The following is a 67,327-nucleotide window of genomic DNA, read 5'->3' on the forward strand; positions in this document are numbered from 1 at the left end:
GGCCCCTCCAGTCCCAGCTTCTCCAGAGTGCCTGTCGCACCCAGCAGCAGCCAAGGCGGCACCGAGCCAAGGTCAGTCAAGGGTGTCAGGTGCAAGTTCGTCCTTCGCCCCTCCCCCTCCAGTCCGACCCAGATGGCTCCACTTCCTCCGCTTGGGCCCGCCCTCTCCCAGGCCGCTTCGCCACCCGGCTCAGACCCTTCCCCTACCCTTGCTCCTCCCGCCAGGCCGGTGCCGCTTTCCTACAGACTTCTGGACGGGGAGGCAACCCGCCCGCCCCTCGTCTTTCTGCATGGGCTCTTCGGCTGCAAAACCAACTTCAACTCCATCGCCAAGGCCCTGGCCCAGCAGACAGGCCGGAGGGTGAGCTTCCGGGGGAGGCGGGGACCCGAGGGAGGCGGGGCCTGGGTGGGCGGGGCCCTAGAGGAGGCCGAGGTGTGGCCAGCTTCTCTGTCCTCAACGCTGGGAGTGGCAGGTCCTTCTAGGCAGAAATGAAAGAAGGGATTGACCTTCTAAGGTTGGAGGCCCCAGGGCAGACCCAGGCCCTAGATGAACCCCATTCATTCCCTCGTGCTTTCAGCGATCCAGTCCTTCATTCGTGTTACAGGTCTGCGTGCTGCACCCTAACCTAGGCTCTGCTGTCAGATGCCTAAGCACCAATACCCTACCCTCTAAGGGGGCCAGACCCTGCTTGTTCACCAGGGATGACACGGGGCTTTCCACCTCATACAGCAGCCCGTCCTGCTGTGCTCCAGCTGTTGCCAATTCTTGGTGTCTGCTTTCTCTGGAGTTGCCACCCAGCTAGGCCAAACCTACAGAGACATGATCACATTCCTTGGGCCTTCTGGCACAGTGGCTCCAGGTTCGTCATCTGGGCCTCCAAGGTCTGAGAACTGGGCCTTCTCACCTTTCGGGCCTTTCTTCCCCTTCTGGATCTCCCCCCAACCCCAGGCTCTCCACCTCCCTCAGCCTGCAGATCTGCCAGGCTTTTGGCTATGCCCTGAATGTGGATGCCAGAGCTGCCCGCCTCACCCACTCCCCAGGTGCTGACAGTGGATGCTCGGAACCATGGTGACAGCCCTCACAGCCCAGACATGAGCTACGAGGCCATGAGCCAGGATCTGCAGGACCTCCTGCCCCAGCTGGGCCTAGTGCCCTGCGTCCTCATTGGCCACAGCATGGGAGGCAGGACAGCCATGCTGCTGGCACTTCAGAGGGTGAGCCGTCTCTATCCAGGGCTTCTTCACATCCACTGTAGACCCTGAGTGCCCAGCAGGCAACCTGGAAATCCAGTGAGCCTTGGATGGCCAAGTTCAGGATCCGGGAACTAGGCCTGAGACCTGCTATGCCTGCCCTAAGGTCCCCAGTCTGATTCTCTCCCACAGCCAGAGCTGGTGGAGCGCTTGATTGCCGTGGACATCAGCCCAGTGGAGAGCCCGTCCAGCTTGAACTTTCCAAACTACATAGCAGCCATAAGGGCCATAGACATCCCGGATGAGGCATCCCTCTCTAGTGCCCGAAAACTGGTGGATGAGAAGCTCAGCTGTGTTATCCAGGTAATGCACCCAAGCCCCTGTATGGTGTTGTGGGCAAAGGAAGAGTGGCGGCCCTGGGCCTCACAGGGAGTCCCTCCCACCTGCAACTGCTGGACCCCCACAGAGCATAAGCATGCGGCAGTTCCTGCTCACCAACCTGGTGGAGGTGGACGGGCGCTTCACGTGGAGGGTGAACTTGGATGCCTTGGCCCAGCACTTGGACAAGATCTTGAACTTCCCACCACGACCAGAAACCTACTCTGGGCCAGCCCTCTTCCTCCTGGGTGGAAACTCTCAATTCGTGCTGTAAGCCAGGCTGGGTGGTGGGAGGCGCATACCTGACTTACCCAGCCCCCAGCCTGGGGAGGGCTGGGGTGTGGGCAGGGGGCGCCTGAAAACCCAGAAACACCACTGGGCAGGTGGACTCACATGGCTCTCCATCCCTCCCCACTTGGCCTCCACTTCTCTCCTTCTCTCTCCATCTTCCTACTTTCACCCCCTCTCGGTGGCCTTCTCTCCGGCGGACAGTCCCAGCCACCACCCTGAGATTAGGCGGCTCTTCCCTCGGGCCCAGATGCAGACCGTGCCTAACGCTAGCCACTGGGTCCACAGCGACTGCCCGCAGGACTTCATGGCTGCCGTCCGAGACTTCCTGGCCTAAGGGTTGCTGGCCAGAGGGGACACGAAACCCCAGGCTTCAAGGCCCTGCGGGCTGCTCCTTGTTTCTGCACAGAAGGACTCAGGTGGGCACTGAGAGGGCACGAGGATGCGTGGGGGGTGCGTCAGACCTTAAACTTTAATGAATAAAGTTACTCCTCCCAAGGTCTTGGGCTGAGCTGTCTCACCGCCAGCGTCCCCACCGACTCAGGGTGAATCGGACCCAGGAGGTCCTGGCAGTTCCAGGGTCCATGGGGGCTCCCAGAGCGCCCCTGGACTCTCTCTGCAGCTGACTCTCGACCTGCTGCCTCACCAGCCGCTGCATGTCGTCCTGGGGGCGGGAGAGCAGGTTCAGGGGCCAGGCTTGTGCCCGGGGTCCTGCCCCCTGAGCCCAGCCGGCAGGTCCACCCTACCTCCCAGGCCTCCACCTCCTGCCTCAGTCTCAGCTTCTCCTCCAGAACTTCCAGCAGCTGGGCCTCCACAGCTCGCAACTTGGCTTTGAATATGTCCAGCTCAGCCTCCACTGCCCGCTTCCTGAGGGGGCAGAGAGAGCAGCCTGGGCGTCAGGCCCTGCAGAGCTGGTTCTGGGCCCTGGGGGTGGACAAGTATGGCCACAGCCCCCGCCTTGTGACAGAGTGGGTATTTGTGTGGCTTTTCTTCCAGGAATGCCTGACGTCCCCCCTTCCCCTCCTGGCAGGACAGAGCCTGAGGGTGAGCCAGCCACCACCCTCCCGTCCCCCACAAGCAGCTTCCTCTCACTTGGCAATGGCTTCATCCCGCTCCCGGAGGACCTGGTCCAGCGAGGGCTCTGTCTGGGTATCCCCCAGTGCTCCAGCCACTTGGGATTCTGGGCTCTGTGGTAGGGTGACAGAGGAGGGAGTAGTGGTTTGGGGCTTGCCTGGATGAGGTGTCCCACTTGGCCCTTCCGCCCTGGCCTTGGCCCTGATGCTGATGCCAGGAGGGGAAGGGTCTGAGACGTTCCGTACCTGCCCCCCAGTCTCGTGGGCAGGGGACTGCATCATGCTGAGGGGATAGTAGGTGTGGCCCCTTCCCACCCAAAGGAAAGCAGAGGGGGCAGGGTGTTTGGACCCCCCCGCCCCCAAGGAGGAAAGGAATTCTCACCTGATCCCCAGGAAAGAGACAAGGTGGGTTCAGAAGGACACTTACCCCTCGAGGGCCCCAGACTGAGAGGGTGGCCTGGTGACTGGGGACTCTTGTCGGCGGGGTGGGGCAGGCGGAGGACGTGGCCCTTTGCCCTCCCTTCCTGCCAAGGCACTCCCTGTCAGGCCCCGCCCCGGGTAGGCTGACCACGCCCCTGCCTCCACTCCTGGATCCTGGAACCCTCCAGCCAGGCCCAGAGTTTCCTCACCCGTTCCTTGCCCAGTCATGCGTGCCCCTCACCTCAAGGGGGCGCTCTACTCACATCAGGAGATAAGAAAGGAGTGACAGCCGGATGACGCCAACGCTACGAGACAGGTGCCCCAGTCCCCCATGGTGAAGAGTTGGCATCTTGGAAGCTTGAGTGGCATCACCACACATAACAACCATAACCTTAGCTCAGCAGAAAACAGAAGGGCAAAAGCTTAACCGTTCCTGGCAAACGCCTCCTAACATCTTGAACGGTCCGTCCTCCCTAGCAATATCCTCCAGTATTCCCACAATAGTGCTCATTATTCCTCCAGTATTCCCAACATTCTGATCCTGGAGTGTGGGTGGAGGTGTTGTGCTCTGAGGGGGGGGCAGGGGTAGTCTCAGAATCTCAGTATCCCACACCCCCCTCGATGTGACCGTTGAGAGCACAAGTGACCTCAAACGTGTAAAAGGGCCTCCCCATTGAGAGGCCTTTGCAGCAAGGTTCCATCTTGGGGATTAGACCCTCAACCCCACTCTAAATAGGACATACTTCCTCCAAGACCCCCCAGGAAGCTCCCTGCAGACATGACTCCTGATTATCCGGGTCCCACTCAGCCAGGTGCACCTCTAACAGCCAGACTCCAGTTTCTTTGGTTGAACCCAGGTGAAGAGGTAGAACTGAGCTGAACCCCCAAAAACCCCTTTTGTGGAGGAGATTCATTCAGTGTGTTTCTGGAGGCTGCTCTGTGTCATGATCCAGACAGGACCTCTGCTCTCGGATCTCTGGGGCTAGCAGGCATGAAGCACAGATAGAATCAGAAAAGGGTGTCAGGGAGTCCAGGGACAGTGGGAGCACAAAGGCCCCTCACATCCAGTTACGGGGGTTCCACAGGAGCTTGTCCAGTAATGAATCCCGCAGACCAGCAGGAGTCAGCCAGAAAGGTCTAACACTCATGCCAGGCATTTCTTTTATTTAACTTTTTACTTTGAAACAATTTCAAACTGCTCTTCAATGTCAAAAAAAAAAATATATATATATATATATATCCTTTTAGGGTTAAAAAAACTAATATGGTATCAAACATTGCACCCAGTTGTCACATCTCTCTGGTCTCCCTCAATCTAGAACAATTTGCAGCCTTTCTTTGAATTTTGACCTTGACATGTTTGAAGATTACAGGGAACTTATTTTGTAGACTGTCCTTCAATTTGGGTTTGTCCATTTCTTTCTCACAATTAGACCATTGTTATACATTTTGGGCAGAAATATCACAAAAACGATGCTGTGCTTTTTTTTTGGCCACGCCGCACAGCTTGCGGGATCTTAGTTCCCCGACCAGGGATTGAACCCAGGCCACGGCAGTGAAAGCGCTGAGTCCTAATCACTGGACCACCAGGGAACTCCTGATGCTGTGTTCTTGTATTCAGTATCATTTGGAACCATGACTGGTGCTGGTAATGTTGATCGCTTGATCATAATTAGTAGGTATTGGGGAAGGGAGGTACTTTAAGACTATGAAACATCCTTTTCTTCATCCCACTTTCACCCATAGGTTTCAGCATCCATTGATGTTTCTTGCCTGAATTAATTATTAATACAATGGTTTGCAAATGGTGATTTTCCAATTTTATCATTTCTTCTACATTTATTAGTTGGCCTTCTATTATAAAAAACTTTTTCTTCACCCCCATTTATTTATTCATTTACTTATTTATCAGATGAACTTGTGATTTCCTATTTTATTCAGTAGGTTATAATCCATTCCTATCATTTATTTTGATGCTTAAATTGTCCCAGGATTGGTCAACGGGTGCCCCTTGCTGACCTCTTGTCATTTTGATGTGTCGCATCATTCTTTGGACACGTCCATTCTTTCTGGCTCAATAAGATATTCCAGGTTCATCTTGTTTTTCCCTGCCCCAGCCCTGGAATTAGCCATTTCAGCAAGAATACCTGTTTCTTTTTGGTGGAGAATAATATTTAGAAACCAAGATCTGGGTGTTAGTTGTGCTCAATGCAATTAGGGTAACCTCTACTGCCAGGCCCACTCAGTAGACACATGTTTATATACACACATAAACATACACATTTATACCTATGTTTATTCCTTTATCTGTGTGATGGTTAATTTTATATGTCAACATTACTGAGCCACTGAATGCCCAGATACCTCGTTAAACATTACCTCTGGGCGTGTCTGTGAGGGTGTTTCCAAAAGAGGTTAGCATTTGACTTGGTGGCCTGAGTAAAGCAGGTGGCCCTCCCCGATGTGGGCGGGCATCATCCAATTCATTGAGGGCCTGAATAAAACAAAAAGGCAGAGCAAGGTTGAATTCTGTCTTCCAGACTGTTGAGCTGGAATTGGTCTTCTCCTGCCCTTGGACTGGTATGTGCACCATTAGATCTCCCTGGTTCTCAGGCCTTCTGTCTGAGTCTGGAACTCCACCACCCTGCTTTCCAAGTCTCCAGCTTGCAGACAGCAGATTGTGAGACTTCCCAGCCTCCATAATTGCATGAGTCAATCCCTCATAATAAGTCTCTTTGTCTATATTTATCCTATTGGTTCTGGTTCTCCGAAAACCCGAACTAATACAATTTCCATATATTGAAAAATAGTTTCCATTCAGACCTTAAATTCCAATGGCACAGGGTTCATCCTAGCTTTCCCCCTTTCCAGATTTTTACTTCCTTTTCCCCAATTGTCTTCAATATATTTTATAATTTGTTCAATCTCCCTGTAGGTAGCTAATCCTCTGAGACAACAGGCTGCCCCTGACTTAGATGCCCTCCTTACATGGGGTTGGGTCCGGCAGGGCTACCTTCCCATCCCACTCCAGTGCCATCTGCATGCATGGTCCTGGCTGCCACTGGGCTATCAAACATTTCTAAGACTTTTGTATTCATTCATTCTACAGATATTTATTGAGCACCTACTATGCTTCAGGCATGCTTCCAAGTGACGGACATAAAACAGGAAGATAGACAAAGTTCCCTGACCACCGGAGCTCACGTTCTAGGGAAGGGAGATAGACAATAAACAATAAACAAATAAATGAGTATACCAGGTGGTAAGAAGTGCTGTGAAGAAAAAGAAAGGGCAAGAGAATGATAAAAGACTAGGAGATTGCTATTTTATATAATTCTGTACTACCCTAGGGAGATCACAAATATTAACCTACCACTGAGATGAAAAATAACCATTCTCATGACTTGGAATAATTTTTCCAGCAACAGCATCATTCATGGATTCAAAAAGCTCTGGGTTCCCCTGATGGTTCAGTGGTTAAGATTCCGCGCTGCCACTGCAGGGGGCACGGGTTCATTCCCTGGTCGGGGAAGTTCCGCAAGCCATGCAGTGCAGCCACAAAAAAAAAAAAAAGTTCTGTATTTCCAAGCACAAGTGCAGATGACACATTCGAGAAAACTGTATTAGGGAACTCAAAGGAGATGCTAGGGATGACACGTGACATGACAATGAGAAGCAGAAATGCAAGTGAAGGGTTTGAATAAACCTTCACAAACCGTGAGCGTGGAAAAGAATTGTTTTGAAATAAAGTTATTTGTAAAAATATGTGATTTAAAGTATTTCCATTTTAAATGTTTTCACTAAATATCATTACTAGGGAGCCACTTATTTCATTTGCATCCCTAAATGTTTTAATTAGACTATGGGCCAAATTTCTTTTTTAAAAACCTCATTGGGAAAAGGAGGGCAATGTGTTCAGGCATATAGTCAATTCCATCACAAATACCTTAAATATCACACACTGAGCAGTGAGACTCATTCCCCAGCTGCCTACTGCCCGTATCTCCCTCCTCTGCTGCGCCCCCAGGATGGCTGAGCCCAGGCCTCAAGAGTGAGCTAGAAGATGGCGGGCTGGGGTTGGGGAGTCTGGAAGGGGGAAGGAGAGCTGCCTGCCGGGCAGGGCTGGACTTTGTGGTCAAAACAGCTTGGATTTGCAGGGCTAGGTGGCTTACAAACCATGTCACCCAACCCTCAGTACCTGGTTTGTGTTTACCTCTCTGAGCCTCATCGTCCTCATCTGTGAAATGGAACTAAAGGAGGGCCTTCCTGATAGGGTCACAGTAAGAGTGACCCTTACACAATGGCCAGCACTTTGTACAATAATGGGCCAGGGCCAGACTTCCCAGGGGAGGAGAAAGAGGGAGTAAATCTTTCTGCTGCCAGAAAGCAGCAGAAAAGCCACAACAGGAGAACATCAACAACACACACACACGCACACGCACACACACTCTCCCCAGCCTCAGAGCCTGGGTTGGCTGGCCCTTCCTTCTCTGCACCCCTCACAACTCTGCCCCAGGGACAGAATTCCTGAATTCTACACAAGCTGCCTCCCCTTCCTCCTCCAGACCCCGAAAGCCCATATAATTCCACATCATTGCCTTGTCACTGTCAGGGTGTCTCTCCCACCAGCCCGAGAGCTTCTGGAGGACAAGTAGTGACTGTCATCATCCCAACCTGGGCACACAGGTGCTCAGCGGTGAGGGCGTGGGCAAGGCAACACCGGCCTTGCCCAGCAGGTGGCAGCAGTTCCCAATATTAGGGATCCCCACTCCCACCCTCCCAGCTGTTGGGATGGAAACCCCAAACCGTGCTGGGGCGAGGGAGCTCCCAGACGCCCAGCCTTTCCTTCACTGCTCCTTTATAGGAACACGCCTCATTCAAGCATGCAAGTGTTTACAGCTCAGTCTGCAAACACTTTCTGTGCCAGCCCTGGGGAATCAACAAGAACAAGACCCCATTCCTTCCCTTTATGTGTCCCGATCTAATGAGGGGACAGACACTTAACACACTATATGCACACAGGACAATAGTGCTATAGTCGGGATAAATACAGGCCTTTGTGGGACCACGCAGAAGGAGTCCAAAGCTCATTCTTGGGTGGTCAGGGACAAACTCTTGGAGGAGGTGATGTCTAGGAGGGAAGGACTAGAAGTCATTGGCCAGCTGCATGGAGAGGAGGAGAAAAGAGGGAGGAGAGGGCCCCAGGCATGTGCAAAGGCCTGAGAGGAGGGTGCAGGTCAGGCATTACGGCTGCTCACAGGGTGGGATGGAAGGCGGCCTCCAAGAAGCGAGGCAGGGCCAGACCACAAAGGACCTGGAAAGCTATATTGTGGTACCAGCATTTCCCCCACTCCTCAAGGAAAAAAGGAAACCTGAACAAGTAGAGGGGTGCAGAATGCCAATGTTGGGGCACAGTGATGCCCCTTTAATGAGAGTGGGGACAGGGCTCTACAGAACATTGGTCTGGACTGAATCTCAATCAATTAACCACATTAAAGAATGGAAGTGACGTGTGTTGTGGGGACTGTCTGGTTCCCACAGGGACTGAGCCCTGCTCTCTCACTGTCCATGTCCTTGTTCACAGCTTTGCCCCATTCTCCCTTCCCCCATTCTCCACCTGGCCACCTCCTACTCATCCTTTAAACCCCAAGTCAAATGCCCCACCTCTGCGAAGTGGTCCCTGATCCCAGGGAGGTGGCTGCTCGGGTACTCATGGCATCTTGTGCAGCAGCTTCTACTTTAGCTCCTGCCGTGGTTCTGGCTCCTCCGTCTCTGGCCATCCCTCACCTGTCAGTTTCATCTTCAGCCCTTCACCTTCTTCCATAGACACAGACACACACACACATATGCACACACTTCCCTGGACTGTGGCCCACAACTTCCATTTCCACCCCAAGCCGGACTCCTCCTGCCTTCCAAGTCTCCAGCCTGTGTGCCACACTAACTCCTCATTGACTGTCTGCCTGTCTCCTCTGGATGTCAGGGCAGACACCTTAAATGCTACACATCCTGGTCGGACCCCTCCCCCAGGTGCCAGTTCTGTGCTTATCTGCACATGGTCAGTCACAGGGCCTGTGGCTTCTAGTTCATAATATCTGTCACTGTTTTGTTTTGTTTTAAATAAATTTATTTATTTATTTGTTTGGTTTTTTTTGGCTGCGTTGGATCTTCGTTGCTGCGTGTGGGCTTTCTTTTTAGTTGCAACGAGCGGGGGCTACTCTTCGTTGCGGCGCGCAGGCCTCTCATTGCGGTGGTTTCTTTTGTTGCGGAGCATGGGCTCTAGGCGCACGGGCTTCAGTAGTTGTGGCACATGGGCTCAGTAGTTGTGGCTTGCGGGCTCTAGAGCGCAGGCTCAGTAGCTGTGGCACACGGGCTTAGTTGCTCCGCGGGATGTGGGATCTTCCCAGACCAGGGCTCGAACCCGCGTCCCCTGCATTGGCAGGCAGATTCTTAACCACTGCCACCAGGGAAGCCTCTGTCACTGTTTTAATGTTTTACAACAAACATATTCTTTTCATAATTGAAATAAAGTGCAGTCATATTAAATAAATCTCTCTCTCTTTTTTTTTTTTTTTTTCTTGGCCACATGGCTTGTGGGATCTGAGTTCCCTGACCAGGGATCGAACCCGTGTCCCCTGCAGTGGAAGCACGGAGTCCTAACTATAGCTACTGGACTGCCAGGGAATTCCCTTAAATAAATCTCCTGAATGCCTTTGACCCTTCTCTCCAGCCGATGGGTCCTGCTCTTGTTCACACAGTCCCCGTCTCTCTCCTGGACAACACAGCAGCCTTCCAGCTGGCCTCCACGCTGCTACAGATGAGCCTCTTCCTTTGCTTTAAGACCATCTATGCTGGCCCCCTCCAGCCTGGACCTCTCCCGCGAATTCCAGATTCCTATGGGCAGTGGCCTACTTGCCCTTCCTGGTGGGATGTCTAATGGGCCACTCAAACTTAAGGGTCCAAACCCCGAATCCTATCACCACCTGCCACCCACCTGCTACCTGCTCCTTCTCTAGTTTTTCCTCCATCTTTGCAAATGGCAACACCATCTTTCCAGGTGTTCAGGGCAAAAAACTTGACTCCAGGCATCCTTGATGCCTCTCTTTCTCTCAGTTGGCTCTACCTTTAAAATGTGTCCAGGGGAGTTCCCTGGTGGTCCAGTGGTTAGGACTCGGTGCTTTCACTGCTGTGGCCCAGGTTCAATCCCTGGTTGGGGAACTAAGATCCCGCAAGCCACACGGCGCAGCCAAGAAATAAAATAAAATAAAATAAATAAAAATAAAATGTATCCAGGATGTGACCACTTCTCATCACCACCATTGCCATCACCTTTGGCCCAGCTGCCTGCATGATCACAACAACTTCCTAAATACGTCCCTGCTTCCTCCCGTGTCCCCTTCCGTCTGTTCTCCACCCAGCAATCAGAGTAATCCTGCTGAAGCCCAAGATGAATCAGGTCCCTTCTCTGTTCAAAACCCTCTGGGGGCTCCCATCACCCTCAGAATCAAAGCCAAGGGACACACAGTCAATTCCAACGCTCCTCCCTCGACTCCTCTGACTTCACCTCCTTGGAGCTCTTCCTCACCCACCGCACTCCAGGCATCCTCACGTCCTTGCTGTCTCTCCAATATGCTAGGCACACTCCCTGCTCCTGGTCATTGCACTTGATGTTTCCTCTGCCCAGAATGCTCCTCCCCCAGAGACCTACATGCCTCACTCCCTCACCTCCTTTATTTATTTATTTATTTAGAAAATCTTTTTTTTAAATTTATTTTATTTTTGGCTGCATTGGGTCTTCATTGCTGTGCGCGGGCTTTCTCTAGTTGCAGCGAGTGGGGGTTACTCTTCGTTGCCACGCGCGGGCTTCTCATTGCGGTGGCTTCTCTTGTTGCGGAGCATGGGCTCTACGCGCACGGGCTTCAGTAGTTGTGGCATGCAGGCTCTAGAGCGCAGGCTCAGTAGTTGTGGTGCACGGGCTTAGTTGCTCTGTGGCATGTGGGATCTTCCCGGACCAGGGCTCGAACCCATGTCCCCTGCATTGGCAGGTGGATTCTTAACCACTGCGCCACCAGGGAAGCCCCCCTCACCTCCTTTAGATATTTACTCAAGTGACACCTTCTCAGCAAGGCCCTCCTTGACCACCTGATTTAAAACTGGAATCCTGCCTCAAACCCGGCACCCTACTCCTTCTGTCCTGCTTTAACTTCTTCATAATATATTATCACCGTTATGTATGTTATTTGCTTGTTTATCATCTCTCTCCTCTATTAGAACCCCATGAGGGCAAGGACTTTGTCTGGTTTTCTGCCATGTCCCCAACATCTAGAATAGTCAGCACATAGTAGATGCTTTTTGATTAAGGGAATGGAAGTCGGACCCTTGATTGCCTCCCCCCTTGTCTGCACAATGAAGTTTAACGTTCAAGGCCTCCCTCACTGGACTCATCTCCCACCCACGTTCATCCCCACACCTGAGCACCGCAGCAGGCTCCTGAGGTTCTCCAGTTGCTCTCCACCCTCACCCCAGCATCTGGGCACACTCCTTCTGTCTAGAATGCCTGCACCACTGCCTGCTGCAATGCCACTCCTTCAATATCCAGCTTGAACGTCACCGGCTCTGGGAAGCCACCCTGAATCCTTCACATATTGAAACCATGTCTGTCTCTCCCACCACTCTAGGAGCACCTTAAGTGCAGAACAGTGTCCCCAGAACATGCATTCCCAGGTAATGTTTGATGAATGAATGAATGAATGAGAGTAAGACCTGTATCAGAAAGGCAGTTTACGTTGAAGGGCACACATTCATTCTCTATTCATTTTTCATGCTACCATTTAATATTCATCTCCATAAGTGATGCTTGGCATGACACCAGGATTCTCTGAGGGCAGCAACTGTGTCTCCCCTTCCTGCCCTCTCCCTACAGGGCCAGACACTGGGCTCTGGGGCTGCACCCATGACTCACCCCACTGAGTCACCCTGCACAGAGGAAAGTACTCTGAACCAGGAATCAGCAGCTTCCCTGCCACCTGTTCCCTGTAACCCTGGGCAAGTCCCTCTAGCAGGTGAGTCCTGGTCTCGCATCTGTCAAATGGGGCACCACCAACACTTGCTCTGTGGGACACTCAAGGTTGAGGTCTGGACAAGTGAAAGGGGTGTGGCTGCCTCTCATGCCAGGCCACATCTGAGCTAGGCTTGGACCAGACTTTCCAGGGAAGGAGGGATGGCTGGAACAGTGTCTCCAGCCTGTCTGGCAGCCAGCTAACCTGTGCCCACAGTCTGGGAGAAGTGCCGGGCCTGGACACACTGGTCAGCAGGGGGCTGGCCCAGCTCCAGAGCAACACCTTGGCAGCCCTGGGGAAGGGAAGGGGGAGTGCTTGGCTTGAGGTCAGAGCATCTGGGCCAGGGCACAGAGGGGGCAGCTGGGGGTGTGTGTGTGGCTGCCGCTCAACAAGATGCTGGCAGGAACCAGAAAAGAAGCATCTGCTACTGACTAGCCCCCACCCACCACCCCTCCACAGTACTGAGAAGACCTTCCCATTAGTCCAGAGGAGCTTGGCCCCTGCTTAGCTACTCCCAGCTTCTAGCTAGGAAGTAGGATCTCAGGCCCGAGGCTGGGATGCAGGGCTGGGAATACAGGGAAAGGGGAAGGAGATGGGGCTATAACTTAGATCACCTTCCCCCAAAACAGAGGGGTGCCTGCATCTTGTTGGGAGTGGAAACTAAAGGAAAAGTGGTGGTCACTCAGCACCAGACTGTGAACTGAGGAATCCTGGGGAAAGAAGGGGCCAGAGCCTGAGTCTGGATGAGACGCTGGGAGAAGGCAGGAGGGGTAGGGGCTCAAAGGCTGGAACTCTAGAGGGTTTTGGCTGGAGGAGGCTTTTGGAGGGGGATGCTGGAGGTCCCAAGGCAATAAAACTAAGGAGTGAGGTGGGGTCTAACCTCTAGCAAATCCCCGGGGATATGAGGGGCTCTGGGGGTGAAGAGCCAGGGTCCAGAAGGAGGGATGCTGAGCGGCTGAGTCGAGGGATGGGACGGAGGGAGGACGGAGTTGGGACGGGAGGGAGCAGAGACTCTGGGAACCGACCCCAGGCAGGGATCAGGCGGGCGTTGAGAACGCAGGGGGATGAGGTCCCAGGGCTGTGACCCTTCGGAGGACCTGATTGGGTGGGGGGGAGGGTGGGCAGTGGGAGCGGGGAGCCAGCGTCCCAGAACTGGGTTCTAGGCTGGGACCCGCCAGGGCGGGGCGGGCGCGGGGCGGGGCCGGGCTGGGGGCTGGGCCGGGGTCCCGGGGGCCGGGGCGGGGCCGGGGTGGCGCTGCGCAGCCGCGGGGCGGCCGCCGCGCATGCGGGGCTCACAGGGCTGCAGCCGGTGCCGCTGCCACTCCCGGGAGCATGAAGGACCGAACACAGGAGCTCCGCACGGTGAGTCCGGCCCCTGCGCGGCGCCCCTCGCCGCCCGCGCCCAGCGCCCGGGCTGCTCCCCGACCAGCTCTGGCGACCGCTGGGGCGGTAGTCCCTGCGTCCCTGGCCAGGGTGGGAGGGAGCAGTGCCGAGCCGGGGACCCCCATCCGGGTCCCGCCCCTTGGACCCACTGGGGTCACGGGCTCGCGTGAGCTCGGCTCCGATGGTTCGCGGACTGGCGGCTGGAGCCCGGGGTCCTGGATAAACTTTTCGGCGCCCCCTTCTTTTCGGGGATCGGAGGGGTATTCTGGAATATCGGTGGCGGGACCGAAGCCTGGCCTCTCCCTCGCCCCGCGGAGCAGGTCCCGACTCTCTCTCCCCACGGTGCCTCATCTCTGACCCTCCTGCCCTCCCTCTGGTTTAGACAGACGGCGGGACCGGTGGGAAGGGGCCGCGGGCGGTCCCCTGTCCAGAGCCCCGCTGCAGGGCGCGCTGCGGAAACGGGGCGGTCGGGTGGGGCCGGGCTCCTCCGTTGGGCGCGGTCTCGCGGGGCGACTGCCGCCCCCATCACCTTCCATCACCTGTAGCTCCCATCACCTGTGGCTCCCCACCCGGTGGCGATCGGCATCTGCTGCCCGCCCTGGTCCGGGAGGGGTCAGACCCGCTCCCGGTCCACATTCCTGGCTTCCGGGCAGCCCGGGCCGGCGTTTCCAGACCCTTCCGGGGTTCCCTGGTCTGATTCCGACCTGAACCTATTTTTCCACCTGTGTTTCGGAGGCCCCTGGGGTGTGGCTTCTGGGGCGGGGCTCCGGTGGGGGAAGTAGAAGGATGCGCAAAGGTTCTGAGTCAGAGCCCGCCCTCTCCCAGCCCTGACAGAGACCCCTGCCGCCTGCTCCTCATCATCAAGGCCCCCCTCCCCTGGCCTCTGCTATTAACCAGGGTGTTCGCACCTCTCCCTTTAAAGATGGCAATCCTGGGGTGGGGGGGCGGGGGGGGACAGAGAAGGAAGGGAAGCCTGCCTGTGGGGAGAGGGGCATCAGGGCTCTAGACCCAGTTGAGGCTCCTCTGATGCCCTGGCTGACCCCCCTGCTGGAAGGCCCCCACCTGCTGATCTCTGTGGCGGGGGCGGGGCTAGCTCAGTGTCTCCCCAGAACACTTCCCCTGCTACCCACCTTAGAGCCAGAGACCTGGGTCCCCTTCTATGGAAAGTTCCAAGGGTCCTTTGGACTTTTGATCCCATCACTTGTCCTCTCTGTCCATAGGTTCCCTGCATTTGTGCCTGGGTCTCCCGCCCGTTGTACCAGTCTTGTCTCCTGGGCAGCGTGGGGCTGGGACCTGTGCTCTCCTGCCTCCGTGTCCCCCTTGCTCTATCTGCCAGCCCCCACTCTCCCGTCAGACCTGTGTTATTCCTGGCTGAGTGCCCAGCCCCCGGAGTAAACCCCACGAGGTTTCAGAGGAAGAAGATGGTCCCTCATGTCGTGTATGGTGTCTAAACACTTCCCCCGCCAGCCCTTGTGGTTGCCCTCAAGTTTCCTGTGCTTGGTTGAGTCAGAAGGAGTGTGGTTATCTTGGTGATGAATGGCCGTGTGGTGCATTTGCTGGTGTTTGGGTGCCTGGTGGGTCAGGCGAGGGTGTATGTGGGAACCAGGTGATCAGGGAGAACACAGTCCTTTACATCTGACATCCTCTGACTCATCAGCTTCATCCCCTCTGCTGAAGGGAAAACTGAGGCACAAAAGAGATGTGGCTGGCCTGGAAGATGAAGTGGGATGGTAGAAAGGGGCTTCACCTAGTCCTAAAAATAGTCACACTCAGACCTGGCTGAGACCTAAGGCCTAAGAGATCTTGGGCTGTAGGAAGCTTGAAGCCAGCTCTTTGCTCTGGTGTGTCTGTGATTCCCCCCTTCCCCCCAGGCAGCACACATACACGCACACACGCTAGCCAGAGTGGCCTTTAGGTGTTGAGGCCTGGCTTGTCTGAAAATAAACTGAGTCTTCCTCTCCAGACAGTCCCCCAGTCCAGGCATTCAGCGCCCATGCAGGCTGCTGTACTCATGGCCGGGTGGCTCTGCCCCTTGGGGGTTTCTAGCAGCCTTGAGGGTCTGCTGGCAGGAGCCCACACTGGGTGGGGTGGAACCATTAGTCTAGGGGGGCTGCCATTCCCACAGGTCTCCCTCTGGGCTGCATAGATTCCTATCTATGAAGTGGAGGCAGGAAAACCTAGAACCCAGTTTCTCAGGGCAAGAGGGGTGGTCACAGCTCTCCTGACTCTGACTCCATATTTGGGGGAGACCTTGAACCCCAGGAGCCAGAATCCCCAGGAACTGAGACTCCAGTGCTAGCTGGGCTGGACAGAGGGTGGTGCTTGGGACAGCCACTTGCACCACACCCAGCCTCCCTCCCTCCTCCTCCCCCCTCCTCCTCCTTCCCCACCACATTTGGAAGGAAGGCGAAGGGAGCTTATTTATAAAAGTCACACTTGGGGAAGGAGCTAGCACGTTTCCTCAGCGCTGCAGGCCAGGCCCAGCCCTCCAGGCTTCTCCAGCCCTCATCTCTCCTGGAGCTGATCCTCTCATGCAGAGGGAGAATGAAGGGGTCCTCGCGGGCCGGTGTGGGGACCTGAATGCTCTCCACAGCCCTCAGAGATCAAAAGGGCAGCCTGGAGGCCAGGACGGGTGAAGACCTGGGTCACCAGAGTATACAACCGGGGAGACTTTGGGGACAAGGTGTCCCCAGGCAGCCCCGCCTGGCCTGCAGCTGCCTCCTTCCCCCAGTTCAGAGGCCTCCCTGGTTTTCTTTCCGAGAACTCCTCGGAGCTGACCCACCCCTCCCTGGGCCCAGAATGGTGTTTATCTACATTCTGGGCCATGTGAGACACAGAGGGGCCTGCGACAGGAAAGAGGAGGGAGAATGGGGTAGCCAGACCCAGGGAGAACCTTCCTGGAAGGAGAGGACTTGGGATGGCCCAGAAGGAGGAGTTGGATTTGAATGGGAGGAGGGAGGGTGGTCCAAAAGAAGGGACCAGTGTGAGTAAAGGCAGAGGGGCTAGGATGCCCAACCGAGAGAGAATGGCGGGTGGGCCTGACATCTGGTCTAGAGCAGGGCCCAGCTCACCGGGGCAGCACTCTGCTGACCGGTTCCCTTTTTCTCTCTTACCGCTGGGAAGAGACTGGGGATCCCGGGGCAACAGCAGGCAGGTTGGTGCCTTAACCTCTCCATGCTCATTTGTCTGTACAGTGGAGCCAGCCGGCTTTGCCCTGCAGAGCAGAAGAAACAGGGGGTGTAAGAATAGACCCAGGCTAGGGGTCCCCTCCTTCCTTCGTTCCTTCTCATCACCTCCTTGGAGTTTCCCCCCCAAAAAAAACCAGTGGATTTGGGCACGTGTTCATCTGAGGTACAGATGGCCTCCAGGAACTATCTAGTCCAACCTGCTATTTTACAGATGGAAAACTGAGGTCAGAAAGGGCCAGGAGTTTATCCAAGGTCACACAGCACCTGGAGGGAGGCAGAGCTCAGCCCCTCCCCACAGCCCGAAGCTGCCTCCCTGAGCTGCTCTGGGGCCCTGCTAAGGGGTAGACCCGGCTGAGGGCAGGGATCTGGGGGAGGGGGAGGTTTGCAGGATGGGGAAAGGAGGAAGGGGTCAGAAAGGAGAGCCCTCTCTTTCTGGAGACCCAGCTCGGCCTCTCGCACACCCCTGACTCAGCTCTGGGCCTCTCTGCTTTAGTAACATCGGCTTTGATTAGTCATTAAAAAGAACAAGGGGAAAAAAAAATAGCCCTCGAGACAGACAACAGCAACTCCTGCTCCAGCAGGAATGAATCAAGCCTGCCTGCCCGCCTGCCGCCATCCCCCCGGACGGGCCTGGAGGCTGCCTGGCCTCCGCACCCCTTGGAGGATTCACACTCTTACTTCCAGGAGGGTATTCTGGAATCCTGGAGCCTCTGCCTGGAGAGACCACCAGGGCTGCACGCGTGGTGGTTCCAGTGGGATATCCTCTCCCCTGTTGCAGCAGGTCCCTGTGGTGGGGCAGTGCTTGCTCACTCCCGCCCCGATTGTCTTTTCTGATTGCTCAGGCCGGAGGTGATGAGGCTGGAGCCGAGATAGCCAGCCGGCCAGAGAGGAGTGAGACCAAACCAGTGATTCTCAATCCTGGGGGTGCTTAAAAAGAACTTAACCTCACCAGCCCCATCCCCATAGATTCTCATTTGGTCTGGAAGCTGTTTTGTTTTGTTTTTTAATCCCCCACCGAGAGACTCAGGTCCTGGGCCAGGGTTGAGAACCCATGAACACTAGAACCAAAAAACAAACACTAAGACAAATTGGATGTTGGTTGGATGTGAGAGGAGGAGGAAGAGTGTGGATGCTCCCCCCAGTTTCTGACTTGGGGGACTCTTGAGAACGGGGGTTCTGAGCAGGGGGGTTCAGAGAAGGGGGCTCAGGAGAAAGAAGTGGAACTTAGTTTTGGCCAGGTGGCAGGCAGGGTGCCCATATGATGTCTGGGTGGGTTTGTCCAGAAGATGTTTGTACCTTTGAGCTTATAACTGCCTCACGACTCCAGCTGCTGCCAACACGCTGCAGCCTCTCAAGTCCCCAACTCTAGTCCAGCCCTCTTTCCGGAGCTGTGACTGCCACTTAGAGAGGGCTGGCGGATTCCCAAGGGAGCTGGTGCCCTGATCATTCAGGGCTGTGGCCTAGATGTGGATGAAGTTGCAGGGGGCAACAAAGGCATAAACCGTCAGATTCTCACAAACTGAAGCAAGGATCAGAACAAATGAAGATCCTTCCGTTGAGCCCAAAATCCAACCAAGTAAACAGGGTGGGGAAGGGCTTGGGGGCTTTCTTTGGCAGGAAGAACTATATGATCACTTCTGTGATCCCTGGCTGCATTAACAGAGGTAGACTATGTAGAAAGAGGGAGGTAATGGGTCAGCTCTTTGGCACTGCTCAGACCACAATCAGCAGCAGATTCAGTTTATATCTTGTACTGCTGGAGAAGACAGAGGCTGAGTGGAACAAGTCTGGGGCACGGGCTGCAACTTAAGGCCCTGGGAAGGATCTGAAGGGGAGGGAATGGTCAACTTGAGAAGAAAAACCCAGGAAGGATGTGGATGCTACCTTCACGTCTCTGGCAGGGCCAGCCCAGGGAGAGGGCACCAACAGGTTCTTTACGACCTGGGGCCACACCGCAGGAAAGGGAAGGACTTTCTAACAACTGGGGCTGCCCCAGATAGGCAGAAGTGCCTGGGAGAGCTGGTGGGCTCTCCATCCGCGGAGGTGTGAAATCTGCGGCTAGATGCTGCGGCCAAGGTGACTTTTCAGGTCGCTTAGGGCTTGAGAGTGTGTGCCTGTGGCTCCAGTAGGGATGCAAATAGGGTGTGGGGAACCAGAGGAGCAAGATACCCACCCCAGGGAGCTGAGGAAGGCTTCCGAAGGAGGTGGCATCTAAGGACGAGGGGAATGTCAGCTTCATGGAATTGGCACTGCCGGCAGAGGGAGCCACATGGGGACAGCAGGGAAGATAGTGGGTAGATTATAGGGGCAGGGAGAGGGTTATAGGTTATAGGTCGAGTGTGGTGGGATCAGATTTCAGGCTGGGGCAGTGAGTTGAAGACTGGGGTGAGAGTGAAAAGGTCCTGAGGAGGAAGAAGTAGTAGCACTTGATAAGGAAGGGTACCCTTGGAGCATCCCCTCCATGTTTTGCTCAGAGCCACAGCTGTTTGACCCAGGCTGTGAGGTCAGGCCCTAAACCCTCCAATTGATAGAGAGCATGGAGGAAGATGTGGCATCTCTCCCGCCACCCTTCTGTTGGAGAAACTACTCAAGTCCAGCTTCTGTGCAGGGAGGCTGTGCAGGTAGCAGGTCACAACTGGCTGGATGCCTGGAGAAGATAAGTCCATTTCACAGATGGGCAAGCTGAGGCCCAAAGGGAGGCATCAGCCCCGGGGTCCCTGGCAGTGACTCTCATCTCCAGTGACTCCGGCGCCCTTGTCTTTGGCTCTAGCTGGTCATCACTCTGGAAGGGAAGGGAGCTGGAAAATTCTCCTTCTGCCTCTTCCCATCCACCCCTATCCTCCTCTGGGCACCAGAAGGACAGAGAAGCCAGGATGCTGAATGGCAGGAACTCCTGGGGCCACTTCCCAGCCTGGCAGGCTGCCGGGGAGGGGGCCCTGGGGTTCTCCAGGCTGCACCCTGCCTCGGTGTCCCTAGGGAGTGCTCCTCTGGCTTGGTTCCCGGGCCTTAAAGTATGGAAATGGCTCCTAGATTCTCTGTGGCTAAGGGTGGGCTTAGTGGGGGATGGGGGCCACCTGGCGGCAGCCACAGGCACTTGTGGGAGCGAGGATTTATTTTAGCTGCTGGGGGAGGAGGTGTGATCTCTTGAGGAGGGGGGCCGCCTCCATAAAGCTCCCAACCAACCCCCTCCCTTGGTTGGTCCCACTTTGGTGGGGTAGTGGGACCCCGAGAGCCCCAGGGTCACAGCCCTTACAGAACATGCTGGGCTTCCCCATCCGTTCTCAGCCCGCCTCCCCCAGCATGGCATCACTGTCCCCATTTCACAGAGGAGCAAACAGACCCAGAGGGGAAGTCCCTCAGCCAGTCAGTGTCTGTGCTGGGCCCAGAACTCGGCCCCTTCCCCAGCCGGCGGGGCCCCAGCCTCCCTGGCCCCTCAGCCTCCCGGTCCCCTCAGCCTCTGCCTGCCTCCATCCTCGCAAGAGAGCACCAAGGTGAGGGCTAGTGCCTCCTCCCTGTGGGACGCTGAGAAAGGAGGAGGCATGACCCAGCCCGAGAACCCAGGTGACCATCCTGCCCTGAGCATCTGGGCCTTGGCTGTGGAGAGGGACCTTGGCCTTGCCAGCAGAGTGGGCCGACCATGGCTGATTCCAGGTGTGGGGCGGACAGTAGTGAGCGTGGCCGGCATGCTGGGAGGTCAGAGGTGTAATCACCCCCACCTCCTGATGGGCTGGCTTTTGTACGGCTGCCCCTGGGGCCGTGGGGTGAGGCTTGCACCTGCAGCTGAGGCAGGCCCTGAGCCAAGTGGCAACGTGACTGGCCTCTTGTGCCTGCCGGACCCAACTCTGGGCCTGGAAGGAAAGAGGATCAAGGTCAATGTCAAGACTAACAAGGGCGGAGAGTTCCCCGAGCCGTGTGAGGGAGCAAGCCTGGCGGATCACAGAGGCCCCTCACAGGCAGTAGCTCTCAAGCCGGCCTGGGTGCTGTGGGGATGGCCCATATCTGAGCCATTCCACCTTTTGGCAGGGAGGTGGTCGTGGTGCCCAGGCCTCCCCCTGCAAGGCCCTCTCCTGAGAGGGAGCTTGGAACTCAGGGCCAGCTTGGGAACTCCAGGCAACCTGTCTCAGACAAGGTGTGAGCTGGGGCCAGTGGCCGGGGGACTAAGCCCTGAGGTTTGCTTGCCTAGCCTGTGGCAGGGCCTCCCCAGCAGCACCCTAGGGTGAGGGGTGTGCTGGGAGGACCCCAGTCCTGTGGGGGAGGGGAGGCGGCTGAGCAGGGGAAGGAGTGCCTGGCACGGAGGGGGATACTTGGCCCTGTCCCCAACTTGACAGGCAAGGCCTCTCTCCATGATCATGCTGGGTCCCCAGGGATCCTCCAGGTCTCACTGTGGCTGGAGCTGAGGGCACAGCCAGGCCTTGTCCCTGCCAAGGGCCCTGGAGCTGCAGCCTGCGGGCCTGCTGTATGTGGATGCTGGGCAGTTTGGGTGTCCCAGGTCCAGCGGGACCCAGTGGTCCTAGCACAGGTCCGCTCATGTGTGCACACCCCTGTGCAGGCCAAGGACAGCGATGATGATGATGATGTCACTGTCACCGTGGACCGAGACCGCTTCATGGATGAGTTCTTCGAGCAGGTGGGAGCAGCACACCTGCCTCTCCCCAAACGCTGGCAGACCCGGGGTGGCCACGTCTCACCTCTGAGGCAGGCCAGGGCTCTTACACACCTGCGCCTGGCTCAGCAGCCCACAGGCGCCAGTTAATGAGCCCATTTTGAGAGTGAATAGACTGAGGCTCAGAGGGGAGCAAAGTTTGGGATGGCCCATTTCTCCCCACTCCTACCCCGGTCTAGAAGGATCCTTGGAGCAGCCCCGCCTCCCCTCACCTACCCCCTGAGGCCTGGCCCAGTCTGGCCCTGAGCCCTGACCTTTAGCCCTACTCTGGGCAAGCCCTGGGCCCAAGAAGCCCCCTCCCTGGAGTTTTGCCTCCAGACCACCTGGCCTTGGTCCACAGGTGGAGGAGATCCGCGGCTTCATTGACAAGATCTCAGAGAACGTGGAGGAGGTGAAGCGGAAGCACAGCGCCATCCTGGCCTCCCCCAACCCTGATGAGAGTGAGTGTGTAGGTGTGAGGGGCCCCACAGGCCTCCAGGAAGGCGCTGCTGCGGAGGGACGCCCTTCATTGCTGGTCGGCTGAGGGCTGCCTGCGCCTGGCCAGGCTGGGGAGGGCTCCATGGGAAGCCTCAGGAAACACAGCTGTCCCAGGCTCGGGGTGCGGGTGGTCAGTGCCCAGTACCACCTGCCGGATGCCTGGTGAGGAGGGCGGGGTCAGGCGCCGGACCCGCCCTCCCCAGGTGAGCTGGCTGTTTTCTAAGGCAGCACGGCTGGCCGGCTGTAGCCCTGGGATTCTGGGAGGGAGCAAGGAGGGAGGCAGCAGCCTCTGATCAATAGCAGGCCTCTCAGCGCAGCCTCTCCCGTTCCCTCGCCCCCCCAGGGGAGCAGATGGCAGCTCTGAGGCATCAGCGCTGTGGGAGGGCAAGCCGGCCAAGCAGGCAGAGTTTCCGGAAAAGGCTGGCAGCCCTGGCACTTGGCCATTGGTACCCCGGAGCCGGGCGTTCTCAGGGCTCCAGGAAGTCACCTCTCTCCCTCTGCATAGGGAGGCGTTTGCGTTTGTGTGGGTCTGCGTTTCACTCTGTCCCCAGACGGGTCCCACTGACCTGGCTGTCACGATTCCCGTGGAGGTGTTGATTACTACTACACTAACACGGGCCAGGCTGACAGCATGCAGGCCCGTGACCCCCTCCCACAGAGGGCGCTCACCCTCAGCCCTGGGGAGGCAGTGACGGGCTGGGGCCCAGGCCAGCCACCTGGACTCATGAGATTGGGTGTGTGCACTGCCTGCCTGTTCTCGCAGCTTGCTCACCTCCTCTCTCCCTTCTCCAGCTCCTTTGGAAGGCGCCAGCCTATGGGGCCCCAGGACAAAGCACGGGGGAGGGTCCAGCTGCTGCCCAGGTGTTCATGGGAAAGGACCTACGGCCCATAGCCCACCACCCAGGCACCCAAAGCTTGATTTTGTTCTCAACCCCAGCAATGCCTCTCTATCCATGACCTCTCAGCCCCAGGCTCACAGGCATCCTCAAGCACCCAGAATAAATCTCCCCACGGCCCCAAAGTGTGCTTGAACCTGAGGCCAGTGCCAGGCCCTCTGAAGGCAGAGTGAGTCAGCTGGGAGCCGGGGAGACTGTCCCAGGAAGAGGTGGAAAGGAAAGAGGGACACCCCAGAGCGGGGCATATATCCAGTGCAGTCGCTGTGTCCTTCTGCTTTGCCCCTCTCCCTAGAGGTTTGTCTGGGACGGCAGTATGTGACGTGGTTTGTCTGTGGGCTCATGTGTATCTGGGTCAGCGCGCGTCCCTGGTGGGTCACTCCTGGTGAGGCGCAGTAGGGGGCTGACTGTGGGGCGAGACTATAAAGAGCTGGGAGTTGGCCCCTCACCTGCTGGAAGGTGGGGCAGGCGGGGGGCGACGGAACTGCCCAACTCCCCCAGCCTTGGCTGCCTTGTGCCAGCTTCATCAGACATCACTAGTGACCAGTTTAGAATCGCCACCCATGAGCTGGGCAGTCAGGACCCGGCTGACGGTCACTGATGTGGGCTAACAGGCGCTCCCCAAGGGGAGGGGCTCCCCATTAAGGGTTCTAGGGCAGAGGCGGAGCAGAGTTGAGGGGGCATCACAAAGAAAGTTGGCGGTGAGTGGGGGCTTTCCTGGGCCAAGGCTTGCTCTGCCTCCTCTGGGGGCTGCCATCCAGGATGGGCTATTCTGGGTCTGAGCAAAAGAGGCTGCGACGTCAGAGCAGCTGGTAACCGAGTTTTCCTTTGTTTCTACAAACAAGGCCTCTTCCCCCGCTCCTGGAAGCCCCCAACTCCACCTCATTCACATTCCCCTTGGGAAGTGGCCCTCCCACTTGATCAGCCACTGTAAATGCCCCTCCCGAGTCCCCTGTGGGAGAAGCCCCAACCCCAGAAGCAAGCACAGAGTGGATGAGAAAGGTTCCAGCCAGGAGCTCAGTCCTGGTTTCTCCAGGGGGTGGAGCCATGGGGGGCTGCCCTGAGGCTGGGCTCCACCCAGCACCCCAGAGGGAAGCAGCCATCTTGCCCCACTTTGCCAGCCAACCCCCCGCAGGGAGCAGGGCTAGCTGGGCACCTCCATGGCCTCTGCCCGCTTTACGGAGATGGTTCCGGTTGGAACAAGGGCCAGAAACTACGCCACAGCCCTCCCCCAGCTTCGCCCCCTCATAGGCCCCGCTGCATGCTACCTCTAGAGCTGACTGTACCCCAGGGGCCCACCTCTTTGAAGCTCTTCTCCCATCTCCCACCCAGCCGGGTGCCTCCAGCCCCCATCCACCTACCGGGCACTCAGCAGTTGGCCTTCACTGAGCTCAGCACCTGGGGAGGGGGGCTTTGTGAAGAGAACAGGGTCTGCCCTGCCCAGGGTGCTTGATGGCGGCTGGCTTCTGCCTCCTTGGCCCCTGGCCCGCATCAGCCCATCAGCTGGATGTTCACCCCCAGAGCCACCAGGTAGTGCTAGGTGAGCCCCTACCTCCACCTTCGACTCAGGCAAGTATCAAGTAAACGTTCCCCAGTGCAACCTCCAGCATCACCAGCTGCTCCACAATTACTTCTGCCTTAAATTTAGCCCCATCTGTTGTCTGCAGGGGGTTGGGGGGAGCCAGCGAAGGCGGAAGGGAGGCTCCTTGGAAGGCACACGAGAAGGGGTGAGGCTGCAGCTGGTGTGGCCCCAGCCCGGGATTGGAGGGGCAGGCAGACTCTTAGCCAGGGGACGAGGGGAGACCCAGGGTCTGCCCAGAGCCCCCCTCGGGCCTGAGCCTGAAGATCAGGCATGGGGGAGCCCAGGGTGTCTACCGGCCACCCCTTCTACCTCCCCAGAAACCAAGGAAGAGCTGGAGGAACTCATGTCTGACATAAAGAAGACAGCAAACAAAGTTCGCTCCAAATTGAAGAGTGAGTCTGGGCTCCAGGCCTTGTCTGGGATATGGGGGGCACTCCAGGCCTGCTTCCCCCACACAGCCCATGGAATTTCACTGACTCTGAGGGGTACATTGGGTCTTGCTTTCCTTTGTGCGCCATTTACTCAGCAGCTACCTGGCAAGGCCTGTTTGTGCCAGGCTCTGGGCTGGGCCTTGGGACACATGCCTGAGGCTCCGTCCAGCGAGTGTTCCACTCTGGGCACTGTCAGCTAAAGAGAGTTAAAGGAGTGGCCAGCAGTGCCTGGTCCCACACAGGAGCCCCCATGCGCTCACGTGAGCACAGGCAGGCATGCCCCGGAACGCACAGGCCTAGGGGTGCCGTGCCCTGTGCTTGTGGCCACCTAGCCCTGCCCACTCCCCGACCCCCTCCACGGCATGCCCCGCTCCTCGCTCCATGCACAGCCTTCCTGAGCAGGAGAGACAGGGTGGGCCTGAGCCACCAGGCCTAGCACATAGTAGGTGCACACACACACACACACACACAGATACACAGCTTGGTGTGTGCCCGAGGCCTCACAGGTGTGTCTGTGTGTGTGTGTATGCACGCAGCCACACACACATCGTGCCTGGAAGAGCCCTTGTCGGTCCCTCCTCCATCAGTGCCTGGAGCTCCCTCTTGCTCTGCTTCCTGTGTGACCCCACTCAACAGACAACACAAGTCCCCCCAGGGGAGGTCCTGAGCCAGATCCTGGGTGTGTGGGTGGCGAGGCAGCGGTGAATGGGGCAGGTTATCAGCAGCCGGCTGTTCCCCAGGCATCGAGCAGAGCATCGAGCAGGAGGAAGGCCTGAGCCGCTCATCCGCTGACCTGAGGATCCGAAAGACACAGGTGTGGGCGGGACCTCTGGGGCGGGCAGCCGGGCACCTGAGGCTCTGGGGCCCGGTGGGGCTGGGCCTAACACCTGCACCCCCATCTCGGGCCCCCAGCACTCCACACTGTCCCGGAAGTTTGTGGAGGTGATGTCCGAGTACAACGCCACGCAGACTGACTACCGCGAGCGCTGCAAGGGCCGCATCCAGAGGCAGCTGGAGATCAGTAAGCTGAGGGGGTGGGGCCGAGGGGCGGGGCCGGGCTGCCGCCGACCACCCTGGGGAAGGCCGGGCTCAGAGTGACCCCTGCTCACAGCCGGCCGGACCACGACCAGCGAGGAGCTGGAGGACATGCTGGAGAGTGGGAACCCCGCCATCTTTGCCTCCGGGGTGAGTGTGGACCCCTCCCCCTGGGGACCCTGGTGTGCGTGCAGAGCGCTGAATCTGGGCAGTCTTTGGACACAGCCACCTGTGAGGCAGGTTTTAGAGAAGAGAAGGCCGAGTCCCAGAGAGGGTTAGGGACCAGACAGAGGTCACACAAATGTTAGGGGCAAAGGTGGAATTAAGATCCCGTCTCCCGGTTCCTCCCAGTCGGGTCCGCTTCCTAGCTACCCCTGCACATTTGCCACTGGCTAGGGGCTCCTTCCACCAGCCTCAGGACCTTTTACCCCTCTTGGAGGACACAGTGCCCTTGGCCTCTCTACATTCAAGTGAAGCTCCATGTTCTACCCGGCAGGGGGGCTTCCTGAAGGAGGTGGCACACAGGTAGGGGAGGCTGCTTGGGCGTGTGGTTCTACGAGGGGGTGTCAGCTACATTCAGTGTGGGAGGAAGAACAGGAGGAGAGGGGATGGGAGAAAGGCCGAAAGGCCGTTCAAGGCCTGGGCCCCTCAGGGCAGTCGTCTCGGGCTCCTACAGCACTGGTGGTTAGAACTACCACTCAGCTGTTAGTATGCACGGGCACAGGTGGGGAGCGTTAGCCCTGTGTTACAGGTAGGAAATCTACAGGTAGGAAATCAGGTCTCAGAGAAAGTAGGTAACAGCTAGTAAGAGCCGAGCAGAAAGTTGGGGGAGAGCTGCGGCTAAAGAAGAAGCCTCAGGCTCTGCTTCCAGAACATTCTGCTCAGGCCACTGCCCATCCCAGTGGCCTGCTTCCACCCTTGGCCTCTTGCTGTCCCGGTCCCCACCCCGGCTCCCTTCAGCCGGTCCCTGGGTCCCAGCCCACTGCTCCCACCCTCTAGATCATCATGGACTCCAGCATCTCAAAGCAGGCCCTGAGCGAGATTGAGACGCGCCACAGTGAGATCATCAAGCTGGAGAACAGCATCAGGGAGCTGCACGACATGTTCATGGACATGGCCATGCTTGTGGAGAGCCAGGTGAGTGCCCGGGGCCCCACTGTCCCTCGCCCAGCCCCCAGCAGCACCCAGGGCTGCACTAACCCTACCCTCTCTGCCTGCCATGCTGCCCTGCCCGGGAGGGAGCGAGTCTTCAGGTAACTAACCACGTGCTGTTGAAAGTGCCCCCAGGGTCCTGCCCACCTGAAGGATCCTCTCTGCATGGCTCTGCTTGGCCCTCCAGGACCCCAGGCCCTGCATGGCCCTACCCACCTTCACCCAGCCTTGTCCTGTCTTGTTCACCAGCTGTGTGTCATGTGGGCACTGTGGATGGGCACTTTTCTAGAAGCCGGAGGTATAGCCGTGACCAGGACAGCTGAGGGCCTGCTCCCTGAGAGCTAATGTATGTTGGGCAAAAGGGCAGCATAAGTAAACGATGAATGGCATATTCTCCAGTTGTGCCAGACGTTAGAAGGAGGCGATGTGACACAGAAGCGGTTCTCTAACTTTAAAGGGCTCAAGAACCACCTGGAGGGCTTGTTATACGTTTCCCTATTCTGGTCCCCGTTCCCAGAGATTGGTAGGCGGGGTGGGGGTTCATGAATTTGCACGTCTCACAAGCTCAAGGGTGATACCGACGCTACTAGTCCAAGGGCCACACTTGGGGTGACACAGTCACTGCAGTGGCCACTTTGGATGGGGTGGTCAGGGAAGGCCTCTCTGAGGAGGTGGCATTTGAGCTCCGAAGACTGCCCAGGGGAAGAGTGAAGAGTTGGCCCAGGCAGAGGGACCAGCAGCACCACAGTCCTGAGACCAGCAAGAGCCTGACTTAATGTGAGGAGCAGAAAGGAGGTCCGGGCGGCTAGAGCACGGGGAGAGCTGGAGATGACAGGGATGGGGTCTCGGCAGGCGGTGCTGGGCTGCTGGAGTCTCTTCTAGATTGGAGGGTCTTAAGTGTGGGAGTGGCACGGCCCGAGTTAGGAAGCAGGGAGGCCTTGAGGAGGCTGCTGCTTCCACTGGGGCGAGAGACCATGGCGCTGTGGACGCCAGGGGGAGCAGTGGGCTTGGAGAGAGTGGCCAGCCATCAACACGCTGCTGCTGAGAGTCCTGGGCATTGTCATAGTCGAGTGGCCTCTGGGGGCTGCCTGGGACCAGACTGCAGGGCCCACAAGGCCTGTGGGACTGGGCAGGGGGGTCTCAAAGGTTGAAGACCAAAGCCTGTCAGGGCTGGACAGAACCATCATGCCTGGGGAGGATGGAGTGGGGGGCTCACCATCGTCACTATGGCCAGACTCCAGCCCACCCACTCCCGCCCCTGCCTTCCTCTGCCCGGTGCTGTCCTCTGTCCAGCCCCGGGGTCAGGGCCCCTTCTGAGCGTCCTCTGCATGGTCCCCGCCCCCTTGGCTGAGGCTGCATGGCCAGTTCCCGCCCCAGGATGGCTGCATTTCAGGGAGCTGCGCGGGGTGCCTGGCAGAGGTGAAGGGCACAGATGAGAAGCTCTACCCCATCCTCCTCACACTCCCCTTCTCTCTAACCTCAGGCTGCTTTCCCAAAATCCTGCCCTGGGCCCCCTCGTAACCCTGAGGGGGGCCCTCTGGAGCTCGGGTGCCCCTGGCCCTGCAGGGAGAGATGATTGACAGGATTGAGTACAACGTGGAACATTCGGTGGACTACGTGGAGAGGGCTGTGTCTGACACCAAGAAGGCCGTCAAGTACCAGAGCAAGGCTCGCCGGGTCAGTAGCCCCAACCCTGCCTGAGCCCCCGTCCTCACGCATGCACAGAGCCCCCGGACCATCACAAACCCCTCCGCATCCTGCCTGCACCCTCCCTCAGCTCTGACCAGAGCCTCCAGCGCCCAGTTAAAACCCCACCCAGACACGTTCCAAGCCATCACTCTCTCCCTTGTTCAATCCCCCAGACTCTCCAACCCTTATCCCTCACCAGAGCCCCCTCCCCAGCCGCCCCACAGCCTCAAAGCTCTGCCCAGAGGCTCAGCCTCCCTCCTGGCGCCACTTCTGCACTCTCTGAGGCCCCTCCTTGCCTCCCTGTGCAGAAGAAGATCATGATCATCATCTGCTGTGTGGTCCTGGGCATCGTCATTGCCTCCACCTTCGGAGGCATCTTCGGGTAGAAACCACCCCACCCGCCACTCCGCTCTGGATGGCCCACCCCCAGGAGGCCCCTTGGCTGCTGCCACCTTCTGGCTCGAGTTCTCTCCTCCCCACCCCATACTGCTCCTTTCTCTGCACAGGGCCCCCCATTCCCACCCTGCCCTGAGCCGTCGTGTGCATGATCTTTGTGACAGTGTGCGTCTGTACAGAGGAGGCAGAGGGGAGCCAGGCTGGGAAACAGCCAGCCGGGTGGGGATGGGCCAGCAAGGGAGAGACTCAGGCCCTGGCCCAGGCCCCTCCCCTTCTAGGCAGGGCCGCCTGGGGTAGTTAGCCATGCTCCCCTCCCCCGGCCTTCAGTAATTCCACTCCAGCCTGGGGTCTGCCCTCTCCTGGGATCAAGGCTCTCTGGACCCCAACCTTGCCTCCTACTGACCAGCCCATCTGCCCCATCCTGTGTCCTCTCCAGCTGTCCCCATAAGCCAAGCCCCCTGAGGGCTGGGGACCAGCTGGCCACATGGTGCTGCTTTTCAGGTTAGGGGAAGGGTGGCCTTGAGAGACAGCCCAGCTCTAAGCCTCTAACAGCCACTCACTGCCAGGGAGGCTCAGGGTACCGTGGCGGGTATGGCTTCTGGCCGTGTCAAGACCAGGCTTCCTCCCCTGCCTCGGGGCAGAGTCCAACAGGTCTTCAGCTGCCTCAGCCTCCCTTCCCACATTCCTACAGCCCCAGGAGCAACCCCTTTGGGCTACGCCTGACCCCAGGTAACATTCTGGAAGAGGCTGACTGGTGCCTGGTCTCCAGCCGCCCTCGGAGCTAGGGAGGCAGAGCAGGCCCCGGTCAGGCCTCTGCACTGGTGAAGCCCACGGCCCGGGCCAGCCACTCTCCCCGGCAGGCCCTAGTCGGGTCCTCAAGCCATTGTGTGTTGCATGTTTGGGACAGTGGTCCCTGCTCTCTTGTGCTCGGGAAGTCAGCGTCCCTTCAGGCACCCGCAATCTCGTCCTGCCCTTGCTGCCCACCACTGACATGCCACGTGGGTGTCAGGTGTCTGGGATGCAGTATTCAGCAGCCAGCCAGGGAGGGGCACCTCCCTCCTCCCCACTGTCTCGGGACTTATCAAGTCTGAGATGTGCCCCCACCCAAAACCCATCGCCCGTTGACAGGCAAGGAGCGTGCATGCGAGCGCATGCAGCAGGGGCCGGGGCCAGGTCTGGGCCCCGCCTTCCCTCGGCTTTGCTCCTGCCCAGTGACTGTGACCGCTGTCCGTGTTGCCTTCTTGAACAGCGACTCCCCTCCCCCCCCTCCACCCCTTCACCAAAGGTCTTGGTACAACCAGCTGCCCATTTTGTGAAATTTTTATGTAGAATAAACATTTGTACCTGTACCATGCCTCTGCTGTAGACTTCTTAGTGTCATGGCCTTCGGACTGGAGCTGATCGTATGTGGCACCATGGGGCTCAGAGACCAAGGATCCCAGCCGCCTCCCTTGGCCTTCAACTTCCAGACCCTCTGGCCCCTCCACCCCAGCTTGAACATCTCTCAGCTCCTGCTTAACACCTGATGCCTATTCTGTACTGTGGGCCCAGATCTACCCCCTCTTCCCACTTTTCCAGGAGTCACAAGCCACCACTGGATCCCCTCTCATCACCCTGCTAGACAGTCCCCCCCACCAACCCGGGGCAGAAGCTGCCCTTCTGACCACTAGTGATTGGAGAGAAGACAGGCCCCAGAGGCAACCAAGTGCTGGACTGGTCAGCTGATGCGGCGGCTCGGGGTTAAAGTCAGCCCAGGCTGCTGGGCTGGATAGTGCCTTCAGACCAAAGGGAAACCAGAGACTGGGCAGAGGCCTCAGGCCAATGGGTACCACGGACACCTTTCATTTCATCCTGCCCATGCTTCCCAACTTTGCCTGGTGTTCTAATACATAATATAGTCTCATCTAAGTCACATATAAGCAGCCCTAAATTAATCTACCTTGTTCCTTGCAGGTTAAAAGAATGCTTTCATACATTTAAGTTCTTTAAACCTAACTCATAACCTGGGAATCAAGCCCCCACCAATAGAGGAACTTCAGAAATCTGTTTAGGATCACAGAGCTGGAAAATGCCAGAGCCGGAGTTCCACAGAAAGTGGTTTATTGCTTTTAGAACAAAATAAGATGCTCTCAGAACTTTTTTTAGTGAAGAAAATACTTTTAAAACTTTAAACCTTTTTAGAACTTTTCTAAAACACTTTTTGTCAGCTGATAAAGTAGGCACTTCAATATAGAAAACCCTCCAGAAGCAAGTGCCTGGGCTGGATGGCACAGCTCACAACTGTGTGGTCCCGAGCTGTCCCACTGGACGCGGCCGCCTGCTCAGAAGCGGGGCTTGCGCTTGCGGCCGGTGTACTGAGTGTCAGGTCGGACCTCTCTGTGCGAAGAAGTAACAGGGGCGGGAAGAACAGAACCGTCTCAGGAAAAACAACAAGAACCCCTGGGACCCCTGAGGTAGGTGAGCCCCGGGCCATGGGTGGGCAGACCCCCGCCCCCCCCCCCTCCGCCCCACCTGTACTCACTTGCCCTGCCGCCGGCGGCGCTCCTTCTTCTCCAGCACCCACTCTCGGCTCTTCCTCACCACCCCCCGCCTCGCCATCCTGTACGGGACCCTGTGCAGGAGACACAGCTGTGAGCAGACGGACAGAGTGGCCTGGCTGGCACCCAGGTTAATCCCAGCAGGTAAGCGTGGTGAGCTTCCCCCGAGTCAGGTGGCCTCAGATGCCCCCTCCACAACAGAAGTCCCCATTCTGGACACCCCCTTCCTGGTGACATCTGCTGGCGCCAGAGCGGTTGTTTAGGAGGAGGCAGGAGAGGTGGGGTCCCCCCCCTCGCTCGCAGGCATCCACGCGGTTGACCACGTGGTTAGGCATACATAAATACCTGCCTGTGGGGCAGGCAGAGGCCGAGCAACTTTTGGGGCTCACAAGAGCCGATCCAAGGAAAGCAGGCCCTAGTCTGGCTGAGGCCAGCACGCTTGGTATAGACCAAGTTGGGGCTCCCAGCAACTACAGGTGTCTGAGGCAGGAAAACAAGGCTGCCCTGCTTGTGGCAGCCCTGACAATGATCCTCAGGGGGTGATCTTGGCCTCCAGTCCTGGCTGAGGAGAAAAGGGACCTCCCACAGCTCTATGGGAGAGAGGCCCTGAGAACAGGGCAGCCTGGGCCCTCAAACCACATCCCCACCTGGCAGTTGGAATCCAACTGTTTTCAGCGTCGAACACACCACGGAGGCTGCTTGCCCTCTGAGTAACCATTCCCTGAGTACCTGCGTGCACGGCCCATGGATGTTCTACAGTGGCTGTGAACCAGCCCTGCCCCTAAAGAGTCCACGGCTGGGCTGTGGTAGCGACCACCCGCACGAGGCAAAGCAAGTGCAGAGAGACCAGGAGCTGCTAAGGCAGTGATGGGGAAAAGGAGAGGGCCACAGAGATAAGCTACTTCATGCAGAAGGTGGGCCAGTATTCCAGACAAGAAGCAATACATGAAAATGAGGCACAGGGAAAGGACTGAAGAGGAAGGTTAGGGAGCAGAAGAGCCCTGTTGCCTGGAGTCATTGAGTGTAAGGAGAGGAAGGGTCCAAGTGAGACTCTGAGGGTCAGCTGAGGATTGAGTCATCCTCGTAAGTTTCCTCCTTGCCTGAGGACCAGTGGAAGCCGGACTGCATGACACACCCTTCCGGCTGCTACTTCTCATCTGTTCTAACCTAATAATAAAAGTCAGATTAAAAAAAAACACCAACTCAGAATCCCACTTGGCTGGTCCAGTTCATGGAGGCGTGAACACCAACCAGCAAGGAGCATGCTCTCCCTCCAGGAAGCAGCGAGGCTTTCTACCAAAGGAGGAACACAACATGTCCTAGACTTTGGGGTGTGCAGAGATAGCAGTTCACGAAAGAAAGTTAAGAGGGCCTACAATGAGGGGGCAGGAGTCCGACGTGCCAGGTGCAAAGCAGGCTGCTGGAGATGCAGGACTAATCCCAGGAGCCTCTAAGGAAGGACAAGCTCTGGGGTAGCACAGTCTGGGGTAGCACAGGGGGCAAGATGTGAGCTGTGGGAGGGACGATGGGAAAGAGTCATCAGGGGAGACAAAGGGAGCAGTGAAGACGGTGAGCGACCCCGACCACAGGTGCCAAGAGGGAAGTGGAGTCCACAGTGCAAATGCTGGAAGGGACAGAGCCTTTGGAGAGAGCAGCTGACGAGTGGTAGGGTAGAGGCTGGGTGGCGAGGATTAAGGAATACATAGGTCAAGCAAAGTTGTTGGGGGGTGAGGGGAAGAAATTAGAGATAAGTTAGGTAAAGGTTTAAAATACTTTTCCTTGATTTACCTATTTATTTACAGTAAGTGGCCTGAATGTGATCAGACAGAAGTGACAGCACCGGGAGAAGCCCGATCAGCCTTACAGTAGACAAAGGCCTCCTCCCCGCCCTCCTCAAATCCGAGGACTTCAAGGGGAAGAGCCTGTAGGGAAATGAGGTCCGCGCCAGCCACTGTACCGAGTCCTGTACAGACATGCCCTCGACTCAACACACTGCCCGAGAGGGTGGCACATGCCCCCCAATTTTAAACAGACGAGAAATGGATGATCAGGTCCCACAACTTACCTAAGTTTACAGTTAGGACACGTCGTCTGTAGACACCAGTGTGAGGACAAGAGGGAGCCTAAGATGGACGGAGGGGAAGCAGGAGATGGGACCACTCCCTGAGAGCAAGCGATGGGCACCTTAGAGCAGAAACGGCTAGGAGAGCCCCCAAGTCCCCACGGGGAATGGGCTGAGGAAGCTAAGGGAGATGACCGCGGAGGGCCAATGGGTCAGAGGGCATCAATCCATGGTGGACACGAGGACCGCACTCATGATTTTCACCACCGGTGGGCCTTCCTAACTCATCCATTCTCGGCTTATTTTTCCTCTTAAATGTCTTAAGAGTCTGAAAACCTTTCACCCCTACCAATCAGAACTAAGAAATCACCTCCTTCTTTACTACCTTATAATCAATTGTTCCTTCAACAAATATTGAACACTTTTTGCTAACAAGACACTATTCTGGTGTCAGGGATACAGTGCAAGTCCCCACCAAGTTTTCATTCTAGTTGGGGACAGAAGTAATACCAAGTAAACGAATACTTAGGATTTAGAGCAGTGAAAGGCAGTAGGGAAAATAAAGGTAACGAGAACTCAACTGAAGATACTGAACAGAGAAATGGCAAGATATGATTTACATTTTTAAAAAATAAAAGATAAAGGGAAGTCTCCGTCTTGCTGCACAGCAAATGAATTCAAAGAGGCAAAGTCAGAAGGAGACAAGTGAGGTAGCTTTCAGTAATCTAGGCAGCAAACACAGACCAGGTAGGAGTGGGGAAAAGGGATGGAGTGACTAGATGTGAAATGTAAGGAAAACAGGAAGGGCTGAGAATGGAAAGAATGGAAAGAAGTTCGGGGATGAAGACCAAGAGCTCTGTTTTGTTCCAGTGACCTGTGGGAAGTCCAGGTATGGATATTTAGGAGGGGAGGTGGTTTGGAAAGCAGAAGTGGGACTGAGACCAAGGATAGAAACCTGGAGGTTCTGAACCTGTAGCTGGTGTCTAAGGCAGCAGCACAGAGAGAAAAGGGGTCCAGGGTGGGCCCCAGAGTGGACCGAGAAGGAACAGCCAGTGAGGTTAACAGAAAACCGGGACCGTGGGTGGGAGGCCAAGTGAGGAAAGCGTTAGGGGCGCGATCAGCTGCATCAGCTCCTAATGAGGGGGCAAGTTACAATGAAGATGGAGAAAGAAAGAAGACTGGGAAGTGACCATGGGTTTGGCGAGACAGCCTGGCGGTGGCCTTGATCAAGAGAGCAATTTGTGATGAGACAAGCGTGAGCCAGCGGAGAGGACTGAGAACGGCAGGGGAGGCAGTGTGAGGAGTTCGGTCACAAAGGGAAGCCGATGAACAGGGTGGCCGCCAGGAGCTGTTACGGGGTTAAGGGAGGACCCTTTCTGAAGACAGGAGAAATCGCACAGGATGTTTGTGTGCTGATGGGGATGACTCAGGAGGGTAAACATGAGGATGCGGGAGAGGAAAGGGAGCCACAGGGGCCAAGTGGGGATGGGGTCCGGGATGCAGGTGAAGGAGGCAGCCTTGGGAGGAGGGGACAGCCTGCTGGGTGTGGCAAGAGGGCAGGCAGAGAGGAAGGCTGCCCACAGACATCCGGAAGGGCTCCACTAGCTCAGCCAGAGGCAGGTGCAGGCACAGATCCGAAGGGTTCCCAGGTCCTATTTCCGCCTTGGTGTCTCTGCCACACCGGACCCTGACAGACTTGGTGAAAGCAGAGAGAAACGGAGGACTCTTGCTGCTGTGTCTAATGAACCTGGTGGCAGCAACCGCCTGCACCTTAGGCAGGGCTAAACAACAGCCTTACCTCTCAACCGTGAACGTGGACTCCCTGGCCTCCTCTTCCTCATTCTCTTCGCTCTGGGCCTGCAGGAACCAAAGTACTCTCAGATCACCCTGGAGATCTCTCAACCCACCTGCCCCACCCCAGAAGGCCTGGCACCCAGGCCTGAGCCCTTCTAACAGGCAGACGGCCCGGCCCCACAAGAAGGGAAGCCAGAAGAGATGGGCCTACAAACTCAAGGTCCCTCACCATTGGTATAAAGGTCGAAGGTCCAGAAAACAAACAGAGGTAGAACCTGAAACAAGAAAGTGGAGAGTGAGGGCTGGGCTCAGAAAGCCTCACAGAGCAAGACAAGTCCTCCCCCTCCCTGCCACAAACAGGTACAGACACAGCCAGGCCTCTTGCCTGCCCGGGGCCCCAGTGACCCAACCCAGCACTGCTCTGGTCCACGCATCAGTGGCCTGTGAGGGCCACACCGCCACCCTCCCTCCTGCAGCACGGCAGCACCCTGGCCCCCGGCACTCACTTCTTGGCTCTGGCGCTGTTGGGATAGTCCACCACCACACCACCAGTGAAGCCGGCCTTGGTGGCCTGGGTCGTGATCAGCTCCAACTGGGGAGAGAACAGCACGCAGTCAGGCGGGGCGGCTGGGGGAGCAGCAGCTTCCCGCCCCCTCCCCTGGCCCCCGTCCGGTCCCAGAATGGACCTTGTCTGGCAGAAGTGAGGGTCTTTATCAGACTATTCCCAATTCCGAGTCCCCGAAAGCCACGCAGAGAAGGTGCAGCCTAGAAGCAGCCATGGCAGAGACCTCCCTCGGGGGATTACAGGACGACCAAGTCCCCCTGATTCTCACTTTCTAGCCTAGGGACCCACCTCCCCACTCAAATCTCAGGAAATGAATGGCCACCAACTGCGAGGCAGACTCATTCACGACATCAGTGAGGGACAGCTCGCCACCTGTCCGTCAGAGTCGGTACCTCCTGCCCCTCGCTGCTCAGGCATCACACTCCACAGAACAGACAGCTGCTGATGTCCTCCCCCACCCCCAGCTATTTCTTCGCTTACGGAAATCAGTAATATCAGATGGTTTATCTGTCGAGAAGACAGACGTCCTACCCACCCCCCGCCACCGCCCCAGGTACCCCTCTTCCTTAGGACATTAGGTCATAAAATGTGCCAGCAGGGGCCACGGCGACCAATCTTGGGAGCTCAGCCCCTCCCTTCCCACCAAGCAGCCTAAGGTTGCTGGTTCTGTCACTTCCCAACAGCAGGAGGGCAGGTGGGTGAGGAGCAGGACAGTTTACCTATTCTGGGTCCCTCCCCGTTCCCTGCACCTCCACCAGCCCAGGGGTTCACCTGCTCTGAGTTCTCAGGGTACAGCTGCAGGACAGCCCGGGCTCCATGGACCTGCAACAGAAACATGGCTATCTTTCAAATATCCCATGGGGTCAGGACCCAGGCACTCCTCCTTTCCTTATTCACGAGATATTTATTGAGTTCCCATTATGTGCAAGGTATACTATTCTCAGGGCTGGGAAACAGCCATGGACAAAAGAGACAGCCTCTGCACTTCTGCAGCTCACGTTTTAGTGGGCGAGGTAGCTAATTTACAGTAGTGATTAAGCGCCAAAAAGAAAAATAACATAGGACAAGGGATGGTGCACGACAGAAACTACCAAGTTTACTTTTGGCTCAAGGAAGGCCTCTCTCTGAGGGACGATGGAGCAGAGACTGGAATGTAGTAGAGGGCTGGCTATTTAAATGTCTGAGGGAAGAGCATTTCAGCAGAGAGAAAACCAAACACAAAGGCCCCCAGAACTTCAGGGTTAACCCCAGGACCTGAGAGAAAGAGAAACCACATAACGAACAAGACCCAGCAGCTATCTGCCAGAACAACCCACTCTAAGAAAGCCAGCGGTGAGGTGAGGGGACTAAGGGGACCAAGAAACACCTGGATCCAAAAAAAAAAAAAAAAAGTGAAAGAACTCACTTTTAGGACTTAGAATCGCAGACTATCATCTAATCCTAGTAAACAGTAGAAATCAACACCATCACTTCTAAAGACAAGATAGGGAATTCCCTGGCAGTCCAGTGCTTAGGACTTGGCGCTTTCATTGCAGGAGCCTGAAGCCGAGGGGTGTGGCTCAAATAAATAAGTAAATAAACAAATAAATAAAGACAAGAAAAAAGCTAATAAAGGCTCTCTCAGTGGTAAATAACCACCCTGCTCCCCATCTGAGCATTGGCAGTAGGTGGAAGGCAAGGTGGGAGTCGGAGGATGTGAGCACTCTGGAAGGTGTCCTCTGTGTGGCCTCGAAATGCTGTCCCTGTCCTCACTCTGTGGAGTCCAGGCCCCCAAGCCAACTTCTGACTGATATTCAGCAGAGTGGACAGAGGAGTTGTGATCAGTCTCAGCTTCTGACATCAGTGTCTTTGCATTTCACTACAGTGTCAGCCCCCTGAGCTTTCCTTTTTTGGTGGCTGAAGACTTGGACCGAAGGAGCCAACAATGAGGTCCTGCCATCCCGTGGGGTCCCATCTAAATGGCATTCCCAGGGGGCACCTCCACTTCATCATGCTATCTGCAGGGCAAGGGAGGGACAGGCAGCCAGCCCGGTAAGGAGATCTCATACTCACCAGAACAGAGTAAAGAGAAGAAAAGAAGCAGTACAGGCGCTTGGCAGGAATGTCGGACTTCTTGTTAGCATTACAGAGCCACTGCACCGCAGAAATGCTGAAAGAGGAAGGGACCTAGTCAGCAAAGGGAGCGATACGCAGGTTCGATCTCCAGGCGAAACCCTCCTGCCCACGACTCTTTGTTGGCACGTGCAGGTCTACTCCAGGTCACTATTCTAAAACGCTGGACCAGGGCTTCCCTGGTGGCGCAGTGGTTGAGAATCTGCCTGCTAATGCAGGGGACACGGGTTCGGGCCCTGGGCTGGGAAGATCCCACATGCCACGGAGCAACTAGGCCCGTGAGCCACAACTACTGAGCCTGCGCGTCTGGAGCCTGTGCTCCGCAACGAGAGGCCGTGATAGTGAGAGGCCCGCGCACCGCGATGAAGAGTGGCCCCCGCTTGCCGCAACAATCAATCAATCAATCAATCAATCAATCAATAAAACGCTGGACCAAATAGGGTCTACAGAAGGTGAATGTGAACTTCTCGAGGCCAGTCCAAGAAAACATTTCCTCAACCTTGCTTCTGCACACATCTCAAGTTTAGCATTACTCAGCAGGTCAAGGCTCTTCCTGCCACCTACCCCTTCATTCCCTTCCTCCAATCAAGGGAAATATGCTTTGGACTTACACAAAGCCATTCGCTCTCCTCCTAAATCACTTCCTTCAACTGTACCTGCTAACTGTTTCCACAATCCCCACATTTAAAGCCTCAAGCAGCTAGTATGTCCTCCTTTCCAACATTCCCCTCCTCACTGCTGTGCACATACATCTACAGAACCCCAAACCCCGCTGGTGTGTCCGACCGCCTCTCCCAGCTTTTACGTTCCTCCACTACTCTCCTGGGTCGGCGCTCATTACCGCCTCCATTACTTTGACAACCTAACTTCTCTCTCCTCTCGCGTCTTCTCTCTTCTTTTAAATAATCCTCCTACAACACAGACCCGATCTCGTCACTCCCCAGCTCCCCATCAACTACTGAATAAAACCCAAACTTCTCAGGATGGAGTTAAAAGCCTCTAGGAACCGACCCCACACGATCTCATCTTCCGTAGAATTTCTCATTCCTCCCTACATCTATGAGACTCCTTTCCCCACCCACTTCTGTGCCTTTGCTCACACTGTTCCTTCACTCTGAAACCCTCTCCTTGACCATCCAAATTCCTCCCAACCTCAGGGCCCAGCCCCGGCCTCTCCTGCTTTCCTGTGCTCTTACTTCTCTTCCTAACTCTGGTGGGTCCCATGATTCCCTAGTGCACACCCCACACTGGGGCTCACGTTTAGTAACTTGGTCCACATCTTATAGCACCTAAAAAACCATGGAGAGTCTTAAAAACACGGACCTTTATTTCCACAAACAGCACAGCACCTCGGACAATTTCTTGCAGGTAACAAATGTTGAAAAGAAAAAGCCTGCCATACCACCCCTCCTCTTAAAAACAAACTAAAAATGACTATTTACTCCTGAAACATACAGTACCAAATTGCTGGCCTTTGGTTTTCTGCAGCTTAGAACATCTCACTTGATCATTACTAAAAAGCAATTGCTATCTTTTTTTTTTTTTTTTTTTTTTTTTTTTTTTTTTAAAGATTTATTGATTGATTGATTGCTATGTTGGGTCTTCGTTTCTGTGCTAGGGCTTTCTCTAGTTGCGGCAAGCAGGGGCCACTCTTCATCGCGGTGCGCGGGCCTCTCATTGTCGCGGCCTCTCTTGTTGCGGAGCACAGGCTTCAGACGCACAGGCTCAGTAGTCGTGGCTCACGGGCCTAGTTGCTCCGTGGCATGTGGGATCTTCCCAGACGAGGGCTCGAACCCGTGTTCCCTGCATTAGCAGGCAGATTCTCAACCACTGCGCCACCAGGGAAGCCCGCAATTGCTATCTTTGAAATGTTTTTTTTCCCCTCCTATTTGTTCCCACATGTAAGCTAATCCCATACCCTAAAAGAAAATCTTCAAATCCAGATTTGTACTCCTCACCCAGATTCCTACTGTGTATCGCTACAGCTCAGTCTATTATCACAGGAGGTCTTCCCCCAGCTAATGATTAAACTATGACTTCCTACCCTAGCCCCTACCTCCACTCCACCAACAAAACACTAAACCAAATACTAAACAGAACTTTCTACAGAAGACAAAGAACAACTTCACGTTTCTAACTGTAATTTCAGTGTTCTAAGATCTGTTATCAAAGTACTACGTACACATTCAAAACTTGAACCTGATGCCACAGAAAGGACTCCTAAGCCACCGAAGAGATCGGAGCAATTGGGGCCACTCTCCACTACAAAGTCCTTTGAAAAGAAGTCAACAAAATGGCTGCTGGGGCCAACAAGATGGCTCCTAGAGGCTCAGAAGACCACCCCCCCCACACACACCCCCACACACACAAAGCAGAGAAACCTATACCATGGTGCCTGAACCTGGCAGTGCAAGATAATCACAGGAGTAGTTTTGAAATACAAAACAATACATATTTTGGGGCCTTGCTCTGACCTTATACATCTGAAAATCCCGGGGATGTGTATTTTTAAGTATTCTGTGTGATTCTGCTGCACAGCCAGGTTTGGGAAGCACTGGCCTGCAGAGGACTAAAAGCAGGACCTGAAGACTCTCACCTGATACAACCATCAAAGGAGCCCGGTTTGAAGGGGATGCCCTGACCCATGTCCCCCAGAAGCAGGTCTCCCTCCGTGTCTCGGTCCAAGGCCGCATCTACATTGGAGAAGAGTAGGTGAGGAATCAGTCTGCATCACTGTTCCACACTCACGCAGGGGAGTCCACTCCCGTGCTAAATAGGACATACTTACCCAGCATGGCAGGGCTGATGTCAAGGCCCACCCAGTAGTGCCCCTCATCTGAGAGGTAATCTCCACTCAGCCCAGAACCACAGCTGGAAGGCACAGTCAAAAGGGGACTCAACAGTGTGAGTAGCAAAGACATCCCACCACCTACCTGGACTATCTGAACTGAGCCCCAGGATCTCACCCAATATCCAACAGGTAACAAGGCTGATCCTCAGGCAGACAAAGGAGCTCCAACGCTCGCCCAGCCATCTTGGTTTGGACATCAATCATCCGTGAGCTAAAAAGGCAGAAACACAAGCAAGTGGTAAAGGAGTTCTGGGCTAAAACCTCACCCAGACCAAGAAAAGCCGAAGAAAGAGAAAAAGGAACAATCATCCTGAGGTACCCTTTCCCGGTCAACAAACTCGACTACAACTACTTAAAAGTGACCCCAAAAGTCCATGTAATACAACGTTGTTATTTGGTTCTGACAAAATTAAAACTGTACTAGCTGCAGAGCTAATGTGAAGTTAACAAATCATTTATCTACTGACCAACCATTGGGTATTTTCAACTCTACCAGGCTTTGACACTGTATTACTTAAATACATGTTTTCTAGAAGAATTATCCACTGTAGCTACTCCCATATAGAAGAGTGAAGAAGACACAATAAAAATTATAGCAGTGCTGTCCATGAGAAACATAACGCAAGCCACTTGGGGCATTCTAGAAGCTACATTTAAAAAAAAATTAAATATGTAAAGTTAACTGTAGTAATAGTTAACCCAACATACTCAATATTACACTTCATTTAACCCAGTATACTCAAAACATCATTTCAATACATAACATAAAAAACAATAAAGCATTTTACATTTTCTTCATACCAAGTATAACAGATTAAATATGTTTCAATAGATAGCTGATGGCTACTGGTTACCATATTGAACAGAAGAGGTCTAGAGTGTATCTGGCTTTCCCAAGATCCAGGGAGAGTCACACGTACCAGTTTTCAAAATGCCTGAAACAGGGCTCTGCAACTGGAAAAAAGTTTCTATTTGCTACATAATGACAACTGATCAAAGAGTTTTTGCTGACTCTGTCTGATGCTCCAATTTGAACAAAAAAGAGAAAAAAGGTTATCTGCAGAACTTTCTTACAGAGTACTGTGTCGGAAAAAATAGGTTTGGAAGTCCTTGCTCTAGCCCTCATCTGTTAACTGACTTCATAATTATACAAAAAACTCTCCTCTACAAAATTCAGATACTCTACCAACAGCTGTCCTAAAGATTTACTGAGATAATGTAAACTGCGGCGTACAGTAAGCATTCCATGAATATTATTTCCTTCCCCCCAATAGGACTGATCCCTTACACATCTCCACTGCGTCCTACCTGTTTTATCACATGCTTAAAATAAGCTGTCGTATGAGAGAAAGTAGGCGTGATCCCTCCCATTCTGATGCTAAGGTTACTGAGACCCATCCGAAGGTTTAAAATTGACTCTTCCAGTGTCAAAAATGGGATTAACTCAGGTCTCTTCCTTCTCCCACCCCCAAATTCTGCGTGCTTTCCAAGCAACCTCCGCAATCAGGGCAACTTGCCGGTTCCCGACCCCCGACGCCTCGCAACATCCAGGCTCCCCTTACTTGCGCACGTATTTCCGGGCTTCATTCTTGTCGTAGAACTGCAGGGACGAGAAAAAAAAAAGGCGGGGGAGTCGGGGAAGAAATCAAGACGCGGAGACCCTAGGAGAGGAGAGAGAGGTGTCCGCGGAACACAGGCCTCACCAGCTCCGGAGGCCCGCTGTGCTCGGGTCGCTGCCCACGAGACGCCATCCCCACGCCTCAGCAACTAGTCTCATGCGATTTGCTCCGGGAGTCCGGCTTTTATGTCCTCGGCCTGGCGCCCGCCTCGTAATACGCATGCTCCACCCCTCTCCCCGCCTTCTCTTTTACTCGATTGGCTACAAGGGCCGACCGGATGCGAAAAACGCACGCCTCCCATTGGCCAGTTCATCTTGCACCGCCCGCCTGACTCATTCAAGATGGCAGCCCAGCGTGAGGTGAGGTGGTCGCGGCTATTATTGTGGAGGTTGTGGCAAGCCCGGGGGGTTCCACAAAACTTGGGATCGGGCCTGGGCGTAGAAGCGAGAACTTATTCCCGGAGCGACGGCCCGTACTCGCGCACGGCGCTCTATGAGCTGCTCGGCGTCGCCTCCACGGCCACGCAGGCTCAGATCAAGGCGGCTTACTACCGGCAGAGCTTCCTCTACCACCCGGACCGCAACGCCGGGAGCGCCGAGGCTGCCGAGCGCTTCACGCGCATCTCCCAGGCCTACGTGGTGCTGGGCAGTACCACCCTGCGTCGCAAGTATGACCGGGGCCTGCTCAGCGACGAGGACCTGCGCGGCCCCGGGGTCCGGCCCTCCAAGACGCCCGCCGCCGACCCCGACTCGCCCCGCACCCAGCCTCCCGCCTCTCGGACCCAGGGCCGCGGTCAGGCCTCATCGGGAGCCAACCGCACCATGTTCGACTTTGACGCCTTCTACCAGGCGCACTACGGCGAGCAGCTGGAGCGCGAGCGGCGCCTGAGGGCCCGGCGGGAGGCCCTTCGCAAGCAGCAGGAGGACCGGGCCAAGAAGGGCTTAGGCTGGGACGAGACCCGAGACACGGCTTTATTCTTGTTTCTGCTCACAGTCTTCATCATCATGGGCTTTCGTTTTTAATCGGAGAGCGGAGGGAAGGGGAGCAGCCGCGCCCCCACCCCCCCAAGAAAATGGCCTTTCCTGTCTTCTTGAACCCGTTGCCTCCATTGTCTACTGTTGTCTACCTCTGCTGGGGTCCGAAGGAACTGCTCTCCCCTTTCCTTTCCCCACCCGGCCAGCTTAGCCATTGACCTGCACATCCCTACCCCTCTGGTCCAGAAAAGGAGGCTTTTTGATGCCCAAGAAAAAGGCCCCCAGTGAGGAGTCCCGAAAGCCCGAGAGTGAGGGGTTTCCTGGAGGCCCTGGGGTGCCTGCTTCCAGATGTTGTCAATTTCTGGAACACTTGCTGTGGCTTTCCTGTAAAGCTCCGAGCAAGACTCGTCTGCTCCTGCCCCACGTGTGTAGCGTGGGGCTCCTCTGTAACCTTGAAACGTGCAATGTGACCAATTGTGACTGCCAAAAGAAAAATTCTGGGGTTATAAGAAACTTGTCTTTCTGTGAGCTCCCCAGGCCACAAGGTGAGACCCAGTGTAGGGTAAGGATGTGATCTGTGGGAACCTGGCCATTCTTTGGTGGTCAGACCCCACTCCGCCTTCTGTTGGTGATGAGTGTGAGTGGGAAAGAAAGCAAGGTCATGAGCCTAAGGAATGAGCCTTCCTGTGCCCATGCTTATCTAATGTATGACCTCGGAGAAGTTACTCTGTGGGCGTGATGGCAGAGGAGCAAATCGTTTGCTCTCTTTCGGTCTGTCACACTTGATTATCCACGTTCTAATAGGCTCAGTGATTAAAGTATGATGCCAGGGACTTCCGTGGCGGTCCAGTGGCTAAGACTCCGTGCTTCCACTGCAGGGGGCGCAGGTTCGATCCCTGGTTGGAGAACTAAGATCCCGCATGCTGCAGCAGCAGGGGGGGAAAAAAAACATATATATATATATATATATATATATATACACACACATATATATATATACACATATATATATATAGTGCCAGTAGAGTCAGGTTTGTCCTTGGGACCCTGTGCCTGGCACCTGGTCATCCCTTGACCAGCCAGCCCCATTGCTAACTGTGCAACTCCTCCCTTCCCAAAAATAGAGCAACAAACTGGGAGTTTGAGTCGCCTGAGTGTGGCCCAGCCTCCTGTTTCGCTGGCAGTGCTTATCGCAGGCCCTACAAGCCAAGTCCTTGAAACAGGGCTACTTGAAGCTGTGGGAATTGGGGGAGTTTGAGTAGACCGGATGCTGAGTGACAGGAGGCACAGGATGGAAGCACGCTTCCTTATTCAGAGCTGGCTGAGGGTTTTTTGGTTTTTGTTTCCTCTTTTCCTAATTGGTGCAGTGGGTTGTCACTTGGCTAGAGCTGTGGTAATCCAGTTCTCTTAACCATGAATCACTGCACGTGGGGTGTGGCTTAGCTGTGAGATGGTAGGTACTCAGGTATGTACTGTGGAGCGTAAAGCTGTGGGGTAGGAAAACCTTTGCAGGAGATCTTCTACAAGGGTAAGGGCCTAAGTAGGTTCTAAACAAAGCCAGAGGTGCTTTGCTATATTAACACCAATTCCTGCACTCCATCTTTTGTGGCGGTCCTTGGATAAATTGGGAGAAACCCATAGCTGGTGCTATTTGGTCTCTTGGGAACCATTCTGTTTTCTCTAGCCTTGGAGGTTGGGGGCAAACTCTTAGTCATGGCTTTGCAGTGACCATATGATTCAGTAGGAAAGATTTAAGCCTACTCTGGTTCAGACATGCTGGGCTCATGGAGCTTGGTTTGGGGGCAAGGGCATATGTACTTTAAAAAAGAACATTTAATGTTATTATGTTTCATATCTGGAAAACAAGAGGGAAAGTCTTTTCAAAACACAAACTACAGGAAGTGAAGCTTAGTAAAAGGTACAGAGGCTGGTGATTCTCAACCAAGGAGTTGGGGCATAACGGAGTGTCCTTGGGGCAAGATTCTATCAAAGTTTCAATCAGGTTGAGGTTGGGGTTCTTTTGGGTCTTGTTTGTAAAAGCACTAGTGGTCTGTGATAATCTGGGATCTTTCTCATGGGCTCTTTGACATAGATCTCTCAAGTTTGTTTTCTCTCAGTGAAGATCACAGCGAAGAACATTCCCTCAGACCCCAAAACGTGGAGGTAGACCCAGAAGGTTCGGAGTGGTGGGGTCCAGACTCTGTGAAACTTCTGGAACATTCCATGCAACTCCAAACAGGGTAGTCAATAAAATTTATTAATCATCCAACTCTAAGCCTCTCCTTAGGCCTAGAACTAGGCCCACTCTATTCTGTAGTGCCATCCTGCCTGCCTCTGGTTTTTTTAGGCCAGAGCTAAACTCTGAGAGACCCCACGCCCTACCATCCCTGAAACTCAATCTGGGCTCTTCATGGGAGGGGAGATGTGTGGGAGGCTTTTTGAAGGACCCTCCCCAGCTGGTTCCTGTTACATCATTTCTCCCTTTCTGGCCCCCCTGCAGTTGTCCTTTCTCAGCTTCTTACCTGCCCTGGGGAGGAGAGGCTAAACCAGGCCATGGACATTAGCCCCTGCCTTCTAGGGGCTGCTCCCCAGTTCCTGATAGAGGAGGAAGGCTGAGACATGGTCAGCTTCAGTCCCTTTTCTCCCTTTGGTCACAAACTGAAACAACTGTAAGTTTGGACCTAGGAAGAGGGGCCCAGCTTGCTCCATGCTGTGCTCGTTGGGTAAGGGGAGAAGAAGAGTACCAGGCTGAGTGAGCAGCACACACAGATCCTAAATGGGGAGACACGGACAAGAAGATAGGAATCAAAGGTGTACGTGTCTAGGCAATTGTGATATTATCTTTGGGCTTGATCAGGACTTCATTTTATTCCTCCTGAGCCGAACTGTTTTCCCCTCCATTGTCCTTTATTTATTGCTGGGTGAAAAGATCCTTTACACATCCCAGTGCTGAAGGAGTAAGATTTCTTGCTTCCTTCTGAGGTTCTGGCATTTCATTCACTGGGTGCACCTTGCCCTCTGTAATGGTCCTAGCATGAGCCAAGATGAATAAGAATAGCCTGCCTACCTTAGGCCAGTGAGTTGTCCGTTGGTCATTACTGACCATGTGTATATATCTCCATCCCTTATAGCCACAGCCTGAAGCTGAGACACCAAGGGTGGAGCCCAAGTGAGTGGCCACCACACCTGCTTATGGAAAATGGCGAGGAGTAGGGGTCTTGTCTCGGGCCTTTGGGCTTCCAGGAAGGTCACCAGATCCCATGAAGGGAGGCTGAGAGAAGGGACAGCTGGTAAGTAGCGGTGTTACTTCAGTCCACTCTCTGGAATTCAGTGCTCTCTCCTGGCCTTTGCCCTCTCAGTTCCTCAGCCCTGTGATGAGGTCACACACTGTCTCCTGCCTCTGAGCAGGACTGTAGAAGGCGTGCCTTGCCTGCCCTCAGCGGCTTGGCTCTCAGGCCAGGCTTGGAGCCCTGGGGGCCATCGGGTTTGTGCAAAGCAGCTGGGGTCCCTCTGTTAGTGTTTTAGGGTGATAGCAAGACCTGAGTCTGGACCTCATGAACTTGCATATGCTGGGGATTGCTAGGTGCTCTCATCCCCCAGAAGCAGAGAGCTCACCTTCACCATCTGTTGTAAGGTCATAGCGTCACTATGGATCTAGCCATCTCGCCACTGTCTCTTAAGGCTATACAAACCCGGGGCCCCGTCGCTAGTCTTGAGATGGGTTGGCCCTCCCATCCTGCCTCTGCCCTGTCAGTGTTCACATCCTCGGTCCTGGGAGGGGACTGCTGCTAGACAAAAGAAGGCCTGTTTCCGGAGGACGAAGAACTGACCGAGATTCGTGGTTCACAGGCCACAGCTGACCTGCACACAGCGTTTGGCTGCGGCTAGCACAGTGTCTTAACTTTAGGCAATATTCAAAACTTGGAAGACTTTGCATAAAAATCTAGATTTCTGACTTCTCTCAAAAAAATGAGAAAATGTGCCACCATTGAGCTTCCTCCCATACTTTCATGACCACTTGGGAGAAGCTGTAAGGTCTGCCTTTCAGATAGGACCTTGCTCCCCGGTCCGCTGCACTCTCACCAGCAGAGGGGATGTGTCAGAGGCCGTGATGCACACACTTGCACCATTTTGCTCTTAGTAGAGAAATCTGTCTCTCTACCCATGTCTATTAAGAGGAAAAACAAAATAAGGGTGGGGGGGGATCATGCATTTCCAGGAAAATGGGGGAGGGTGTACTTTGTGGAAACAGAGCTGCTTTGCACTGTGACCTTCTGGCCCCTACAGGCATTTGAGTTTGCAGATCCCTAGGTTACCTCCTATGTTAAAAGAGCTCACACTTTATGCAGGGAGGCAGAGTGTAAGTCTTATTTTCATTGTGGGACAAGAAGAATCTTTTGAGAGGTCTACAGCAATGGCAAGGTCCCAAACAAAGCCAGAGGTCCCTTCGTACAATAACACCGATTCCTGCACTCAATCTTTTGTGTAAAATCCTTGTATAAATTGGGATAAACCCTCAGCTAGTCCAACTTGGTCTCTTGGAAACCATGAGATTCTCTCTAGCCTGGGAGGTCAGGGGCAAGTTCTTAGCCATGGCTTTGCAGTGACCACAGGATTCAGTGGTAAAGACTGAGCTCAGTAAACCTTGATTAGCACGCACACACAAAAGTACATTTAATGTTATGATGTTTCAAATTTGGAAAACAAGGTGGGAGGCTTAGGAAAATACACAGAAGCTAGTGATTTCCAAACAAGGAGGTGCACATAGACATTCTTGAGGGGGAGGAACACCTTGTTTTTATCAGAAAGGAGTGAGAGTTTTGTTACTTGGGCAATTTTTTTTTTTTTGGCTGCGTTGGGTCTTCGTTGCTGTGCGTGGGCTTTCTCTAGTTGCGGTGAGTGGGGGCTACTCTTCGTTGCGGTGCGCAGGCTTCTCAGTGCAGTGGCTTCTCTTGTTGCAGAGCACAGGCTCTAGGCACGTGGGCTTCAGTAGTTGTGGTTCGCGGGCTCTAGAGCACAGGCTCAGCAGTTGTGGCACACGGGCTTAGTTGCTTCCTGGCATGTGGGATATTCCCAGACCAGGGCTCGAACCTGTGTCCCCTGCATTGGCAGGTGGATTCTTAACCACTGAGCTGCGAGAGAAGCCCTTTGGGCAATTTTTTGGTTTTGGTTTGTAAAAGCACTGGTGGCCTGCAATAGGTAGGACCTTTCTCATGGGCCCCTTGAGGGTCTACTTCAAGTTTATTCTCTCTCACAGAGGATTATAGCCAGGAGCATTCCCTGGGACCCCAGACCTGGAAATAGAAAGTTCCAGAAGTGATCTGGCAGGAGAGCCCAGACTGCCTGGAACTTTCCAGAATATTTCATGTACCTTCAAGCAGAGGGGTTAATCAAGTTTATTAACCATCCAACTCCCATGGCCCAGAACTAGGCCCATTCCACTCTGGTGGTATCTATACCCACCTGCCTCAGGTCTGTGGTGTTTTTCATGCTGGAGCTGAATACAGAGGGGCCTTACTCCCTGCGTGCTCTAAAACTGAGTCTGAGCTCTTGAGGAAGGTGAGGGGCGTGGAAGGCCTTTTGAAGGACCCCATCTGGTTCTCATGGTAATACTTGTCTCCCTTCCCAGTCCCTCCCTTGCCTGGGTCATTCCTTCCTCTTCTTACCTGCCCTGGGGAGGGGAGGCTGAACCAGACTGTGGACATTAGCCTCTGCCTTGTAGAGGCCGCTCCCCAATTCACAATAGTGGAGGGAGGCTCAGGCATGACCACCATTAGCCCTTCTTCCTTTTGGTTACAAACGAAAAACTCCCTAGAAGCATGGACCAGAAGTGGGAGGCCAGGCCGAGAGGGGCCCGGCTTGCCCCAGGCTGTGTGGAGAATGTGGGAGGTCTTCTGGGGCTGTTCAGTCTTCTGTCATCCCAGGCAGGCACCCGGTATCATCTCCAGCGTCCCTTGTCTCCAGCACTTCAAGTGCCAGCAGTGAGGAGCAGGAGAACCAAGGCCACTGTGGGATGAAGCTTCTCAAGTGGGCACCATCAGTGCTTTGCCCCTGCTGGGGGTGAATCTGACTGGACTTGAGGGGCTTTCAAAAGCTCGGATGGGCCAGTCCCTCTAACTATTGCCTGTATTTCTTAAGAGCTCATCAAGCAGTCACTCAGGTGCTGCTCACTCATCTTTAGGGATGGGGACCAACCTAACAGCAGTAGCAACCGTGAATCAAGAGCCTCATACTGAGCCAAAATCTGGCTCCCAGTGGTTTCCACCCATTGGTCTTGACTCTAACGTCTCGCTCTATGTGAAGCAGTCCTTTAGAGACTCAAAGGCTAGCCATCACATACTTGTATGTCAAACAGATCCCTCAACTGTTCTGTAGGGGACTTAGCCCCCATCCTCTTTCTCATTATACTCCAAAGGTGCTGTTTTGGGGTTCCCTTAGAGTTTAAAACTTCAGTAAAAAGTAAAGCCAAACCAGCACTTGCCTCATTCTAGATGGTTTTAGCCCCACTAACATGGACCAAGATCACATTAGCTTCTACAGCACTCTGACTGTCCCCTGTTACTTGCAGGACCTTCTGTGACTTCCTGCCAAACTTCATCTCATTAGACTTGACCTAAGCTGATCCAAGACATATTCCCACTCTCCCATCTTCTTGTCCCACAGTCATCAGCCAAGCTGGCCACCTAATGTTTACCCGAGCTGAAGACAGGTAGCTTCAGCCCTATAGAACCCTCTCCATCACTCAGTGGGGGTGGTCATTTGGCAGGCCAGAGAAGGAGCAGGTACCATCCTGGTTGGGCTTACAGGCCACCCAGGAAAAGAAGGTGCATACAGGTGAGGCAACTGTGACGGAGCAGAGTGTGCTTCTGGCCAGAAGTGCTGGGAAGTTTAAGACTTAGGGAAGACTCCCATGGGTTGGTAATCAGAGAAGGCTTCATGGAAGAGGCAGAAGCAGTGCTGGACCTGAAGGACAGCCGGGCTTTGGATGGGCAGAGAGGAAAGGAGGGCATCTCAAGAGTAGGAAGCACAGGAGCTGAGATGTGGAAGCTGCAACAGCAGAGTAGCTGGATGAGGGAGCAGAGAGGAGTCAGGCAGCATCGTCATCCTCATCATCACATTTATTGACGGCCCCTGGGAGGTGGGGCTGGGGACAGAACATACAAAGACAAGGACCTGCCCTCAAAAAGTTTCCATTCTAAGGAGACGGGGACAGAAAAATACAGAATGGTCTTTCCGGGGGAGGGCCCACTCTCACCTGGTGCAGGTCAGAAGCCCCTGGCCTACCTTGCCCCAGGGTCTGGAGCATGAGCGGGGCAGGTAGTAGCCCCATGGCCCTGCCCCCACAGCTGGGGCCTGACCACCTGGCTCCTAGGTGGTGGACCCCAGAACTGGGGGAAAGGTAGGCTCAGGACATGATGGAAAACGCTCCTGTCAGCCTTGGCATTGTGCGAGCCTAGTGGAGTGGCAGGGGGCGATAGGCCCCCTAGGCAGGGCCCCTTGAAGGAAGTGGGCATCTTCCCAGGCCCCCATGAGTAAAGTTCTTTCACTGGGGCTGGCCCATCACCCGGGAGGCCCCAGCCAGGGAGAAAAAAAGGCAGAGTTTCCTCAGCGGCAGAGGCATAATACCCTGCCCACCCCACTCCCGGCCCTCTCTCTGGGCATCCTCCAGGTGACCCTCCTCCCCAGTTCAGCCTCCAGGGCCAGGGCCTGCCTAGGGCCAGGGGGAGGGGCCTGCCCCTCCCCCCACCCCGGCAGTGGGGGAGGAGGAGGAGCCACGCATCAAGTTTGTCTGGGCCCCCCAGTGGGGAGCCATACCCTGGATCCTACCGGTGGGGGGGCTCTGGCTGCGAGGGCCGAGGGCTCAGCAGAGGGGCCGGGCCTAGAGGGCACCCGGGGGAGCCCTTCAGCGGGGGCACTGGGCGGGAGTCCAAGGGGGGCAGGCTCCGGGGCACTGCTGGTGGCCCCCGGGTGGCCCCAGTGGGCAGGACAGCGGCAGCGGGGAAGGATTTGGGGGGGTCCGCAGCAGCAGTGGGGGCGGGCTGGCCAGACCGCTCCCGGCGCCGCAGCAGCTCCTGCAGCTTCTCCGCCTGAGTCCTCCTCAGGTGGGCCAGGGCACGGCCTCGTTGGAAGGCGGGCAGGAAAGCCTCCAGGCTCTGCTCGCCCAGCAGCAGCTGCTCCATCTGCTCCTGGGACAGGAGGAAAGGACAGTTTGGGAGGAACGTGACCAAAGACTGAGGGCTCTCCTCCCACCCTGAATCCCTCCTGATGGCGACCACGCCACAGCTCGGGGACGGGGCACCTGAGTTCCAGCCTGGGCTTGCCCCTTGCTGAGTGACTGCGGATGAACGTCCTCTACCCTCAAGCCTTGATTTCCTTACTATCACCAGACCTGCCGGGCCAGGGATGAGGCGGGATCAGAGATGGAGACACACTTGAAGTAGACAGGTGTCTCTCATCAGGGCCAGGGCCCTCCTCCACCTCTTCAGCTCACTGAGCACTGTGCTCCCAGCCCAGCACTGAGACGTCTGTCCCAGCTCCTCTGTAGACCCAGCCTAAGCTGCCCTGAGATGTTCACAGGAAGTTGGGGGAAAGTTACAGGTGGGGATGGTGGGCCTTGTGTCCAGTGCGGACAGCAATGCAGCGGGCACTCCTGGGAGCCAGGCACTCAGGGCAGGCTTCCTGGAAGGGGGGCTCTCAAGCCTGCAATGTAAGACTTGAGGGGAGGGGGATGATGATAGGATGGGGCCCCCCTCCCAGTCCCCAGGCCCAGCTGCCCCTTCTCTCACCTCAGCCTCCTGCTCAGCTTCTTCCAGCTCAGCCTGCAGCCAGCCCAGCGCGCAGTGGGGGCTCCAGCGGTGCATGCTCTCCTCTGAGGGCCACAGAGGGACAGAGTGAATTAGCCCCTGCACTCAGGGCCTGTCACCCAGGACAGACAGACCAGAGCCCCAGGGCCCAGACCTGACTCTCACTGACCCTGTGTGTGATTCTACGCTTCCCCTCCCCTCTCTGGAGCCTCAGTTTCCTCATCTGCACAACGCCCACCGGATCCATTTATGCGCCTCCCCGCAGTCCTAGTGCGAAAGAGGGGGCAGGGGCTTTGTCTCCTAGAGCACCCCAGGCCCTTGGGTTTTGGGCCCCACTTTGGCCTCTGGAACCCAGCTCTACCCATCAACTGCTCACTTTCCCAACTCAGTAATTTTCCAGCAGTAGCACCCCTCAAACTTGCCCGGGGAATAGGTCTGCCCAAGTCCCAACCTTCAGAGCCTGGCACTTCCCAAGGCCACCCAGCCAGATGGCCAGCTGCCCCCCACCCCAGGCATTTCTCCCGGCCGTCCCTCACCCAGTCGCTGCAGCTTGTCTGCACAGCTCTCGGCCACCTCCCGAAGCTCCTGGTACTTGATGGCCAGGGCAGCGCGGCCCATCTCCAGGCGGGGCCGCAGTGCCAGGTTCTCCTTGGCTAGCGCGTAGTTGGAGGCCAGGCATGCCTCGCGCTCCAGCTGCAGGCCCTGGAACTGCCGGCAGGGAAGAGCCCAGAGGCCCATTCAGGGAGTCTGCCCATGGCCACCTACTGCCACCCTGGGCGACAGTGCCCACGGGCCAAGCTGAAAGCACCCCAATCTCAGGATGGCGAGCCAACAGGTGGAGGGACGATAAGAGCCCAGACCCCGCTTTGCCTCAGTTTCCTCTTCCACAAAGTGAGCTAAAAACATCTACCTTATAGGGTTGTTGGGAGACTTAGGTGAGGAAAACTACGAAGGCCTCTACAAATGTTAGTTAATTTTTAATTTTTCAATTAATATGTCTGCTCAGGTCCCCGAGGAGTCCCCCTCCCTCCTCTGTCCCATTTTCCATGCATGGGCAGCTTCCCTCTCATTCCAGGCCTTTGTCTGTTTCCTCCTCAGGTGTTTGTGCCGAAAACACTCCCACCCCCTGCTCTTACTCTCCAGTGATGTCTTCACCCTGTCCCTGCACAGCACCCCCTCAAACCCCCCTCTCTTCCCTCGCACCCCGTCCTCTGCCCTCCAGTGGAATCCCCACACCCCAAGGAATACACACCCCCTTTTCCTCCCTGATCCCCTAGCACCTGCTCCCAGCTTTCCTTCTCTTGCAGAAAGCAGACCCCTTTCTTTCCTGGCCCTGGAGAACGCTATTTCCTTCTGTTACTGGGCGGGCCGAGCCTCCACTCCCTGCCCCTGGAGAACGCACTACCCTCCATCTGTCCCCTATAGGATGCACACGCCCCTCCTGCCTGCCTCCCTCCAATGTACACTTTCCCTTTCTGCCCCCCCGCAGACAACCAGCCCGGGCCTATCTCCTGTGAAATATACAACTTTCTCTTATGGTGGCCTATGGAATACACGCCTCAGCTTTCAGTACCCCTCCCCACCGGAAGACACAAAGCCCCCTCTTACACCCCCAGACTACGGACGCCCTCCCAACGGCCCCCCCAGGTGTCACACAGGCCCCTAGTTCTCTCCATGGAAGGCGCCTCCCCTTTCTGGCCCTACAGAACGTGGGTGTGCGAGCCAGGGCCCCCACAAACAGCCGTCCCCCGCCCCCCGGAACACACCTCCCTGGAGCAGCCGCTGTAGGACACGCCTCGCGGCCATCCCGGGGGTGCACGGGCGCCTCCCTGGGTCTCCGGCGCCCCACCCGCCCCAGGCCAGCTCAGGGCGCCCCCTCCTCCGGGGGCGGCTCCGCCGGGCCCACTCGTACGTGCCAGGCTCCGGCGGCCCCTCGGCCCGGCCGGCGCGGCCCTTCGGTCGGTCGGCAGGTCTGGCAGGCCGCGGCCCGTCCCCCGCGCCCCCCGCCCGCGCCCCCCGCGCTACCTTCCTGCTGAGCCGCACGATCCGGTCCAGCTTGGGCTCATCCTGAAGCAGGTCCCGGAGCTGCCCGGTGCTGAGGATCCCAAAGCGCCCCGGGCTGCCGGGCTCCGGCCCCGCCCGCGCCGCCCGGGCCCGGTACATGCCGCCCGCCCGCGCCCCCAGCTCGGCTGCTGGCTCGGCCCGCTCGGCCCGCTCCGCCCCGGCTCCGCTCCGCTCCGGCTCCGGGATCCGGCTGGGGCTCTGGCTCCGGCAGCGCGCGCCGCTCCGCCGCCAGAGGGCGCCCCGCCCGCTCTTAAAGGGGCCGCGGCGTGGAGGCTGGGGGTGGGGCGGGGAGGGGGCGGGCCGCGCCTCTTCCCACCCCGGCCGAGCCGCGCCTCGCCGCGCCTCCCGCATCCGCAGATCGCCTGGCAACCCATCCTCCTTCCGCCGTCCGGATATCTAAGGCGCCTCTCCTTTCCTCTCCTCCCGGCCATCATTCACCACGCCCCCAGGCACGGACTCTCCCACCCCAAGCCTTTACAGTTCGCAAGGCTATTTCACATTTACCCCGTGAATTCGCACAATTTTCTGAATTTGGCCGGGTGCCAGGAGCTCCTGCCCGCTGCTAACTTGGACAAGTCATTCACCTCCCCCAGCCTCAGTTTTCCCTTCTATAAAATAGGATGATGATAACACAATGTGAGGATTAGAGGTAGTGAATGTTGAGTCACTTACCTGTAGTTAAATGAATACCTAATACGAGTTATTGTTATTTTAAAGATGAAGGAACAGATTCTCAGAGATGATGTCACCTCCCCAAAGTCACATTACAAGTAAACGACAGGCAATCTCAATTCTTCCTTTATGTGCAGTGTCCACGGAGCACACGATGCCTCCATGCTAGGCACTGGGTTGGGCCCTGTCGGGGCATGGTCTCTACCCTCTAAGAGCTCATGGATTAAGGCAGAGTCACATTCTCACTCAGCTTACTTTAGTACAAGACACAATGGTGGGTGTCATGGCTCGATGTCTTCCTTTGTGAGTCCCATGTGATGCCTGAGGATGTCATGTACCTTATCTTCACAACTAGGCTTGGCCAGTGCCATTGTCAGGAAACAGACACTCAGAGATTGTCACCTGTCTAAAATCAAACGGTAGTGAGTGAGCTTTTTCCACTTCACCACACTACTAAGAAAGCACCAAGGTGGCACCAGGGCAATCAGAAAGGCTCACCAGCAGAGGTGACATTTGAGCTGGGTTTTGAGGGATGAATAGGAGTTCTGAAGTTGAAGGAGAAAATAGTGAAACCAAAGAGAAGTCCATAAGCCAAGGCATAGAAGCTGAAAGTGCCCAACAAGGACTCTCCCAATCCAGCCAGAGCACAGGGGGCGTGGTGGAGATGTCTGAGAAAGAGACAAAACTGATGGAGTGGGGCAGGACAGACTTGCTGATAGACTGTGAAGACAACACTTCTTCCACATTTTTATGGCAACTGAAATTTGGTTTTCCTTTTCAAGACTCAGCTGGAACATCACCACCTCCAGGAAGCCCTCTCTACCTCCCCAGGCTGCACTGTGTGCCCCACAGTCCCTGATGTCCCTCCACCACGGTCCTGGGTATTATCAAGAGCTCTTCCACCTTTCCCAATTTCCTGGTTATGATCTCCCTGGTTCTGGTCTGCGTCCTCCAGACCCACTGTTTCCACTAAGGTTCCAGGGGTCTCCTAGACACTCCCCCTGTCCAGTCCTCCTTTGGCCGGGCAACAGGCATTCTTCACTCTAAGAGGCCCTGGTGAGATCTGATGGGAGCTCCTGCCTTGGCTTGTCCCCTCTTCGTCACCAATCCCCCTTTGTTCAGCCCAGTGGGTCCCCTGTGGAATCCCACAACAACGGCCCCTGTGAACCTTCCCCACACTCCTCAGACCTCCTACACCCACTCCTGCCCCCTCAGTAGGTGACTCCACTGCCCATCACATGGGAGAACTTCTGCCACTTCCTGCCCCACCTCTTTGGATCTTCTCTGCACCTGCCCCAGTGCCCTTTCTTCTCTCCTTCCTCCAGGAGGAGGAGCCTCCCCTCATTCCAAAGCAAGCCCAGGTACCCTTGTGCTATGGGTCTCACCTTCACCTGCCCCCTCCAGGATGCCTCCCCCACTGTGGTAGTTATGTCTCTTTCTTTCTCTGTCTCTTTCACCTTTAATTTCTGCCTTTAGACTGATACCTCCCTTTCACCACCCCCACCCAATATTTTGAAAGTACCCTGTTATGAACTGAGTACTTCCCCCCAAAATTGATATGTCAAAGCCCTAACCCCCAATGTAATGATATTTGGACGTGGGGCCTTTGGGAGGTAATTAGGTTTAGATGAGGTCATGAGGATGGGGCCTGATGATGGGATTAGTGCCCTTATAAGAAGAGGAAAAGAGACCAAAGTTCTTTCTCTCTCCACCAGTGTGAGGTCACAGCTAGAAGGCCACTGTCTGCAAACCAGGAAGAGAGCTCTCACCAGAAGCCAAATCTGCTGGCACCTTGATCTTGGGCTTTCCAGCCTCCAGAATTATGAGAAATAGGTATCTTTTGTTTCAGCCACCCAGTGTGTGGTATTTTGTTATGGTAGTCCAAGCCTACTAACATACCATCTAGACTCTGTACTCCCTGCATCCATTTCCTCATACCTGCCCCCCCCCCCTTATTCCTTGACTCAGTCTGACTTCATCCCCCCACCACCACCACTTCAAGGGCACTGCACTAGCCAAGGTCATGGACTGCTTCTTACTGTCAGGGTCCTTCTTTTTCACATTCAACGCCATTGACCATCATGTCTTTCTTGACCGCATAGCAGTCAGAGTCCAGACATTTCACAGGCGTCAAGTTGGCAAAAATTAAAAAGTCAGATAATATCAAGTGTTGGTGAGGATGGGAAGTGACAGGAATGCTTTTGTACTGCTAGTGGGAGAGAGAATCAATTCACTTTGGAGGGCAGTTTGACAAACTCGTAATTCGAGTTTGTACGAAAAGGTGTTCATATCACACTACCCAGCTGTTCCCCTCTGCAGTGGACAGAATAATAGACCCCAAAGGTGTCCACATCCTAATCCCTGGAACCTGTGAACATGTTACCATCCATGGTGAAAGGAACTTTGCAGATGTGATTAAATCAAGGATCTCGAGATGGAGAGATTATCCTGGATCATCCAGGTGGGGCCAGTGTAAGCACAAGGGTCCTTATAAGGGGGAGGCAGGAGGGTCAGAATCAGAGAAGGAGGTGTGACAGTAAAATCGGAGGGTCAGAGTGAGAGAGAAATTTGAAGACACTACGTTGCTGGCTTTGAAGATGGAGGAAGAAGCCACGAGCAGGCAGCCTCTAGAAACCGGAAAAGGCAAGGAAATTGATTCTCCTTTGGAGACTCCAGAGAGAGTGCGCCCCTGCCAATACCTTAATTTCAGCCCAGTGAAACCCATTTCAGACTCCTGACATCCAGAAATGTAAGATAATAAATCTGTGTTGTTTTAAGGCACTAATTTGGTAATTTGTTACAGCAGCGCTAGGAAACTAACACAGACTCCTAGGAATTTTCGCTGTCTTGGACTGGGAGACAAGAATGGGAATGTTTGCAGTGGCTCTACTTGTAATGACGAAAAACTGGAAACAACCCAAATGTCCAATACAGTGGAACACTTCATACTACACAGCAACAGAAATGGGCAAATTACAGCTACACATGTCAACTTGGCTGAATCTCACAAACAATACAGTGAAAAAAAGGCAGCCTCAGATGACTACATTCAGTATAATACTGTTTATATAAAGTTTAGAAACATGCAGAACCGTACTTTATATTATGGCTTGGAGATACGTACAAAGTAAAAGTACAGGAACAATAAATACCAAATTCAGCAGTGTGGCTGTCTGGCAGAAGAGGGATGGAATCGGGGAGGAGACAGAGGGGACTTCAATGGCATTAAGAGATAGTTCAGTTTCTTAGACTGAGTGAGAGTACACAGGTGTGCACTGTATTATTCTTTATATTAATACTTTGGAGTAAGCCTGAAAACTTCTATATAAAATTAATAATTTTTAGGGTTTATTTTTAGACCTTAGCTTTTTGAAGTCAGACAGACCTGGGTCCCATTCTGACCTCTGCCACTTCCTATGTGACCAAGAGCAAAGTCCTTAATTCCCTGAATCTCAATTATATCATCTGTAAAACGGGTAGTTGAAGGATTATGTGACTTGATATGTGTCTACCACAATGCCTGGCACTTAGTCGGTTCTCCGAAAACAGCAACTGCAATGGGTTCCTCTTTCTAGAAATGATCCATTGGATTTAATTTATGGGGTACCTACTATCTTCCAGGGGCTGACTGGAGAAAGGGAACACTTCATCTTCATGGTTCTGCTCCCTGATTCAGTCTTTTTTTTTTTTTAAATAAATTTATTTATTTATTTATTTTTGGGTGCGTTGGGTCTTCGTTGCTGTGCGCGGGCTTTCTCTAGTTGCGGAGAGTGGGGGCTACTCTTCCTTGCGGTGCGTGGGCTTCTCATTGCGGTGGCTTCTCTTGTTGCAGAGCGTGGGCTCTAGGCTTGCGGGCTTCAGTAGTTGTGGCGCGAGGGCTCAGTCGTTGTGGCTCGCGGGCTCTAGAGCGCAGTCTCAGTAGTTGTGGTGCACAGGCTTAGTTGCTCCATGGCATGTGGGATCTTCCAAGATCAGAGCTTGAGCCCGTGTCCCCTGCATTGGCAGGCGGATTCTTAACCACTGCGCCACCATGGAAGCCCGATTCAATCTTTAAATTCATTATTCTCCAAGGATTCAATCACCACCCCTTCAAAAAAAAAAAAAAGCAGCTTTATTGAGATACATGCCATACAATTCAACAATTTAAATTGTACAATTCAATGGTTTTTGGTATATTCACAGAGCTGTGGATCCACTGGCACAATTTTAGAACATTTTCATCGCCCCCAAAAAGCAGCTCTGTGCCCGTTAGCAGTGACTCCCCGTTTCCCCCAGATCCCACCCCGACCACCAGCCCCAGGCAACTAACCTACTTTCTATCTCTATAGATTTGCCTGTTCTGGACATTTCCTACTAATGGAATCCTATAATATGTGGTCTTTTGTGACTGGCTTCTTTCATTTAATATAATTTTTTTTAATAAATTTATTTATGTATTTATTTGTTTATTTACTTTTGGCTGCGTTGGGTATTCGTTGCTGTGCGTGGGCTTTCTCTAGTTGCGTTGAGCGGGGGCTACTCTTCGTTGCAGTGCGTGGGCTTCTCACTGCAGTGGCTTCTCTTGTTGTGGAGCACAGGCTCTAGGCGCGCGGGCTTCAGCAGTTGTAGCACGCAGGCTCAGTAGTTGTGGCGTGTGGGCTCAGTAGTTGTGGCTCATGGGCTCTAGAGCGCAGGCTCAGTAGTTGTGGCTCACGGGCTTAGTTGCTCCGTGGCATGTGGGATCTTCCTGGACCAGGGCTCAAACCAGTGTCCCCTGCATTGGCAGGCGGATTCTTAACCACTGCGCCACCAGGGAAGTCCTAATATAATGTTTTTAAGATTCATTCATGTTGTAGAATTTATTAGTAATGATTCCTTTTGATATTTTTTTTTGTGGTACATATGTGACATAAAATTTCCCATTTTAATCATTTTAAAGTATACAGTTCTGTGACATTAAGTCCATTCCCCTTGTTCTGCAACCATCACCACGATCCATCTCCAGAACTTTTTTATTTTCCCAAACTGAAACTCTATGTCCATTAAATACTCCCTCCCCATTCCCCCCTCGCCCCAGCCCCTGACACCCACCATTCTACTTTCTGTTTCTATGAATTTGACTACTCTAGGTGCCTCATATAAGTGGAATCATACAGTATTTGTCCTTTTGCATCTGGTTTGTTTCACTTAGCATAATGTCTTCGCGGTTCTTCCATGTTGTATAGCATGTCAATATTTCCTTCCTTTTTAAGGCCAAATCATATTCCATTGTATATCTATTGATTCCTTTTTATGATCAAATAATATTCCATTGTATGTATATACCACAATTTGTTTATCCATTCATCACTTGGTGAACATTGGGGTTGTTTCACCTTTTTGGCTATTATGAATAATGCTGTTATAAACATTGGCATACAAGTTTTTTTTTTTTTTTTTTTTTTTTTTTTTTTTAAGGTATTTCGTCTCATTATAATGGTACAGGGGTTGGGGGAAAGTTCTTAAATAGAAATCTACAAAGTTAAAAATAAAAAGAATAAAGAAATAAAACTTCTTTGTAGGAAAAATACACCAAAATTAATAGATAAATATTAATTCTGGGGAAAAAACATGTGTAACAATCTTTAGTTCTTCTAATATATACCTATTTTTTTTTTTTTTTATTCACACACACACACACTGTATTTTATTTTTACAAGACATAAATAGACTGACACCAAGCATTGTACATGGATGACCACAACAAAAGCAACAATGATTGCAATTACCAAACATGAAACACACTCATACTATGTCATAATATTGACATTCAGTCCAGTAATCCTCCACTGTAACAGCTCCTTTACTTTGCAGTGAAAATTGATTTGTATATTCTTTGCCTCTGAGTCCTTGTGGGATTTTTTTTTTTTAAATTCAGACAGAAAGTCACAAAAATTATACTCATCCTCATCAGTTCACTCAGTCCCATGTAATTAATTTTTTTTTCATCTTGATCTTTTGTTAGCACTTTTATGAGTTCATCAGTTTTTCATTAGAGTTCTGAAAATGCTTATTCATTCAGTTCAGCAGTACAGTCAGTTACCAGAAACCTGTACTTGTCAGAGTCTTTTCCATGAATTTCTTGAAGATGAAACCCTTTTATAGGAACATATTTGCAAAATCATCAGAGTACACCCAGAACTGTCTGTAAATGACAAAAGACTTAAAAATGACCACGGTTAAAGATTTGATGAAAGTTCATAATAATGCAGTTGACAAGAAAATTAGTTATTTCTGAGATATACATTTTAAAGTAATAACTAGGATTATTACTTATAACATTATACCAGAACATATAAGATTTTTAGAAATTTCATGTAATGTCTGAAACATTTATATTAACATATTTCCATACATATTTCCATACAAATACAAATATAAGATTTTTAGAAATTTCATGTAATGTCTGAAACATTTATATTAACATATTTCCATACATATTTCCATACAAATACAAATATAAGATTTTTAGAAATTTCATGTAATGTCTGAAACATTTATATTAACATATTTCCATACAAATAACCCAATGAAAGTTTAGTATTAGTTGTTTTGTTTGTTTTTTATACTGCAGGTTCTTATTAGGCATCAGTTTCATACACATCAGTGTATACATGTCAATCCCAATTGCCCAATCCAGCACACCACCATCCCCACCTCACCGCAGTTTTCCCCCCTTGGTGTCCATATGACCATTCTCTACATTTGTGTCTCAACTTCTGCCCTGCAAACTGGCTCATCTGTACCATTTTTCTAGGTTCCGCATACATGCATTAATATACGATATTTGTTTTTCTCTTTCTGACTTACTTCACTCTGTATGACAGTCTCTAGATCCATCCATGTCTCAACAAATGACTCAATTTCGTTCCTTTTTATGGCTGAGTAATATTCCATTGTATATATGTACCACAACTTCTTTATCCATTCGTCTGTTGATGGGCATTTAGGTTGCTTCCATGACCTGGCTATTGTAAATAGTGCTGCAATGAACATTCGGGTGCATGTGTCTTTTTGAATTACGGTTTTCTCTGGGTATATGCCCAGTAGTGGGATTGCTGGGTCATATGGTAATTCTATTTTTAGTTTTTTAAGGAACCTCCATACTGTTCTCCATAGTGGCTGTATCAATTTACATTCCCACCAACAGTGCAAGAGGGTTCCCTTTTCTCCACACCCTCTCCAGCATTTGTTGTTTGTAGATTTTCTGATGATGCCCATTCTAACAGGAGTGAGGTGATACCTCATTGTAGTTTTGATTTGCATTTCTCTAATAATTAGTGATGTTGAGCATCTTTTCATGTGCTTCGTGGCCATCTGTATGTCTTCTTTGGAGAAATGTCTATTTAGGTCTTCTGCCCATTTTGGATTGGGGTGTTTGTTTCTTTGATATTGAGCTGAATGAGCTGTTTATATATTTTGGAGATTAATCCTTTGTCCGTTGATTCATTTGCAAATATTTTCTCCCATTCTGAGGGTTGTCTTTTCGTCTTGTTTATGGTTTCCTTTGCTGTGCAAAAGCTTTGAAGTTTCATTAGGTCCCATTTGTTTATTTTTGTTTTTATTTCCATTACTCTAGGAGGTGGATCAAAAAAGATCTTGCTGTGATTTATGTCAAAGAGTGTTCTTCCTATGTTTTCCTCTAAGAGTTTTATAGTGTCCAGTCTTATATTTAGGTCTCTAATCCATTTTGAGTTTATTTTTGTGTATGGTGTTAGGGAGTATTCTAATTTCATTCTTTTACATGTAGCTGTCCAGTTTTCCCAGCACCACTTATTGAAGAGACTGTCTTTTCTCCATTGTATATCTTTGCCTCCTTTGTCATAGATTAGTTGACCATAGGTGCGTGGGTTAATCTCTGGGCTTTCTATCTTGTTCCATTGATCTATGTTTCTGTTTTTGTGCCAGTACCATACTGTCTTGATTACTGTAGCTTTGTAGTATAGTCTGAAGTCAGGGAGTCTGATTCCTCCAGCTCCATTTTTTTGCCTCAAGACTGCTTTGGCTATTCGGGGTCTTTTGTGCCTCCATACAAATTTTAAGATGATTTGTTCTAGCTCCGTAAAAAATGCCATTGGTAATTTGATAGGGATTGCATTGAATCTGTAGATTGCTTTGGGTAGTATACTCATTTTCACAATGTTGATTCTTCCAATCCAAGAACATGGTATATCTCTCCATCTGTTGGTATCATCTTTAATTTCTTTCATCAGTGTCTTATAGTTTTCTGCATACAGGTCTTTCGTCTCCCTAGGTAGGTTTATTCCTAGGTATTTTATTCTTTTTGTTGCAATGGTAAATGGGAGTGTTTCCATAATTTCTCTTTCAGATTTTTCATCATTAGTGTATAGGAATGCAAGAGATTTCTGTGCATTAATTTTGTATCCTGCAACTTTACCATATTCATTAATCAGCTCTAGCAGTTTTCTGGTGGCAGTTTTAGGATTCTCTATGTATAGTATCATGTCATCCGCAAACAGTGACAGTTTTACTTCTTCTTTTCCAATTTGTATTCCTTTTATTTCTTTTTCTTCTCTGATTGCCGTGGCTAGGACTTCCAGAACTATGTTGAATAATAGTGGTGAGAGTGGACATCCTTGTCTCGTTCCTGATCTTAGAGGAAATGCTTTCAGTTTTTCACCATTGAGAATGATGTTTGCTGTGGGTTTGTCATATATGGCCTTTATTATGTTGAGGTAGGTTCCCTCTATGCCCACTTTCTGGAGAGTTTTTATCAGAAATGGGTGTTGAATTTTGTCAAAAGCTTTTTCTGCATCTATTGAGATGATCATATGGTTTTTATTCTTCAATTTGTTAATATGGTGTATCACATTGATTGATTTGCGTATATTGAAGAATCCTTGCATCCCTGGGATAAATCCCACTTGATCGTGGTGTATGATCCTTTTAATGTGTTGCTGGATTCTGTTTGCTAGTATTTTGTTGAGGATTTTTGCATCTATATTCATCAGTGATATTGGTCTGTAATTTTCTTTTTTTGTAGTGTCTTTGTCTGGTTTTGGTATCAGGGTGATGGTGGCCTCATAGAATGAGTTTGGGAGTGTTCCTTCCTCTGCAATTTTTTGGAAGAGTTTGAGAAGGATGGGTGTTAGCTCTTCTCTAAATGTTTGATAGAATTCACCTGTGAAGCCATCTGGTCCTGGACTTTTGTTTGTTGGAAGATTTTTAATCACAGTTTCAATTTCATTACTTGTGATTGGTCTGTTCATATTTTCTGTTTCTTCCTGATTCAGTCTGGGAAGGTTATACCTTTCTAAGAATTTGTCCATTTCTTCCAGGTTGTCCATTTTATTGGCATAAAGTTGCTTGTAGTAGTCTCTTAGGATGCTTTGTATTTCTGCGGTGTCTGTTGTAACTTCTCCTTTTTCATTTCTGATTTTATTGACTTGAGTCCTCTCCCTCTTTTTCTTGATGAGTCTGGCTAATGGCTTATCAATTTTGTTTATCTTCTCAAAGAACCAACTTTTAGTTTTATTGATCTTTGCTATTGTTTTCTTTGTTTCTATTTCATTTATTTCTGCTCTGATCTTTATGATTTCTTTCCTTCTGCTAACTTTGGGTTTTGTTTGTTCTTCTTTCTCTAGTTTCTTTAGGTGTAAGGTTAGATTGTTTACTTGAGATTTTTCTTGTTTCTTTAGGTAGGCTTGTATAGCTATAAACTTCCCTCTTAGAACCGCTTTTGCTGCATCCCATAGGTTTTGGGTCGTCGTGTTTTCATTGTCATTTGTCTCTAGGTATTTTTTGATTTCCTCTTTGATTTCTTCAGTGATCTCTTGGTTATTTAGTAACGTATTGTTTAGCCTCCATGTGTTTGTCCTTTTTACGTTTTTTTCCCTGTAATTCATTTCTAATCTCATAGCGTTGTGGTCAGAAAAGATGCTTGATATGATTTCAATTTTCTTAAATTTACTGAGGCTTGATTTGTGACCCAAGATGTGATCTATCCTGGAGAATGTTCCGTGCGCACTTGAGAAGAACGTGTAATCTGCTGTTTTTGGATGGAATGTCCTATATATATCAATTAAATCTATCTGGTCTATTGTGTCATTTAAAGCTTCTGTTTCCTTATTTATTTTCATTTTGGATGATCTGTCCATTGGTGTAAGTGAGGTGTTAAAGTCCCCCACTATTATTGTGTTACTGTCGATTTCCTCTTTTATAGCTGTTAGCAGTTGCCTTATGTATTGAGGTGCTCCTATGTTGGGTGCATATATATTTATAATTGTTATATCTTCTTCTTGGATTGATCCCTGGATCATTATGTAGTGTCCTTCCTTGTCTCTTGTAACATTCTTTATTTTAAAGTCTATTTTATCTGATATGAGTATAGCTACTCCAGCTTTCTTTTGATTTCCATTTGCATGGAATATCTTTTTCCATCCCCTCACTTTCAGTCTGTATGTGTCCCTAGGTCTAAAGTGGGTCTCTTGTAGACAGCATATATATGGGTCTTGTTTTTGTATCCATTCAGCCAGTCTATGTCTTTTGGTTGGGGCATTTAATCCATTCACGTTTAAGGTAATTACCGATATGTATGTTCCTATGACCATTTTCTTAATTGTTTTGGGTTTGTCTTTGTAGGTCCTTTTCTTCTCTTGTGTTTCCCACTTAGAGAAGTTCCTTTAGCATTTGTTGTAGAGCTGGTTTGGTGGTGCTGAATTCTCTTAGCTTTTGCTTGTCTGCAAAGCTTTTGATTTCTCCATCAAATCTAAATGAGATCCTTGCCGGGTAGAGTAATCTTGGTTGTAGGTTCTTCCCTTTCATCACTTTAAGTATATCATGCCACTCCCTTCTGGCTTGCAGAGTTTCTGCTGAGAAATCAGTTGTTAACCTTATGGGAGTTCCCTTGTATGTTATTTGTCGTTTTTCCCTTGCTGCTTTCAATAATTTTTCTTTGTCTTTAATTTTTGCCACTTTGATTACTATGTGTCTCGGCGTGTTTCTCCTTGGGTTATTCTGTATGGGACTCTCTGCGCTTCCTGGACTTGGGTGGCTATTTCCTTTCCCATGTTAGGGAAGTTTTCGACTATAATCTCTTCAAATATTTTCTCTGGTCCTTTCTCTCTCTCTTCTCCTTCTGGGACCCCTATAATGCGAATGTTGTTGCGTTTAATGTTGTCCCAGAGGTCTCTTAGGCTGTCTTCATTTCTTTTCATTCTTTTTTCTTTAGTCTGTTCTGCAGCAGTGAATTCCACCATTCTGTCTTCCAGGTCACTTATCCGTTCTTCTGCCTCAGTTATTCTGCTATTGATTCCTTCTAGTGTAGTTTTCATTTCAGTTATTGTATTGGTCATCTCTGTTTGTTTGTTCTTTAATTCTTCTAGGTCTTTGTTAATCATTTCTTGCATCTTCTCAATCTTTGCCTCCATTCTTATTCCGAGGTCCTGGATCATCTTCACTATCATTATTCTGAATTCTTTTTCTGGAAGGTTGCCTATCTCCACTTCATTTAGTTGTTTTTCTGGGGTTTTTTCTTGTTCCTTCATCTGGTGCATAGCCCTCTGCCTTTTCATCTTCTCTATCTTTCTGTAACTGTGGTTTTTGGTCCACAGGCTGCAGGATCGTAGTTTTTCTTGCTTCTGTTGTCTGCCCTCTGGTGGTTGAGGCTATCTAAGAGGCTTGATGGGAGGCTCTGGTGGTGGGTAGAGCTGACTGTTGCTGTGGCGGTCAGAGCTCAGTAAAACCTTAATCCACTTGACTGTTGATGGGTGGGGCTGGTTTCCCTCCCTGTTGCTGTGGCGGTCAGAGCTCAGTAAAACCTTAATCCACTTGACTGTTGATGGGTGGGGCTGGGTTCCCTCCCTGTTGGTTGTTTTGCCTGAGGCAACCCAACACTGGAGCCTACCGGTGCTCTTTGGTGGGGTCAATGGCAGACTCTGGGAGGGCTCACGCCAAGGAGAACTTCCCAGAGCCTCTGCTGCCAGTGTCCTTATCCCC

The 67,327-nt window shown here is 53.1% G+C and overlaps 6 protein-coding genes and 1 non-coding gene across 12 annotated transcripts in view; 3 read left to right on the forward strand and 4 right to left on the reverse strand.

Annotated features, from left to right (window-relative positions):
- ABHD11 (abhydrolase domain containing 11) overlaps positions 1-2,354 on the forward strand; it is a 2,472-nt gene extending 118 nt beyond the window's left edge. Inside the window, exons 1-6 of one of the 3 annotated variants that reach the window (XM_036827521.1) lie at positions 1-71; positions 225-360; positions 1,041-1,214; positions 1,383-1,553; positions 1,657-1,838; positions 2,145-2,354. The exon at positions 1-71 is cut by the window's left edge and continues 117 nt beyond it. In XM_036827521.1, the coding sequence (XP_036683416.1) occupies positions 1-71; positions 225-360; positions 1,041-1,214; positions 1,383-1,553; positions 1,657-1,838; positions 2,145-2,193 (783 nt within the window). In that variant the 3' untranslated portion in view covers positions 2,194-2,354. Of the gene's footprint in view, positions 72-224; positions 361-1,040; positions 1,215-1,382; positions 1,554-1,656; positions 1,839-2,060 lie in introns of all 3 variants that reach the window. The other 2 variants (XM_036827520.1, XM_036827522.1) reach the window with 2 other exon arrangements.
- Positions 2,320-3,211, reverse strand: LOC118882026 (BICD family-like cargo adapter 1). Of its 2 annotated transcripts, XM_036827524.1 has the most exons (3): positions 2,949-3,211; positions 2,603-2,723; positions 2,370-2,520 (listed from the first exon to the last, which is right to left on the reverse strand). In XM_036827524.1, the coding sequence occupies exons 1-3, from the start codon at positions 3,209-3,211 to the stop codon at positions 2,374-2,376; spliced, it is 531 nt and encodes a 176-aa protein (XP_036683419.1). In that variant the 3' UTR covers positions 2,370-2,373. The 2 variants fall into 2 exon arrangements, with proteins under 2 accessions (XP_036683418.1, XP_036683419.1); XM_036827523.1 differs by having other exon boundaries at positions 2,320-2,723.
- A 10,519-nt stretch (positions 3,212-13,730) lies between these two features.
- On the forward strand, positions 13,731-30,627 carry STX1A (syntaxin 1A). 2 transcript variants are annotated; one of them, XM_036825994.1, is made up of 10 exons: positions 13,731-13,770; positions 21,529-21,606; positions 21,983-22,082; positions 24,912-24,986; positions 25,766-25,839; positions 25,938-26,046; positions 26,137-26,210; positions 27,060-27,197; positions 28,779-28,889; positions 29,210-30,627. In XM_036825994.1, the coding sequence occupies exons 1-10, from the start codon at positions 13,741-13,743 to the stop codon at positions 29,285-29,287; spliced, it is 867 nt and encodes a 288-aa protein (XP_036681889.1). In that variant the 5' UTR covers positions 13,731-13,740; the 3' UTR covers positions 29,288-30,627. The 2 variants fall into 2 exon arrangements, with proteins under 2 accessions (XP_036681889.1, XP_036681890.1); XM_036825995.1 differs by lacking the exon at positions 29,210-30,627 and having other exon boundaries at positions 28,696-28,868.
- A 753-nt stretch (positions 30,628-31,380) lies between these two features.
- Positions 31,381-43,038, reverse strand: BUD23 (BUD23 rRNA methyltransferase and ribosome maturation factor). The gene is made up of 12 exons (XM_036827404.1): positions 42,922-43,038; positions 42,781-42,818; positions 41,334-41,429; positions 41,156-41,238; positions 40,964-41,060; positions 38,308-38,404; positions 37,027-37,077; positions 36,197-36,282; positions 35,920-35,965; positions 35,695-35,753; positions 31,819-31,908; positions 31,381-31,673 (listed from the first exon to the last, which is right to left on the reverse strand). The coding sequence occupies exons 1-12, from the start codon at positions 42,967-42,969 to the stop codon at positions 31,619-31,621; spliced, it is 846 nt and encodes a 281-aa protein (XP_036683299.1). The 5' UTR covers positions 42,970-43,038; the 3' UTR covers positions 31,381-31,618.
- On the reverse strand, positions 32,309-32,440 carry LOC118882121. Its single transcript, XR_005016676.1, has one exon.
- Positions 43,039-43,157: 119 nt separating the features above from the next.
- Positions 43,158-44,663, forward strand: DNAJC30 (DnaJ heat shock protein family (Hsp40) member C30). The gene has a single exon (XM_036827577.1). The coding sequence runs from the start codon at positions 43,179-43,181 to the stop codon at positions 43,857-43,859; it is 681 nt and encodes a 226-aa protein (XP_036683472.1). The 5' UTR covers positions 43,158-43,178; the 3' UTR covers positions 43,860-44,663.
- A 6,227-nt stretch (positions 44,664-50,890) lies between these two features.
- Positions 50,891-54,882, reverse strand: VPS37D (VPS37D subunit of ESCRT-I). Of its 2 annotated transcripts, none has more exons than XM_036824212.1 (4): positions 54,641-54,839; positions 53,152-53,323; positions 52,598-52,680; positions 50,891-51,991 (listed from the first exon to the last, which is right to left on the reverse strand). In XM_036824212.1, the coding sequence occupies exons 1-4, from the start codon at positions 54,776-54,778 to the stop codon at positions 51,635-51,637; spliced, it is 750 nt and encodes a 249-aa protein (XP_036680107.1). In that variant the 5' UTR covers positions 54,779-54,839; the 3' UTR covers positions 50,891-51,634. The 2 variants fall into 2 exon arrangements, with proteins under 2 accessions (XP_036680107.1, XP_036680105.1); XM_036824210.1 differs by having other exon boundaries at positions 50,915-51,997; positions 54,641-54,882.
- Positions 54,883-67,327: the final 12,445 nt, after the last annotated feature.

This window comes from Balaenoptera musculus, chromosome 15 (genome assembly GCF_009873245.2).
Source record: "Balaenoptera musculus isolate JJ_BM4_2016_0621 chromosome 15, mBalMus1.pri.v3, whole genome shotgun sequence".
In the NCBI taxonomy this organism is placed as follows: domain Eukaryota; kingdom Metazoa; phylum Chordata; class Mammalia; order Artiodactyla; family Balaenopteridae; genus Balaenoptera; species Balaenoptera musculus.

What these genes read in the sequence shown, in the direction of transcription:
- VPS37D (XM_036824210.1), bottom strand. Translation starts at nt 54,778, where the DNA reads ATGTACCGGGCCCGGGCGGCGCGGGCGGGGCCGGAGCCCGGCAGCCCG. An exon ending in TCGTGCGGCTCAGCAGGAAG is followed by an intron (nt 53,324 to 54,640) that starts GTAGCGCGGGGG and finishes CCCTGCCGGCAG; the next exon opens with TTCCAGGGCCTGCAGCTGGA. An exon ending in AAGCTGAGCAGGAGGCTGAG is followed by an intron (nt 51,998 to 52,597) that starts GTGAGAGAAGGG and finishes CTCCTGTCCCAG; the next exon opens with GAGCAGATGGAGCAGCTGCT.
- DNAJC30 (XM_036827577.1), top strand. Translation starts at nt 43,179, where the DNA reads ATGGCAGCCCAGCGTGAGGTGAGGTGGTCGCGGCTATTATTGTGGAGG.
- LOC118882026 (XM_036827523.1), bottom strand. Translation starts at nt 3,211, where the DNA reads ATGATGCAGTCCCCTGCCCACGAGACTGGGGGGCAGGTACGGAACGTC. An exon ending in CGGGATGAAGCCATTGCCAA is followed by an intron (nt 2,724 to 2,948) that starts GTGAGAGGAAGC and finishes CTGCCCCCTCAG; the next exon opens with GAAGCGGGCAGTGGAGGCTG.
- BUD23 (XM_036827404.1), bottom strand. Translation starts at nt 42,969, where the DNA reads ATGGCGTCTCGTGGGCAGCGACCCGAGCACAGCGGGCCTCCGGAGCTG. An exon ending in GCCCGGAAATACGTGCGCAA is followed by an intron (nt 41,430 to 42,780) that starts GTAAGGGGAGCC and finishes CTGCCTTTTTAG; the next exon opens with CTCACGGATGATTGATGTCC. An exon ending in TCCTTTGATGGTTGTATCAG is followed by an intron (nt 38,405 to 40,963) that starts GTGAGAGTCTTC and finishes TTCCTCTTTCAG; the next exon opens with CATTTCTGCGGTGCAGTGGC.
- STX1A (XM_036825994.1), top strand. Translation starts at nt 13,741, where the DNA reads ATGAAGGACCGAACACAGGAGCTCCGCACG. An exon ending in GAACACAGGAGCTCCGCACG is followed by an intron (nt 13,771 to 21,528) that starts GTGAGTCCGGCC and finishes ACCCCTGTGCAG; the next exon opens with GCCAAGGACAGCGATGATGA. An exon ending in AGTTCGCTCCAAATTGAAGA is followed by an intron (nt 24,987 to 25,765) that starts GTGAGTCTGGGC and finishes GCTGTTCCCCAG; the next exon opens with GCATCGAGCAGAGCATCGAG.